Source organism: Cupressus sempervirens, chromosome 10 (genome assembly GCF_028749045.1).
Source record: "Cupressus sempervirens isolate cs-2001-9-10 chromosome 10, ASM2874904v1, whole genome shotgun sequence".
NCBI classification, from domain to species: Eukaryota; Viridiplantae; Streptophyta; class Pinopsida; order Cupressales; family Cupressaceae; genus Cupressus; species Cupressus sempervirens.
This window is the reverse complement of record NC_143127.1, coordinates 463,202,896-463,274,984: the sequence shown is the minus strand read 5'-3', so window position 1 is coordinate 463,274,984 and position 72,089 is coordinate 463,202,896.

Below are 72,089 nucleotides of genomic sequence, written 5' to 3'. Positions count from 1 at the left end.
TTATTCTTTTTGTTGATGATTATTCTAGAATGATGACTATAATGTATCCAAAATAAAATTCTGAAGCATTTCAAAAATTTAAGTGGTAATCGGCAAGAGTAGAGAGAAACTTTAAATAAGCTAAAATGTTTGAGATTAGATAGAGGTGGTGAATTCATTTCCAACAAGTTCAATGAATTTTGTATTGAAAAAGGAATTAAGAGACAAGTATCAACCCCTAGTATGCCTCAACAGAATGATATATATGAAAGAAGGAATAGATCCATCATGGATTGTGAAAGAACATTGATGATAGAAAAGAATGTTTCAATCAAATACTGGAAGGAAGCAATTAGTACTGTAGTGCATACCTTAAATCAAGTACAGTTGAAGAAAGACTCAAATCAAATTTCTTATGAACTATGGTATGGCTGCAAACCTAATTTAAGTTGAACGTATTTGGTAGAAAATGTTATATCTTGAAAGAATCTAGGAAAGGTAAATTTGATGTCAAAGGTAATGAAGGCATATTCCTAGGATACTCCTATAGAAGTAAAGCATACAAATGTTTGAATTTGTCTACTCATAAAATCATAGAAAGTGCACATGTGAGAATTGATGAGTTTTCATAAAAGAGTGAAGAGGAAAGAAGAAAAGAACTTGAGGATTATAGAAGGTTTGTGTATGATGAACTCGATACATTACCAAATCTATCTGGAAGTCAAAAAGCTTCACCTCACGAGTTCTCAAAATCTCCAAAAGCTACCAAGTTGCATCCAATGCAACCCAAGTCATGATCTAAAGGAATCAAGTTGCAGTTAGAAGCTACTGAGCTGTTGCTAGACCAAATTGAGTCTGATGGACCTGAGTCATTGACAGTGGGATCTGAGCTTAATATAGAAGATCATGAAGAGGTCAGTGGAATAGACTCCAAATCTAAAGAACTTGTATTAGCAAGATATGTCAGAAGGCATCATGCACTTGATCCAATCATTGGAGACAAGTAAGATGGAACAATGATAAGAAACAAATTGAAAGGTACATGTTTTCTTGCTAAATTTGAACCTAGAGATGTTAAAGATTCTTTGGATAATGAAAGTTGGATTGAAGCTATGAATTAAGAAATAGAATAGATTGAGAAGAATAAGACTTGAACTCTTGTTCTAAGACCCAAGGATAAATATGTAATTGGCACTAAGTGGGTTTTCAAAAATAAGCTAGATGAAGATGGAGAAGTTTCAAGAATGAAAGCAAGGTTAGTTTGTAAAGGTTATTCTCAAGAAGAAGATATTGATTATGGTGAAAATTTTGCTCATGTTGCAAGATTAGAAGGTTTTAGAATTTTACTAGCATATGCAGCATACAAAGGATTTAAATTTTATCAAATGGATGTAAAATTTGCATTCTTGAATAGAATTCTTGATGAGGAAGTCTACATAGAACAACTTGAAGGTTTATTAGATCCTAGCAAAAGAGATATGGTTTGAAAATTGCACAAATATTTATATGGTCTGAAGAAAACTCCTAGAGCTTGGTATGAAAGACTTCATAAGTACTTGATAAAGATTGGTTTTCAAAGAAACAAATGATAACAATGGTCTATACATCTAATAAGGACTAGACAAGAAGATTGTGTTGGTAGAAATATTTATGCATGACACTTTATTTATAGGAAATGATGACTTGTGCAAAGCATGTTTGAAAGAAATTAGTAAAAAATTTGAGATATCTATGTTTGGAGAGTTAAAATTCTTTGTTGGATTGCAAATCCAATAGAAGAAAGATGATATCTACATTAATCAATCCAAATATATCAAGGAGATATTAAAGAAGTTTGGAATGGAAGATTCAAGACTAGTTGGATCTCCTATGTCTACTAGACATAAGATTTCCAAAACTGATGATTCCAAGGAGGTAGATTAGACCACATAAAGATCAATGATTAAATTGTAGTATGTAGTACACACAAGGCCATATATTGCATTAGCAACTGGTATGGTGGCAAGATTCTCAAAAAATCCCAAAGAAAATCACATGATGGAAATCAAGAGAGTCATAAGATATCTAAAAGATACTGAAGACTATTGGTGTTTGAAAATGTTACTGGTTTCCAATTACCTCGATGAGAATATTGTACATCTAGGGGCAGCTAACTCCCATCTTAAACATACTATTTTAGACACCGAACCAACTATAAGGCTTGACCCTTCTTCACTTCAGGCTCTGCAAAACCTAGGCAAGTGAACCTCAAATCCAATTAATATGGTACCAGTGAAAAACATATCCCTGGATCTAATAAATAAGATAAAAACCCCTATATCTCCTAATGACTTATGTAATAACACAGATCTATAGTAGCTAGATGAAAATCTATGAATTTCATAAGCTGAGTGAGGGCATTCTATTATAGCTCTTCAACATGAAAGGGGAAAAGCATTTGATTAATAACATTGAATTCAACAAACCCTCAAATATGCAACAATAAGACCTAATGATCCTATAGCTAACCAGTGCCTAATCCATTGGGAAATTCCATGAATTCAATACATACGTCTGTGATACTAGGACATATTTCATATACCCAAACATCAGATCTATCTAATCACCTTATGATTTAGAAATCAATGTTCATTTAAACCTCATTCTCATGAAATATCCTTCTCAAAATAACCAACAACCCTATCAAACACATCAAGCATTTACTTGGTCCTTTTTTCCAACAGAAAAACCTATTTGACATAAAACTTTAAAGGGATGCAAATGGATCTCAAATCTTTGTTCAAAAGACCACATAAGACTACAGGTTATTGAGACAAGAGACGAGATTTAGAATGGAACTAATGAAATGCTTGCTCATTTGTCTTGACTTCCTTGAAACTATACATTCAAATGCATAAAATTAAAACATGAAAAACCTAACAGATCTGAACTATCTATATTAACCTTCCTAAGGCTACTCATACAAGAGAGAAAATGTTGAAAGAAATGGTGTCTCAGTATTGGAAATGCATCAAGACTGGAACCAAAACCTGGTATCACAATAATGAGCAAAATTTATCCAAAACTGGAACCAACTGGTTTTTTAGTGACAAAAACTAGAACCCTTACAATGAAAGAGAGAAAGAATGATATAGGAGAGCAAGAATTCCCGTATCTATTCTGTGTCTGACATCTGTCCATGTGAAATTCCCTCATTTGCAATGAAAATAATCTCTCTTATCTCTCTCTACATTTGATTTGATTTTAGTTTTCATTATTTCTGTTATTGATCTGAAAAATATCTACTTCTGAATGATGAAAACTCCTTTGAGTCACCAAAATCTGAAAACCCATTGAAATGCTGGAAAAATTTGAGTTTTTACTAACTGAATTTGATCAATTTTGACCCCAACTACATTTTCACCATGTTTTACTGATCCTCTAACTGGATTTTCAATTTTTACCAATTCCACTGAGAAGGCCCCAAATTTCATGTTTCTAGCATAACTCAAACCCATGAATTCCTGTGCATAAAAAAACTCCATAATTCAAAAGTTTGTTTTCTCACAATTCCAGTGATATATAATATCACATATTTTTTTCACTAGAAACTCCTTAAATCTCAGTTTGAAAATCATCCCCCTGCCAGGGCTCTGTAACTTGCAACTGAATTTTAAATTTTAAATTTAAAAAAAATTTAAGTAGTCTAAAGTTAAGACTTTAGAAAAAGGCCCTTTTTGCATTTAAAAATCTGACATGCATCCATTTGATAAGGAAATTAAAAAATAAATTTTTTATGACTTCAAAAATTTTCCTTCCCTTGAAACTCGGGGTCAAACCCAGTTTGACCTCTTTGACACATAGCACTATGTGATTGGTCAATTTTTGGTGCTGCCACATGGCACTTTTTGAATGGATGAATGATCTGCATCATCCACCACATCACCATTTGAGTGGGCTCGATGACATGTGTTGCACTCCCGCTTGCCCACATTTTAAAACCTTCTTGCAACTTTGTTTTGCAAGATTGCACACACCGTTGGATCATGACACATGTCATGATTCTGTGCTTCACATCTGATCTTGCTCCTAATTTCCATGTCATCACACCAAGGACTTGCTGCCATGTGTCTACATCTCACATTCTCGCAATATTTATCTCTCGAGCATGTTGATCTTGTGGGCTTGCACCCACAGCTCATCTTGCCACATGTCTACATCTAAACACATCTTATTTTTGGCACCATGTCAACTTGCTTGTTCATTCATTCAAAATTATGCCTGATGTCACACTGACATTACCTTTAAGTCAGCTACATGGGCCCATGTGAGCTTGTGGCTTACAAAAGTCATTGCTCCTTAGACAATTATGCTCTAAATGTTTTAGCATTTAAATGTATAAAAAAGACCTCCCACAGTGAATGTGGGATAATGGCCTTTACTAGCTTTACCTCCCTTTAACAATGTCTTCCCTTTTAGTGATATGCTCTCTTTTATTTTCACTTGTGTGTGGGAGCTCTAATGTGGGGCATGAGTCTCCCTTGGATCCGCGGCTTCAATAATGCTGTGAACAAATTCCTTGCATTTTCCTGTGCTCATTCCATGTGGGCTTCCTTGTAGCATGCCATTGTGCCTATGTTTTCTTAGCGTGGGTCTTCTTTTGACTTCCTTTGAATGTGTCTATTCATTTATTTTTCATGTGTGGACACTTTGCTATTTCCAACTTGGGGTGATTCTTTGATTTGGTGGCTTTGCTCTGACTTGATGTTTCAAAATCCTCCTTTTGTATTGAGTGGTTGCTACTCTTGCTTTATGGCATTGATTGTCTTCATATTTGTCATCCTCATTTGAAATGTGAGTTGCTCTCTACATTTTAACATTACCAAATTTCTTATTCCCTTTGGTGAGTAAGGATGTGTAGGTGTAGGTGTCCATCATAAGCTATAACCCCACTGACCCCCCACAATTGAATTTGGTAGGTGAGAGTTATCATTGTTAATGAAAATTTTTTTTCTTTAAACTTGGTGCCTCCAATAACTTTTAACCAACGACTTCTTCTTGTATGTTGTAGATGCTTTCTTCTAACATTGCCTGTGTGATCTTTATTATCACTGTCAGCTTGTTATATGCCGACCTCCCTCCTTTGTACTTTATGGGGTTTTTTTTAATGCATGAGTTACTTTTAAAAGACATAGAAAAATCCCTTCCTACATTTCCTACTCCTTTGGATAGCTAGAATTCTTTCCGTGGGTATGGTCTTTTTTTTTGATGCTATTCTTTGAAAAATACCTTGTCTTCTCTAATGCGTGAGGCTTTCTTTCCTAGCCACAGGCTCCATTGGGCATACTCCTTTCTTACTGTCGCATGGTCAAAGTTACTCCCCTTTTAGCATGGGGACTCCATTGTATAGCATGCCTCTCACTCCACTGGAAGCTCACCTTCTGATGCCTGCCTCCTAGCCGGCTTTGTTATGCCGTTGACATGGGTCTCCTCTTCATTAGCTGTGGACTGCTTTGTTGATTTCTTATGTGTTGGTTAATATAATTGCTTTTCATTTCCTCCATAGTAGAAAATTCCTTCAACAAGTCATATTTGAAAAAAAAAAACATTGGATTTAATGAATTGAGTTTCATTTCAAATCCGAAAGGAAAGAGTGGCTCATGAGATCCATCTCCAAATTCTATAGGCAGTTGATCCATATTCTTAAACCAAGTCCTCTGCATTCTTCTAGAATAGTGGTTCAATAAAATGTGACATGATTGGATGCATGGCATTTTCCTTCACATTGATTGCCTGATCAATTGCACATATAGCAGGTACATTCCTATCAAACAACCCTTGATATATGACTACTCTTTTAATTTGAGTGCTTCATGCTTGGGCTTCGTTTGTCTATGTTAACAACTTTTATACTAACAATTTCACCTTCTATCAAAAATATTTTACATCATGAACTAAAACCCACGAAATCTCATATTTGTGAACCAATCCCTCTATATGGTAGCTACCATTAGGAAAGCGTGAGTATACAAAGGCATCAAACTTAACCAAACTGTTGACTTTTCCTTAAAACACATCCCCACATTCACTTGAACAATATACTTGTCTTGCATTGCAAGTTTCTAAGAGAATACAAGTTTTTTCTTCTTCATATTGATCATTCAAAACATATAATAGTTTCCTACCCCACAACCATTGGCTGGAAAACTTTAGAACCTCAATGTCTTATCATTTTGCGACAATCAGTTAGAATTAGTTGGGCCTCTAAGTGGGTCTAGCTAATTTTTTTTCATTTCCAGAGAATTGAAATGCAAACTGATCCATCGATCACCTTAAATTGATTAGAACCAAGTTTGACCATTGATTAATCAATTGAAAACCCATTTTACCACTGATCTACAAACTACCAATTTAGTGTGAGGAGGTCCACTAACTGGCTTTAAAAATTGACCATAACACCTAATCGGGGTCTGAAAACTAACACATCGACTCTTTGTTCCATAGACTCCTACCTTGTTGAATCTCATCCCATGAAAAATTTGAGTTCAAAAGATATTCATTGTCAAAGTTACCTTCTCAGAATCACCTGCAGATAAACATGTCAGAAAACCATAAATTGCTTTCGGATTTGGCTTCAAAATTTGGGCAAACTGACACTTGGGGGCATGAAAACTGGGACGTTGGTTCACTGTCACAAGGTGAGTATTTATCTATGATTTGGGCTCACGAAAAATAATTGGGCATAAGTGGAGAGCGGTCAAAGTAGGCTACTAAGAATTTGTAAACTAGAAACATTGACAGAAAGCAATTTTTGCAAATGGAATTAACCTGGAAAAGTGTTCAAATGGATTCGTCATGACTTGCAAACTAGCACACTTAAATTATTTTCAAAGGAAAACATAGTGGTACAATTTATTTGATCTCATCTATCACAAATTAGGAGTTATAACATCATGAACAGGGGTACTGATCAATCTGCACTTTATGATACCAGTAAAACTTTTTAAAATTGTGTTTGGAATCACGTTTGAAAATTGATCAAATGGATTTGTCATAAGGAAACTTGAAACATAACAAGTCTCTGACATCTACAATGCAATGCAAAAGGAATTTTCACATTTTGGTCAACTGGTCAAAAGTTATAACTCGTTAAATAGGGCTTCCTAGAATTTAAAATTAATTGCAAAAGCATGAAAATAGTAACTAACCAACTTTGAGGGATTTAAAACCTAGTCAAACAGATTCTAAATGACTCAAAATCTGAAACACAAGATCTTAGTTATCAAAACTAAACATTCCCAAAGTGGCTAGTCATGAAACATTTTTGGGTGTGAGATATTTAGTTGTGAACACAACCTCTTGTTGTTGTTTGATACTTGGGGTAAAATGCATATTTGATGATTGCCCAAAACAAGACTTCACGAAATGACTCAAAATCTCAATTTAACTTCATGGAATGTTTAGATAGGCTGAATGAAAGGTGCTAGAAGCATTGAACACCTCTTAGGCCTCAAAGGTACAGCCAGGTACAATCTCATCAAAAGCATTTATGGAGCTGTATTTTTCAATGGTACTCAAAATTGGGAAGGCAATTTTGAGTCCCAACAAAGACTATGGATTATGGTACAAAAAAGGAGGCAACTTGGATTTGAAAGCATTCACAAATGTTGATTGGGTAGGAAGTGTTGATTATAGAAAGAACACCAATGGTAGAACATTCTTTCTTGGTAAAAGACTAGTGTCTTGGACAAGCAAGAAACATAATTGTATTTCTCAGTCCACAATAGAGGTAGAATATGTGGTACCAGTAGTTAATTGTTCAACTGTTATTTGGTTCAAGCAACTATTGGCAGGCATGAAGATAGAAATCAAGGATCTAGCGGTTATCTTCTATAATAACACTATTACAATTAACATATCAAAGAATCCTATAATGCATACCAAAACAAAACACATTGTTATAAAATATCATTTTTATAGAGAATTGGTGAAAGATAAAGAGGTAAGATTAGAATATGTGAATACCAAAGAAAAAATTGTAGATATATTCACTAAGCCATTACCTAAAGACGCATTTTTGTATCTAAGAGGTAAGTTAGGGGTTATTCCCCTATCTGAAGCTCACTAAATGAAATTTAGTGATGCACCAACTAGAGCATGTTGAAGATCATTTAGTTGATGCAAGTATTGACAAAGGCACATTGCAAATGAATCAGTACATAATGTACATTGATATTCACTAAATATTGCCTTTGGCATGAGATGTCAAAGAGGGAGAAGTTTACTATCATATTATAGAAATTTTCTTAAAAGGGAAAGTTGAGTCATACATCAAAAAAAGAGATGTTAAAAAGGGAGAATGAACTTGGTTTGATATCAAAGATAGAGTTTTTTATCAAAAGAATTTGTTGAAGACAAAGTTTTGCTGATAGAGGGAGAAATTGAAGGCAGAGGGAGTTCACATTGATAGAGGGAGTTCTCATGGATGAGAATCAGAATGAAACTAAGGATGTGTTCCTTATTTTATTCTTGCTCTAAAATTTCATTGCATTATCAAATGTTGTGTTGACATCAATGCCAAAGAGAGAGATTGTTGGAAACAATTGATCAATTATGTATTGTCTTTGATGTTACACAAAATGTCATATGATTTCCAGTCAGTGTATGCCAAACTCACTTAGTCATTGTAGATAGTTTCTTGTGTCTGTTGAGCATTCTAGAGTTTGCCTAGTTCAGAAGATAGTGTCTAATGAGTTTACTCAAGCAACGATGGAAAGTTTATAGAAGTTGAGTGTTAACTGAGCTCACTCAGCTAATGAAGGGAAAGTTGGATGGAACCAGTGTTGATCAAGCTCACTCAGTTACCAAAGGAACTTTGTGAATATGTAGTGTTGATCGAGTTCACTTGGTTAACACAAGAAAATCACTTTGAGTTAGTAACTACTGAGCAGGGTCGGCTAACGAATGATTTTCTTGTTTTGGCATATTAAGTTCAAGTAAAATATTTGTTGGTTCTAGCTAACTGAGGAGATGAATATTAATCATTCTATGTTGTATTCAAGATGACTTGACAATGTGTAAGATATAAATATAAGGTCAATCTGATGATTGAATGTGTGGAACATGATTAAAGATTTGATGATGCTTAGAGGAAGTGAATTAGAAGGATAAACAAAATATCCTTTGTTAGCTACAAAGATACATTCGATCAGGAAGGATCACGTATACAAGCTAGAATTGAGATTTTTAATTAGCAATATAGTTGTATCAAAAATTAGGTCATCTCATTGTTACTCTTTAACCATTCTAACAGTGATCTAAATATCTTAATAGAGTTGGCTTAACGAGTATCTGTAAATCCTCTAACAAGGTGGCATTTCTATTGAAGTGCCTAAAAACCTCTAACAAGGCCACTCCTAACAGGGTAATTAAATCCTCTAATAGGGTCACACCTAATAGTGTGTTTTGTAACCTTTAACAGGGTTGGCTTCTAATAGGGCTCACTTTAGAAGAGTGAAAAATAGTAACTAGTTGCAACTGGTGGTTTTTTTACAAATGGTTTTCCATGTTAAATCTTGGTGTTACTTATGTTCATGCTATTTCTTTTATGTGTATGAAACTAAGTTAAAGTAAGATCAATAAAAAATAATAGGTTAAGATTTTCATGTTAAGAATTTGCCAAGTTGTTTTAGTGTTTATTGAGTTACAACATTTGTTAGTGTAAACCGAGTGCCTATGTATTTATTGAGCTACATCAGAGTTTAGCTTACATAGAGTTTGATTTGTACTGAAATCTAAGGGATCTAGGATTTATTTTTGTAGTAACTAATTCACCCCTCCCCTCTCAATTACTCCTCTTATATTTCCAACAAAGTTTCCCTTTAATGCTTCAATTATGGAAGAAAAGGTCATTATGGTACTAGATGTTTGTTGTCACAAAAGTTTGAATCTTTTTTTGAGATACCAACTCAAACAACCTTATGAAAAATAGAAAAAACCTTGAAGTATGTGATCTTGCTAAATTAGGGATGAAAATTTAGAGAATGTAAACTTTCTTTCTAAGGAGGGATAAAGTGTTGAACCAACCCAACCCTTGAAATCCTACTTCTAAACCTTTTCTAATCACATGAAGACAAAAAGGGAAGAAAGAATGTAAGAAAGGGAAAGGAGATGAATCATCAAGATGAGAATTTGTTTTTTCTTACCTATGATTACATGTGACATCAATGAAAGTGGTGTATGTGCTTCTAGGTTTGCTTGCACAAATGCTAAGAAGACCTAGCTCGTCTTCTTCAAGGATCCTAAGACTTTATCTAAATCTTCTCTAAGAGATTGGACAAAAACCTTGTTTCTTCAATGCTTTTTCCTACACTTAGAAGGCTCTAAGTGCCATCTCCACACAAATCTTTGAGCTCATTGAAGGGGTGCCAAACAAGTTGAAAATATTCCATATGTTTCTATTTGGATCCATCTTGAAGGATCTCAAAGCCCTTCTCTATCAAGTTCAAAACTTAGTCTTTAGGAGGCCTAACTAGGCCTAATTCCTTGTAGCCCTTGATAGGGTCTTTTTCCACTTTCCTGTCAAAACTTCCCAAACAACTTGAAAAACTAATCCCACATTTTAATACCCTTTTAGAGTTTATGAATGATTCTAAAGGTTTTAGACTCCTAGGTCATCCATACACATGATTCCTGTTATCTAGATCCCATAGGGATGAAAGGCCTAATTTGTAAGACATGATGAATGCCATTTCATTACAATAATCTGCAGGACTAAGATGTAAATTACCACCCAGAGTTTTTTTAGACAATGTTCAAGCCTTTCTTAAATAGGCAATTTTATGCCACCTAGGAAGGTTCTAGACATTTAAACTTAATAGCTAGGGCCAACAGACCCTAACAATACATATAGAGTCAACCAAATACATCTTTGACATTTATTTTAGAAACTTTAGGTAGCACAACTTTGGAAGGCTGTAACTCTTGAACTGTTGCTTCAATTGGCTATTATAACCACTTTTCAAAAATGGTAGCTCCTAATCTACAAGCATGGACTTGCCAAAGTGCCCTTCCACCAAGTTTTTAGACCTCATTTGGGGCCTCTAAGGCCTTCAAAATTGAGTTCAAATATTTTTCTCCAAAAATTTCCACCAAAATTTCATGATAAATTCTCTAATACTTAAGATGGAGCAATGATATTTTTATGGTATGATTTTAATTCTAAAATGAACCTCAATGTAGAAAATTAGAATGTTTTGAACTCTTATGAAAAACTTACTAAAAATAGCATGTTCCCAAAAATAGTAACCCCCTCGTCTACTAGTCCTTATTAAAATAGAAAAGGCTAAAAATAAAAATATTTTTGGGCGTTGCAAGATTTCTCTTTCACCTAGGATGCTCCTGCATTAGACCCTTGGGGTAATTTGAGAAGTGACTCTATCATGTCTTAGAGATGGTTAACCTCCTCCCTTTCTACACATGATGAATCCTCTACTAGCCTCCCTTTGCATTTGACCAAGTATTCCTCATAAGTTATGTTCCTTGTAGTTTTTCCAACACAATTGTCTAGTATCTCCTCAATCTCCTTTGTGGCCAAACTAGTTGCTGGAATACTCCATTACACTTCTGTAACTTCATCTCCATCACCTCTTTCACAATTATCTATCAAATCTAAAATATTAAATACTAGTGAAATATTCAATTCAGTAGGCATCTCTACTTCATGTAAGCATTTCTAGAATCATGCCTTTTCACTATCTTGCATGGTCCAAACTTTTTCATCTTCAGCTTATTATATGTACCCACTAGAAAATGCTCATTTCTCAAATGAACTATGACTTCATCTCTAATTTGAAATTCCTCATACCTCATTTTCACGTATGTCTTAGCCTTGTACTATGTATTCATATTTATGATGTGCTTCCTCACCTCCTCATGTATGTTCAACAAATTCTTCTACTTCAACACTACTTATCTCTCCTTTATCCAATTGTCACAATTCAAAAGCATTTCTGGGACTACTCCCATATACAATTTGGAATGGTGATTTACTAGTGATGGAATTATTATATGCAAATTCTACCTGTGGTAAAATTAGATCCCATCCTTTTGGTTTGTCTCCAACCAAATATCTCAGCAAATTTCCCAAACTTTGATTCACAACTTTTGTTTGTCCTTCAGCTTATGGATGATGTGATAAACTAAAATTTCACTCCACCTTCAATTTATTCTACAATGTATGCCAAAAATACTCAAAAAAATTAGTATCTCGATCTAAAACTATACTCTTTGGCAGATCATGTAGTCTCACCACTTCTTTGAAAAACAACTCTGCCACATGAATAACATCACTATTCTTCTTGTAAGGAATAAAATGTGCCATCTTTGAAAACCTATAAACTACCACAAAAATAGAATCATGCCCTTGATGAGTCTTGGGTAATACAAGAATAGAATCCATGCTGACATCCTCCCATGGATTCTTTGGTACATGTAATGGATGAAACAACTGTGTATTTTTCTTCACTCTTTTTATCATCTGGCATACTCTACAACTCTATACAAACTTCTTCACATCTTTCTGCAACTTTGGCCAATAATAATTCTCAACAACCAAAGCTATGGTTTTATCTCTGCCAAAATGTCTAGCTAATCCTCCACTATGCTTCTCCTTGATGAGATTCTCTCTCATTGAACTTCTGGGAATGCACAATTGACTTCCTTTAAACAACATACTATCTTGGATCATGAAATCCAACCACTTTTTCATGTCAAGTGTAATAGGTTCTATACAAGCCTTCCATGCTTCACCAAAATTAGAGTCATTTGGATAAAATGTATCGAGTTCCTTAAATCCAACCACCTTAATCTTCATTTTTGTCGACAAAAGGTTTCTTCTACTAAGAGTATCTACAACTCTGTTAGACTTCCCACTCTAGTGTTTCAAAACAAATGTATAACTCTACAAAAACTAAACCCACTTCAAATTCATTTGATTCAATTTTCCTTGACTATTTAAATATTAAAAAGCTTAATGATTAGTATACAAAACAAACTCCTTAGGAAGAAGATAGTGTCTCCACTTCTTCAATGCTTGAACTATAGCATAAAATTCCTAATCATAAACAATTTTTTATTTATTTTTGCATGAATTCTCACTAAAATATGCAACAGGTCTACCTTCTTGGCTCAAAACAACTCCTATTGCAATACCACTAGCATCACAATCTACTTGAAACATCTTGTTAAAATTAGGAAGTGCTAAAACAATCTGCTCACTAAATTTTTGTTTTAACATATTAAAACTTATATCTACTGCTATAGTCCACTTAAATTTTTTCCTATCCCATCTCATTGTTTCAGTCAGGGGTCCACAAATACTAATAAAATCTCTTATGAACTTTCTGTATAAATTAGCCAGTCCATGAAAATATCTTACCTCTATCACACTCTTTAGAGTAGGCCATTCAAGGATAGCCTTCACTTTCTCTGGGTCCGTTTTTAGACCTTTTCTTGAGACTAAAAATCCCAGGTATACCAACTCCTTTACAAAACTACACTTCTTAAAATTTATCAGCAACTTTTCTTCCCTCAACTTATCAAACACATTTCAAATATGGATCAAATGCTCCTCCAATGTCTTACTAAAGATCAAAATATCATGTAGGTAAACAATGATAAACTTACCTAGAAATTGCTTCAGTGCCTCATTCATGAGCCACATGAAAGTGCTTGATACATTAGTTAGCCCTAAAGGAATGACTAACTACTCATAGAGTCCTTCTCTTGTCTTGAAAGTAGTCTTCTACTCATCACCTTCTTTGGTATGAATTTGATGGTACCCACTCTTCAAATATATCTTTATGAAATACTCAGCTCCACTCAAATAGTCCATAATATCATCCATCCTTGGCAATGAAAATATATACTTGATTGTGATCTTGTTGATAGGACAAGAATCTATGCACATCCTCCATTCTCCATTTGTCTTTGGTGCTAATACAATCAATACAACACATGGACTCAAACTCTCTTGAATCAACCCCTTTTGCAACAACTTATGAACTTGGCTATTCAACTTTTTACTTTTGCTAGTGTCATTCTGTGCACTGCCTTGTTTCAAAAACCATCAAGTACATTATTTGATACAATATCAAAAAACTCTCCCAACATATCTAAAACCTCTATAGGTACCTCCTCTACTTCTTCTTTACTATCTTTTAGAATTATAGAAAAATACATATACTCCCTCTTCATACCTTTGAGTAACTCTTTTCCATCAAAAAGACATATTCTTGCAACACTATATACCTTTTCTTCTTTATCCTTCAATGACTTCAACTTATGCTTCACTCCATCCTTGGTTAGAGTGTAGGTATTTTCTTTCCCATCATGTATAACATGCATGTTAAATTTCCATGGCCTACCCAACAACATATGACATATGTCCATAGGTATGATACCACATAGTACCTCACCTTGGTAGCTTCCAATCTTGAACTTTACTAAGCACTTCTCATTGAACATGACCTTGTGATCATAGTGCACCCAAGAAATACAATATGGATGTGAGTGTTTCCGTCTCTTTAGCTTCAACTTTGTGACCATCATTTTTGACACCAATTTTTTAGTACTTCCACCATTAATGATCACATCACAACACTTATCTTTACATCTGCACCTTATGCAAAACAAGCTCCTTCTTTGATTAAGTTCATTCTTACCACTTAGTAGGAATCTTCTATTAATTAAGACTTCTCCCCTTTCAACATCTTCAAAATTTGATGATCTAGCATCTTCATCAACATGTGCAACTCTAGCCTATCTTTTTGTTCTTTGATCTATCCGTCCTTGGCACTGGGAACATTCAAATGCTCTATGTCCTTCTGTTGACATTTTAGTCAAGTTCATTTATTAGTGACACACTCACTTAATCAGATAGCTAGAAGTTATCAAGCTTATTGTATAGTTAACAATGTTAGCCAAGTAATTCAAGCTCTACTGATTTCTATAGTTACTACTGAGTACCAGGAACAATATTCAATTTTGCACCAAGAAGTTTCTACCAAGTTGGTGATTATCAGTGTAAACTAAGCTTTACATTGTTTACCATGTTTCTCAGTGCAAATTGAGTTGTACAATGCTTACTGAGTTCATAGTTTCAACAATGTGAATCTAGTGTTGACCAAGCTATACAATGCCAAGCAAGTGATTCAGTTTATACTAAGCTCATAGTGATAGCGTCAACTGAGCTATGTAGTGTCAAACAAGTGATTTAGTTTATATGTCAAGTTTCATAGTATTCACTGAGTTACCAGTGTAGACTAAGTTCAGACTACTTGGAAGCGATTAGTATGAGCCAAGCTTCTATGTCTACCGAGTACATGATGATGCTGAGCATTGACAATGGTTGCCAAGTTTTGGAACCTCATTGAGTTTGTCTTCAGAACCTGAGTACCTACAATTTGGCTGACTTTGTGTACTTTGATGAAACTTTTATTGTAGACAACTTTGTTGAATTATAATTTACATTGGTATATATGTAATATACTATATCACATCCAAAGTATGATATGTAGAAGAAAAAGAAGATACAAAAGAGCAAAAGTGCAAAGTAAAAGGCTACAATAGTATAAGGAGCAACAAAGATTTATCTATCACAACAAGGTGATCATTACACTCAAAAGAATATCATTCAACAAATCAAGTTACAGATCAGAGATCAACCACTGGTTCATCCTAACAGGTGAAATAGTTAAATACTTTCACAAGGTAGAATTAATAGTTTTTTGTAAATCCCTTTACGAAGTGCATACTTCATTGTATGTTTATAAATCCTTTTGCAAGGTGGACCTAACAATCCTTATTACTCCTAATAGGGAAGATCATCAGAAGTGATCATTATAAGCCTTAACAAGTCAAATTTATACTACAATACTAAAGCTTGTGGGTATCATCCCCACCCTAGTTTTACTTTCTATGTGGAAGGTTTTTGGGTTACCATATTGTGTGTCAAAGTGTTATGAGTGTTTTAATGCTTTTAGTTTATCATGCATGTAATTAGATTTGAATACATATGAATCATTAATTGGTAAATAAAGATTAAGTTTTATAAGTTATTGATTCACCCCTCTCCTCTTAGTAACTTAGGCTATCTCATATTTCCAACACCTTCTTCTCTGCAGTGAAAACATTTTCCACAGAAGACTCCTCTTCCAGATCATTTTTCTCTACCTTTTCCTCTCTGATCTCTATTATTCTGATCATGGAAATGATTGGAATTGTTTCCCCTTTGGTTCTGACTACTACTTCTAGCTTCATCCTTGTTCTTCTAATCATCATTATGACCACCATAAGATCATTTGCTAGATCTTTCACCATAATATCTTCCATTATTCTTGTTGTCAAACTTCTTGTTCAATTTCTCCTCAACTCTTCAGGGAAAATTGGTATGCCTCCTCAATACTATTTATTCAAACCTGACTTAACTCATCATGAATACCTAGCCTTAACCCATTAAGATAATAGGCCACTTTCTCCTTATTAGATTCTACATGGTCAGTTCTAATGAGAACTCGGTAGAAATCTTTTGTATGTTCTTGAATAGATTTTCTCACTTGCTTCAACCCTTGCATTTTATTCAACAAATCAAGCTCATAATCCACTGAAATGAATTCTCACTTTAGTTTAGCTATCATTCAATTCCAGCTAGTGATTTTTTCATTTCCCCTTCTATTTTGCTCCAACTAAATCTCTTGCCTCCAAATCTTTGCATGTCCCTTCAATTTTGCCTTTGGACTCTATCAAGATCCTCAATATCTTCATACTCAAAGTACTCCTCCAATTCATTGATCTAATCAATCAGCTCCTCTAGGTTATGATTTTCCAAAAATGTGGAACCTCAAACTTAGGTCCTTTTCCAATATTAGAGATGACCTTAAAAATCCTCTCTTCCTCTGGGTTTAGAACTAAGGTCCTTTTCCAATCTTGGAGATGACCTTAAAAATCCTCTCTTTCTGTGGGTTTAGAATTGCCTCTACTTCAGCATTTTCTTCTTCTTTGTTCTCATCCTCTCTTTTTCCTCTTATGAAAATATTTATTCCTCCATGTATTTATTCTTCTAATGCTTTCATTTTTCTTTGTAAGGTTCTAAACCCCTTAGGTCTAACACCTACAACTCTTATGCCACTCTCTCCTCATGGAGGCATTTTTTGCACTTTCATTGAAACCCTAGTGAAAATTGCCTCATAATTAGCAATCTCTCTACATGCTCAACCCAAACCACGGTCTTGGTGTAAACTACCTAACAGTTGGTGATCTATCCACACACTCAAGAACTCTAGCTTTGATACCACTTGATGAAGGGGTTTCCCCTTAATACCATAAATACATCACAGAAATAGAGAAACAACAACAAATGCAAGAACAAAATATGGAGGTCTTATTATCATTGCAAATGTAGAATTATAGAATTCACAAGTACAATAGGCTAACCCACATGGGTGCCTTCATTATAGTAATCTGCAAGACTAAGCTACGAACTATCACCTACGGTTTTTCTAGACAATGTTTGAGTCTTTATTAAATAGGAAATTTTATACCACCTAGGAAGGTTCTAGACATTTAAACTTAATACCTAGGGCCGATAGACCCTAAAAATACATATAGAGTCAGCCAAATACATCTTTCATATATATTTAAGAAATTTTGGGTAGCACAACTATGGAATGCCATAACTCTTGAATCATTACTCTCATTGGCTATTATAACCACTTTTTGGAAATGCTTGCTCTTGTTCTATAGGTTGGGAACTGTGCAAGTGCCCTTCTATCAAGTTTTTGGACCTCATTTGGGGCCTCTAAGGTCTTCAAAGATGAGTTCAAAGATTTTTCTCCAAAATTTTCCACCAAAAATCCATAATAAATTCTATGATACTTAAGTTGGAGCAATGAGATTTATATGGTAAACTTTTAATTCTAAAATGAACCTCTATGTAGAAAATCAGAACATTTTGAGCTCGTATGACAAACTTACTAAAAATAGAAAGTTCCTAGAAATAGTAACCCTCTGTCTACTAGTCCTTATTAAAATAGAAAAGGCTGAAAATAAAAATATTTTTCGGTGATGCAAGATTTCTCTTATATACATAGGATGCTCATGCATCAAGACCTCACTAGTTTCTTGTTCAAACCTCAATCAAATGGATTGATAGTCTCTCAATCCTTCTAACATATCAAGATATGTTCATATCACACCTAAAACTATACTTTTTCTATATTGTGCTTCAACCCCTGCATTAAATCTTCAAGTGATCACTATCAAACCACTACGTAGACATTCAAAGCTTGCCTAGGGCTTGATCTTAAAATTAGCAACCCAACTCTTCATGATTCCTAACTCTAATTAGGTATAGACCAATGTCTCCACTAAAATATTAATCTACTCTTAGAAAGATCTGGTGGCTAGATTTCATGGGGGAGCCATAGAAAGACAAATTAGTCAGTACAGGACTAGAAAACCCTCTAAATAAAAAAAAAATATTCAATGCACTAAATAAACTCTAATCTTATATTCAATGCATGCATAGCATAGGGATGCATAATATGACTCCATACTTATCTCTTATAATCGTGAATTCATGATTAAGCTAGCCAAAAATTGTTTACATAGAAGTTTGTGCCATTACAAATAACTGTATCATTCATTGTTCACTCAACATCTATAAGCTCTACTGTTTGACCTTCATCGTGTTCTATTTACTAATACTGAACTTTTGAATAGCTCGACACACTCTATTTTCTTAGCACCTAAATCACTCAGCACACTCTGACTACTTGACACATAAGTGACTCGGTACATGCTGTCTACTCGGCACATACTAGTACTCGACACTACTTGTCATATTAATTAGCATGTATTATTTGGAGACTTATGCTCGACATGCTCTATTCACTTGGTTCACACTAATTACTGATCTTGCTCTAATCACTTAGCATGCACTATGCACTTGACTTGCATTGTTCTATGCTAAGTAATGACTAAGTGTTTTGTCACTACCTTTTCAAAACCAAAATGAGATTAACAATCTCTCCCTTTGACATGAGTGGCAAAAATACTTTTTCATGGCATATACATACTTGTTTCATGCATAAGTCATAATTTGTATCTTCTCTCCTCTGCTTGTATGCAAAAAAAATTAAAATTTCAAATTTTGCAAAAATGTTGAAATTACCTTAACATTTTTACACCATTGAGTATATACTTTACTTTTCTTCTGTGAATCCTCCTAAGTAGTTATCTTCCTTAACAAAAATCTTCAAAATTTCAATTCAAAATTGTATAATCCCCCCTTTTGACACTATATCATGTGGGTGGTACACTTGCAATGTGTTTATCTACAAATGGCTTGTGTAACTCCAAAATAATATTCAAAGTTGTATCCCAATTATCTGTTGTTGCATCTAGAGACTGATCTTGGATTTCTAGCTATGTAGCCAAATCAACTAAGCCTTCATGAGTAGAAAGATTCAAATCTTTCTTCATCAATGTTTTTGCATAAGCTAGTTCCTTTTTCAAAACTTCCATGTGAGGTCTCAACATGGATTGAATACTAATCAAAGTAGATCTAGTATTTGCATCTTTAGCTTGCAACTCGGTAAGCCTACACTATTTAATCAATAACTTCTAAAAGTGTAATTGATTATTTCCTAGAGATTGATTAAATGTGGTACGTGTGAGTTACAAATCTCCTTGCTGCTGGTCAATAGCCTATTGTGTCTCCTTTGTGAATAGGTCAATGTTGCAGAGCTTTGTGTATAGAGAAAAAATATTCTCTAATAATTTCTTTACATTCTCCATCTTGGTTTCTACATCAACTTGTCTAAGTGCAATAACACTAGATATCCTTTCCAGAACCTTTGTATGAAATTTTCTTTTAGACCATTCTAGCAAATTTTGCATTGGTGTAATGCCCCGCCCGGAGATCCTTGGAAACAAGGATTCAAATCAAGCCAAGATATTTTTTTTTTACAAATATGAATGCACAAGACAACATCATACAGGGATCACAAAGATCACAATGGAAGACTCCAACACAATCCCGACAACCAACGAATCTCTGAACGCCACTACCCAACTGACATACCCAAACAAAAGCCAACAACCACCACAACAAGATGAGGGCACAAGAAATGACCACTCACCAACAAAACACCAAGCTGGGATAAAATGCAGAATCCCAAAATTTGGCTAAGCCTGAAATCTTGAAGCCCTGAAAATTGGCTAAGTCTGGATTTATGAAGCCCTGAAATTTCCTAGAATCCATAACTTATCTCTGAGAGGTCTGAAACCTATCTCAAACGATTTTTCGCATATATTAAAATATATCTTAAGTATAAGGAATTAAATATAATTCCTTATACTTAAACAATATATTTTAAACGCCGAAGGACTACAACATAAACCCAAAAATTGAATTTCAAAAGAAACCTCCTGAATTCAAAATGCAACAACATAGGCTCGAAGAACGCCCAAAAGGGTATCCAAAACCACTCTCAAAAAGATCAGATCATGAAGAAAAGTGCCCGCTGATGGCATGCACAAGTTTTTCACAAAAACCGTGCGACACTTCTCAAGAAGGCGTGCGATACTGGAAAAGTATCGCGCGACATTTCTCATAAAGTCGTGCGACACTCTTCCAGTGTCGTACGGCATTTCTCCAGTAATGCGTACGACACTTTATAGTATCATACGACATTCTTTCTATGGGCATGTGATACTTTATCAGTGTCGCACAATGTTGAACAAATATCGCCCATAGAAAGTAAAAACACTTCCAGAACTCAAAAATGGGGAAAAACTGACAAAAGAGCCTCCACACCAGGGAGTACCGGATCCATGAAGGCTCGAGGAATGAACACTCGAGCACAAGAACAACACAGAAAGGAGAACATCTATCCATCTAAACTACAGCAACAAAGAACACACCGAAATAAACATCACAGAGAACAAAAGCAACATCGCAATGTACAGAAATACATCTCAGGAACAAAACAACCAAACTAAGTACGTGGTTCCTCCCAACCGTCAATAGCATCATAAGACCATCATGGGTCCTAGCCATCCCCCGTGCGTAACATCCCAAGCCACCGACCAGATCGTCAGTACTGTCATAATAAGGACGTCACTACTAAAACATGCAACAATATAAGCACAAGGAAATCTAACATGCTAGTGATAACGCATAAGATAATCCTACAGTAGATAACATCACCTATCACATGCTAAACAAAAGTAAGCAAAAGATATAATACTAAATCAAATAACATCATCTAATCATATGCTAAACATCATGATAAGGGAATGCGCCAAATAAAATAACATCATCTAAACATGATATACAAGCATCCCAATGAAAGCATAAATCACAAGAAAACATACTCCGATACCCAAAGTACCAAGTGAAGACATCCAGCAACGGTTGCACTAGGACAAAAGATCGTCTCTGTACATCAATCCATAGCATTGGTAAAGGTAGCTACGCCTCCCAACCACATGGCACTCGTAGGTCCACACCCACCGTGCTGATGGAGATAATGATCCAACCACAAACACACATAAAACACAACATCCATGGCTAACACTCACGCCAGACAGTATGATGGCTGCAACCAAGAACCTAAGACAATGCAAGGAGTAAAGGTCCTGGTCAGACACTCAATAGGCTACTATGTAGGGGCTGACATCCTGGAGAGTCGCTTGGCATCAAAAAGCCCAAGCTTGGATCGTGTGTCCTCAAACTTAAATGGGTGCTCACACATTGTGTCCTCGAACTTAATCGGGTGCTCACACATTTTACTTATCTTAAGTTTTATTAACAATCACACATTTATTTAATTATCACTTATATAAAGCTTCCTTTGCCAACCCATGACGTCATGATCGTTGGGCTGCGAGATAGAAGCCCCCTCCAGATGCTACCCTACCCTACCCATGCTCATCCTATGACAAGTGCTCGTGGGCATGCATACTCCCATCCCAACCCCAATGATCATAACTTTCGGCAAATCCATGGAAGATCGGGCCTCGCAAGTCACCCAACAAATGTACGCGCATGTACTCGTGTATGGCGCACCACCATCACGAAGATCATAACACAAGGACAGGAATGAGAACATAATGCAAAGAAAACACCCAACTGAAAGCAACACGGGAAGGACAGATTCTACACGAATCCCAAAGCCAATAAAATCATACATCATGAAATCACTCAACCGGCCTCAATTCGAGAGTATGGATTCTACACGAATCCCAATGATGTAACAAGACCAAACATCATGAACTCACTCAACCAGCCTCAATTCGAGAGTATGGATTCTACACGAATCCTGGTGTTCACGAAACAAAAGCAAAGGTCCAACAAAAACATAACAAGTATAAAATCACTCAACCGAACACAACGTTGGGAGTACGGATGCAACACACATCCCAATGCAACATAAAAGTGCAAAAGTGGTCTAACTGATATCCAAATGGATCATCAAGGTCCACGATCCACATTGTGCCAAGAAAACCTGAGAAAACAAGGTGGCACGCAAAATGAGGTAAAAACCCCAAAAATTTGGAAAACTACAAAATTAAAACCCATTTGGCCTTTGGGTTCAGAAACCCCAAAAATCTAAAAATAAATGGGATCAGACACCGTATGCAAAAATGGCTAGCATAATGGTGAAAAATCCCAAACCCTCATCCCAAAAAATAGGAAAATGTTCATGCCCGCCCAACCGGGTAGAACTAACATACAGAAACGGAGGGGAACACTAGTTCTCAGCCTCCAAACAAACGGCTACCAAAAATAGAAGCAGAAATGGAGCAGAAACAATAAAACAGGAAAGCCCTACCTCAGCCAAAAGGGCAAAACGGGAATCCGAACCATAAAATAAATATCTTGCAGAAGTAGCTAAAAATCGCGACAATCCAAGGTTTCCCCGAGCTGGATCCAACAAGCCCAACCTCGTGATGATCCCACACCCCTAGCTCCCACAACGAACAAAACAATAAATCCTCATGAAGAGGATTTTTGGGTTTTACTCTCCAACTTCCCAATTTGAAAGTGAGAAGTGAGGAATTAAATTCCTCTTTGGATACTTATTCACTTTTCGGGTGAATAATCGATTAGGGCATTTAACTAGCCAATCTAGTTAAACTCTGAATCAACCCAAACGAAAATAGGCTATTCCTATAAATAGGAATTCATCTATGGCAAAGCTGCCAGAAATATAAAATAAAACAATTAAAAAGCCTGAAAACCCAAAAACACATAAATCTCCTGAACAACTTTCGCGACAAAGCGAAACTCTAAATGCACAGACACGCTTACTGGTCTAATCACATAATGCAAAGAGTTCAGATTTAATAATCAATGAAAGGTTTAAATTAAACATTTAATTAAGGATACGTCGACCATACAAGGACGACATTGGTAAAATATGAATGGCTGAATCACTAACTCCATGTGCCACTGCCAGGGATATAAATCTTGCACACTAAACAACATGATCAAGTGCAATTGTATATAATAACATAGCCGAAGCAATAATGCGTTAAATCACCTAAGTTAAAAATTTATTTAATTAGATTAAAATAATCTATTTACATCATTCACGTTCGCATAAAGCATAACAATGCAGGAATGAAGTAAATAACCATAGCATTAAATCCATCACACAATATAATAAGAGATATGTCCAAATACCAAATAACATCACAAAACACACTGTCATCTCAAAATGGCATCATCATGCAATATGATTAACTAAACAACATAGTAGTCTAAAATCCATGATACTGGAATCAAAGTGTAGCATCTGACCCTCGGGTCCTCTCAAATGTAAACATAACATGAGTAACAAATATCTCTCTAATTAGAAATATAACAAGGTAAATGCCTCAGCACATAACCCAATAAATCAACATGGACAATCCATTTCTAATCATTAATGCATTTAATAAAGATTGGTTACTCTGCATTAAAAAGGCATTTAAAACACATAAGAAAACAAAGTCATAAACATGACTAACCACTGCTATAGGAACCTAGTCCAGTGCAGCATGGTAAAAGAACATAGTGCAATCTTTGCACACATCTCAAGGTAATCACGGAACAACCTCATGATACCACATCGATCCTGGTAACCACTAGCACAAACCTCAGTGAACCAAGAATCACATCATAATCTCAAAGATCAGTCAAAAGCATAATCAACGCAACTGATAAAGAAACATATATCCAAACACCTCAACGGTGTAGACCACTCAGGGTCACAATCATGATCCCATCACAACAAAAGATCATCAAGGTTGCATCCATTAGGATGACTTACAAAAGTCAAATGGGAGAGGCACTACAATTGGTCTCTAGGTCTTCATCCTTAATCTTGTCCACTATGTTGACAAGTTTCTCTATGATAGGTGTATCTGCATTTGTATCTATAAGACTAAAAGCATAAATAAAAATATATTTAATTTTATGAAAAACTTGATTTTTATTGTGCTCTCTCCTTAAGATTTATTTAATTTTCTTCCTTTATAGAGCATCTTGAAGAATGCTCATTTCTTCAACTGTGATCGTTGTCAAATCAAAATTGGGTAAAACCATCACCTCATCTAAGTTTACATCCTCAAATGATATAGCATCAACACTTTTACGTGTGCTGGGACTTGGCCTTGATATTCACAAAAAATTATTTTGTGTACTTTACCTCTAAAGAGTTTGGCTACTAGGAGGAGGTGTAGAGACTGGTAAAGTGACTAGTGTCTATATGACAATTTTCTCCTTAGGTACAACAGTCAACTTGTCCTCTTCTATCTTCTTTCCCTCTTTCTATTCTTCACCTTGTGGTGGTAGAGTGAGTACATGACTAGCTTCCTTACCCTTTTTCACTTCATTTCAATCCTTATCAATGATCACAATGGTTGGTAAACCAAAACTATTTAGACTCATAAAACATGTAATTGATGGTTGTGCCTCAGTCTCTTTCATCTAAATGATTGTTGTAGACATTGCATTTCTTTGAAGTGTCATCTTTCTTTTAAGGGTTTACACCTTGATATGTTTGTAGATCTTGTGAATCTTTCTCCTTTACTTCTATAGTTGATGGGGGCATATTTGGTGTAGCTTGTTGGTTCTCCCCTATAGATGCAATTTCTACCTTCTGAATCTCATCTACTCTCACTAGTATTGGTTTATTGTGTAGATTATTTGCATTGGTAGAGTCTTGTTACAATTTCTTCAAATCATTCTTAGTCAATGGGTTAACATTCTGAGATGCATTATCAGGAACATCCTTGATAATCACTGAGTCTTATTGACTCTCTTGGTCTTCATGTGGGGGATTGGCACTCAATAATTGAACATCTTGAGCATCTTGAAGTTCTTCCTTTTTTATTTCTTTTGTTTCCTCCACAATGTCTTCCTTGACTATTTCATTGGTTCCTTGCTCTCCTTTTCCTTCCTCTACTAATGTGGTCAACCCATTGAGAGTTTTCCATAATAGGGTGCTTTGGGTTACCACCTACTACTTATTTCTTTAAAATATGAAATGCTTGGTATTTTGGAGAAAATCTTGCTTTATGCTTCACCATTTCCTTAGACATCATCTGCTTATCCAAATTAGGCATAACTTGGGCTAGTGTATCCTCTCTAATTTTTCTTTTAGTGGTTAAACTAAATTTCCACTTTTCTCAACTCTATCATATAGGTTTTTTGGTATAGAGTTAGCAATCTATATTGGAGTGGTCTTAAAAATGGTCATCATTTTATAAATATCATCTTCTAGATTATGCTTATCCTCACTCCCTAACTTATCAAAATCTATATGTGAAAAACAAAGACAAAAAAATTATATCCCAAGCTACGTATCTTAGAGAATTGTTGAAGAGATTTTTATTATAAAATGTTAAACCTATTGGAATACCTATGATAATAGGATGTAAGTTATCTAGTAAAGATGAATCCCCTAGTGTAGAACAAACAAAGTACAAATCTATGATTGGTTGATTGTAGTATTTGACACATGCAAGAACTGATATAGAAAATGTTAGAATTAATGAGATAAAAAAGATAAGTAAATGCAAATATATCCAATATCAAAAATTAATAATGCATAGAAGAGAACACAAGGCATAAAGATCTAACGTGGTTCACTCAATCCTTGAGCTACATCCTCCAAACAATGAGTCCAATATTTTTTTTTATCCAATAATTATAACCTGATTATGATCCATAATCCCTTACCCAAAGTCACTATCTAATCACACATTATGAAATCCCTAATCCAAAGCCATTTTATACAAGCTTTTTGTCACTAACAAAATTAGGGATAGAATAATTAAAACATGTTAGGCCATGTACCCCCAAAAATTTTCTCGGGGGCTATGCACTTGAACCTTCAATAGTCACGAGCTTTCTCCCCACTTGTATTGGGAGATGCCATGCCCAAAACCCAACTCGAGGCCTGACTGAACCCTGAACCCTACCAAGGAACTATGGTGAGTGTACAATACTTCCCTTATCAATAACCCCAAACTAACAAAAAATGCAGTTAGAAAAATGGAAAGATTCTAGGTAGATCCTAAAGAGGCACATCTTGCAGCAATAAAAAGAATTTAAGATACTTGAAAGGAATACCTGATTAGGGTTTATGGTATGAAAAATCACATGATTTAACATTATATACATACACTTGTGTTTATTGGGTACGAAGTGTCGATGATTGAAAAAACACCAGTAGTGGAGCATTCTTCTTGGGAGGAAGATTGGTTTCTTGGTTGAGCAAGAAACAAGATTGCATTTGATAGAGTACTTTAGAAGTAGTGTATGTAGTAGTAGAAAATAATTGTAATAAGATTATTTGGATGAAGAAGATGCTTAAATACATTGGAATCAAGTTTTTTGAGCCTATTATCACACATTGCGATAACACAAGTACAATGAGTATATAAAAGAATCCAATTTTACAATCAAAGAAAAACCATATATCTATTAACACTTTTTGAGAGAAAAAGTTATATAAAAACAAATCAAATTAGAATATGTTATCACAAAGGAGAAGCTAGTAGACACACTTACAAAACCTTTGGCCAAGGATACATTTGAGAACTTGAGAGGTATGCTTGGGGTCATTCCCAAACCTACTTCAGAATAGTTGATGTAGAGATTGCATTAGTCTAGTTGGTAGCAGAGTACCATTTCTCTATCTAGACTAGATGCTTGATGCTTCTCCTATGGAGGAGTATCTATGTTTGAGTTGAGTCATTAAGGACTCATGATATTAATATTTAATAGTCTTTGGACACTTGAACTTATTGCAAATTGTTTTAAAAATGATTGAGCTTAGAGAATTGACATAATGATACCTTTTTCATTGATATCAATGGGGGAGATGATTACATAAAAAATATTATACGTGATGGAGAGAGAATATTCTTTATGGGGGAGAGTAATGCATTGAGTGATGTATGGGGGGTATTAACACCTTCCTTGTACATGATGGTTACTGTATGGTTGTGATTTGAATATGAAAAACTATTTACAACCTTTTTGAGGTTGAGATGTATGTTTCCATTCATGGGAAATATGAATGGTGGAGTAAAGGAATATGAGGAAGAAATATGTTTTGTATTCAAGGTACTTAGATATTTTTCATTTACGTTATCATCAATACCAAAGGGGGAGATTGTTGGCATGAATGCTAATGGTATTTCTATGGGCAAGTATCATAGCATTGCTAGGGACATGATTAAGAGCTTATGTGTTGCATTCATGCCGGTGTTTTTTATTGATGTCAACATACATCTTATTTTATGAAGAGTTTCAAAATTACATAGGAAAAAATGTTTGCTACAGTCAACAATCAACTAGGTATGTTATGTGCACTTGAAGGTATGTTTAGGACCCTATACTAATGCTATATCTATGTTTTCAAAAAGAGATATTCAATTATGATTGAGATATGTGATGTTTTATGGAAGTTTCTCTTAGAGAGAGTTTCTAGAAAGAAAGTACTGGTAAATTGATTATATCTTTTAATAGAGATGGAATCTAGTTTAGCACATTCAAAGGATGGTCAGAGACATGTTGAAGATTCTATGATTGGGATGGAAAAATTAGATATGTAGTTTGAGACGACATATTGAATACTATTTAGAGTATTATTTCCCGTGAGTTGGCTATTGTAAAGATCATTGTAAAAGGAATTCAATTGAAATTTAACATGTATTATAATATCTTAAGAATGTCCTATATTATTATTGTAAAGTGAGAAATCCTTGAGGCTGAATCGATACTTATTTTAGTAATTGATATAAATGAAAGATCAATTCTATGTGATAAAGTGTGAACTATGTGGTTTTGATTAGTGAGATCATTGTGCAGACTTGAATGTGAATTTCACTAAGTTAGAGTAGATATAGATGTGAAGTTATGTACTATGAGCTTCAAAGAACTTGTATTGGAAAAGGAGTTGTTATTTAGTCAATTCATAAAATCTTGGATATTCTTATCTAGATGATTCTCTAGTGAACACTATTTATGAGGCTATTTGGACAATAGATTCAGTAGTCCTTTCAACTCCTAACAAGGTTGGCATAGCTCCTAACATATTTGGAATATTCTATCAAGAATAAAAAATATTCTAATATAGAATCATATGTATTGATTGTATTTCCTTTCCTACTAACAAAGTTAATCTTTTCACAAGGAACTTTCATATTAGTACATAATCTTGTGGGCATCATTCCCACTAGGGTTTTCCCTCTAATCAAGGGTTTTCCTAGTTAATATATCTTGTGTTATTGCCTGTGGTTGTATTTCTATGGTTGTTGCATCTAATTTTTATATATTCTGGAATTAATAAAGATATTGAGACTTGTTTTAAGCATATAACTAATTCACCCCCCTTGCTCAATTATCCTGGTGGACTTTACTTTCTAATAGAATCATTATAACATTTCTTTTGATAATATGTGTATGCTAGGTAGTAAGATTTTAATATTACAAAAATTAGAATTCAAGATTTATATTTTCTATAAACTTTTATGCCTTCTATATTTGTACTCAAATTCAGAGAAATATTTATTAAGAATTTGAAATATTATTCTCCAATATATAAATTGGAGATTACCACTGTTTATTTCAAAATGTATAAATTATATAGAGGTGTCAAACATTTTAAAGATACATTATTTATAATAAAATATTGAAGTACATTAGAGGTCTATTTTTCATTCCTTCAAGGATGGTATTGAACCTCTTTATGCATAAATAAATAATCATATGATATTAATGATTTAATCATGTATAAATCTCAATTGAAGCCATTTGTAGTAAAATAAAATGAAAATGACATGAAGTTATTAGAAGGAGAAATTGTAGAAATGGGAGACTTGATTGGATCTTTCTTGGGTTTGTAGGATACAATCATGCTTATGAGAGAGAAGTAAGATCCTTGTTCTTTCATAAGTTTATTTCAATGAGTCCTTTCTTGTAAATATCATCTACCTAAGGACAATAGTTGACTTGGCATTCATGGCTATATATATAAGTGATGTACAATTATAAAAATGGTCAAACTAATAGAAAGGTTGTATAGAGCTTCATAGATAATTGTTTTAGACTCTAAAAGCATAAAACTTGAATTATCATCAAGCAACATAATTTATGGTTTTTTCAGAACATCATAGGCAATGCCAATTCTCTAGTTATGAACTCCAAATAACTACACGTATGAATTTATTTATATAAAAATAGGTTATTAGAAAACTAATATATGAAATAAAAAAAATTATATTAATCCCCACAAATGAGTAACAAAGTTGAATGCAATTGATAGAATAAAATCTTGTTGAATACAATGATTGCAATATTTGTAAAATAGGACTTTGTTGAAAAGGCTTTTGAGACTTTAAACAAATGCAATTGACATGTATTAATGATTTGAATTGAGAATTCAAGTTACAATACTTGGTGTAGAACCTGCAATATTGTGATTTAATTGAAAGCAATTAAAATGCAATAATAGATGTTTTTGTAAGCCAAAAGTGATCCATTCAACTCAAACATAGAGTTTATAGAATTTTGATGGATCCCAAGGGTCACCACTATCCCTTGGAAATGAAAATGAAAATTCCACAAGCTAATTAATTAAAAAATAAATGCTAACAACTATAAAAAACTACAAACATCTATATTAAAAAATATGTCTACTTGTAGAAGTCATAACTTTCTACTTGTAGCTCGAAATCATGAACTGCCAAAATTTATGGAAGGATCTTCTAAATTTCTATATTTAGTGTGGCTAGCCTAGCCGAAGCCCTAAAATTCCCTAGAGGGCTCCAAAAATACAAAATACTAGATAATAGAAAATACCATAAAATAGATCTTTTGGTATTTTCCCAATTTTTCTTGTGCCAACATCCTCTGCATCTTCTTAGACTGTGTTTTGATGTGGAAAATAAATATGGATTTGTCCATGTGTAAGCCACTTTCCTTGTTGAACAAATTGTCTTACTTTTACCACACGGTAGAAATCAATTGTCTGCTTCCTCAAATTCTTCATGACGACCTCCACAATTTGATCACTTTGGAGTGGATTAATTTTTTTTTGATTCAACCTGTATGATTGATTTATTTAGCACCATCTCTAATGTCTAGTATAGTAGGGAAATATGGCTTCAACAGTTCTATATTGAAGAATGGGTGAACACCCAAAAATGGAGGCAAGTTGATTTCAAATGAATTTTCACCAACTTTATTGATGATCTTATAGGGACCACAGAGAAGAGGATGAAGCTTCCTATTAGGTCCTTGGAATAGTTCCTTTTGGAAATGCAACCATACCTTATCCCCAACTTGAAAATTATGAGGAGTTCAATGCTCATTATGCCTTTGTTTATACTTCTTAGCGATATTCTCTAAAATTTCATGAACTTGCTACTACAAATGATGAATTTTATCAATGAAATTTATTTTTTTGTCCTTCTCCTTATCCAAACATGGTACCAAGTCAAGTTGCATAACTGGGATAGAAACATTTATTGGTGCTAAGGGTTGATATTTGAGACAAACTTCAAATGGGCTATGGCTTGTTCAACTATGAATTTCCCTATTGTAGCTATGTTGTACATATGGAAGGCTCACATTCCATGTATGAGGATGTTTGGAATGATGCATACACAAGATTTAGTTAATAGTTCAATTAATAATCTCTATTTGACTATTTGTTTGAGGATGGAATGCATTAGACTTTGTTATTTTTGTGTCCATTATTGCCCATAATGAAGACCAAAATTTATTGAGAATTTTATCAATGAAATTTATTTGTTTTTCCTTCTCCTTATCCAAACATGGTACCAAGTCAAGTTGCATAACTGGGATAGAAATATTTATTGGTGCTAAGGGTTGATATTTGAGACAAACTTCAAATGGGCTATGGCTTGTTGAACTATGAATTTCCTTATTGTAGCTATGTTGTACATATGGAAGGCTCACATCCCATGTATGAGGATGTTTGGAATCATACATACACAAGCTTTAGTTAATAGTTTGATTAATAATCTCTATTTGACCATCTATTTGAGGATGGAATGCATTAGACTTTGTTATTTTTGTGTCCATCATTGGTCATCTTGTTGAATACAATGATTGCAATATTTGTAAAATAGGACTTTGTTGAAAAGGCTTTTGAGACTTCAAAAAAATGCAATTGACATGTATTAATGATTTGAATTGAGAATTCAAGTTACAATACTTGGTGTAGAACCTGAAATATTGTGATTTAATTGAAAGCAATTAAAATATAATAATAGATGTTTTTGTAAGCCAAAAGTGGTCCATTCAACTCAAACATAGAGTTTATAGAATTTTGATGGATCCTAAGGGTCACCACTATCCCTTGGAAATGAAAATGAAAATTCCACAAGCTAATTAATTACAAAATAAATGCTAACAACTATAAAAAACTACAAACATCTATATTAAAAAATATGTCTACTTGTAGAAGTCATAACTTTCTACTTGTAATTCGAAATCATGAACTGCCAAAATTTATGGAAGGATCTTCTAAATTTCTATATTTAGTGTGGCTAGCCTAGTTGAAGCCCTAAAATTCCCTAGAGGGCTCCAAAAATACAAAATACTAGATAATAGAAAATACCAAAAAATATATCTTTTGGTATTTTCTCATTTTTTCTTTTGCCAACATCCTCTACATCTTCCTAGACTATGTTTTGATGTGGAAAATAAGTATGGATTTGTCCATGTGTAAGCCACTTTCCCTGTTGAACAAATTGTCTTACTTTTACCACATGGTAGAAATCAATTGTCTGCTTCCTCAAATTCTTCATGACGACCTCCACAATTTGATCACTTTGGAGTGGATTAATTTTTTTTTGATTCAACCTGTATGATTGATTTATTTAGCAACATCTCTAATGTCTAGTATAGCAGGGAAATATGGCTTCAATAGTTCTATATTGAAGACTGGGTGAACACCCAAAAATGGAGGCAAGTTGATTTCAAATGGATTTTCACCAACTTTCTTGATGATATTATAGGGACCACAAAGAAGAGGATGAAGCTTCCTATTAGATCCTTGGAATAGTTCCTTTTGGAAATGCAACCATGCCTTATCCCCAACTTGAAAATTATGAGGAGTTCAATGCTCATTATGCCTCTGTTTATACTTCTTAGCGATCTTCTCTAAAATTTCAAGAACTTTATACTACAAATGATGAATTTTATCAATGAAATTTATTTGTTTGTCCTTCTCCTTATCCAAACATGGTACCAAGTGAAGTTGCATAACTAGGACAGAAACATTTATTGGTGTTAAGGGTTGCTATTTGAGACAAACTTCAAATGGGCTATGGCTTGTTGAACTATGAATTTCCCTATTGTAGCTATGTTGTGCATATGGAAGGCTCACATCCCATGTATGAGGATGATTGGAATGATACATACACAAGCTTTAGTTAATAGTTCAATTAATAATCTCTATTTGACCATCTATTTGAGGATGGAATGCATTAGACTTTGTTATTTTTGTGTCCATCATTGTCCATAATGTAAGACCAAAATTTATTGAGAAACTGACTCTCCCAATTTGAAATAATGCTTTTTGGTAGCCCAAAATAAACCCAAACATGCTCAAAAAAGAGTTTTTCAATTTTTTCTACAAAGATAGCCTTTCTATAGGCCACCAAGATTTCCATTTTTGAAAATCTATCTACTACAACATATACACAATCATGCCCATGTTTAGTGGTAGGAAGACTAGACATAAAATCCATTGAAACTGAATGCCAAGATTTATTTGGAATAGGAAGTGGTAAATATAAACCCAATTTATGATTTGTAGGCTTTGCAATGGCACACATTGTACATGCTTGAATATATTCTATCACATTATTTTACATTTTTGTCTGGTAAAAATATCTTGTAGTATAACAATAGTCTTACCTATTATAAAGTGACTAGCAACCTTACTATAGTGAGCTTCCCATATTAACTTCTTACGTTCTTCCTCATGAAAAAAAAATTGGCCATAGTGGCAAAGCATTCCATCTTGCAAGTAATAATCATTCACATGTTTATCTTCCACAAGCTGAGTCCAAACATCAAAAAATTCATTATTACGTCCATACAAGCAAACACAATTTTCCATTTGGTAACCACATGATTCTAATACCATACATATTCCTGCAAGTTGAGGCCTACTTAGACAATCTACTATCTTATTGGTACTTCCTTTCTTATGAAGAATGTTGAGATGAAACTATTGAAGATAAGTTGACCATCTTTGGTGCCTATCATTTTGTAATTTGCCTTATGTTTGCAAAAATTGAAGGGGTTTGTGATCTATGTAGACGATAGTCTCCTTTTCTAATAATAATGCTTCCATCACTTGCAAGCTTGAACAATAACATATCATTCTTTATCATAGGTATGATATCTACACATTGTATCAGAAAATGTCTTACTATGGTTGGCCACTAGATGTCCATGTTGCATGAGGACTGCTCCTAGGACATATTGTGATGCATCAGTTTGTATTTCAAAAGACTATTGTAAATCAAGAAGACATAATATTGGTGTAGTACATAACCTTTGTTTTAACTTCTCAAATTCTTTTTGTTGATCACCTATCCACTTGAATTTTTCTTTCATACCTTCTTGTAATGATAGATTCAAAGGCCAAGAGAAATGTGAAAATCCAAACACAAATATGCTATAAAAGTTAGCTAACCCCAAGAAGCTATGCAACTATATGAGATTCCTTGGAGCATGTTAGTCTTTAATTACATGGATCTTTTTAGGATCAACATGAACACCCTCACTATCAATAACATATCCCAAATACTTAATACTTTGCATACCAAAATAATATTTTTCCATATTTGCATAGAGTCCATGGTCTTGCAATGTAGAAAATATGTGCTCCACATGTTGTAGATGTTCTTCCCAAGTTTTATTGAAAATTAGAATATCATCAAGATATACAATTACAAAAGAGTCAATGAATGAACTAAGCACATCATCCATCATCCTCATAAATGTGGTTGGGGAATTTGTGAGGCCAAAAGGCATAACCAACCATTTAAATAGTCCCTCTTTAGATTTAAAAGCATTCTTCCATACATTTGTGGGATCAATTGGTACTTGTTCGTACCCAGATTTCAAGTCAATTTTAGTGAATAATTTTTCCCCTTTAAGATGGTCTAAGAGATCATCTATCTGAGGAATTAGATATCTATTTTTTATAGTGATCTTATTCAATGATCTATAATCAATACAAAGCCTCCATGTACCATCAGTTTTCTTTGCTAGAACAACTGGGATACCACAAGGAGATGCACTTCGGTGGATATGTCCTTTCTAAATCAATTCTTGTATCTTTCTATTTATCTCATCATTTTCTAGAACTAACCTACTATATATTGGCTCATTAGGTAATGGGGTTCCTATTATCAAATCAATAGAATGTCTAACTTGGCAATGTAAGGGTAACCCTATTGGTAACTCAAAAACATTATGATATTTTGTTAAAATATGATCCATTGAACTTTGGTGTTTTGTTGTGATGGACACCATGGAATGGGAATCACACTTTTTTCTTTCATTCCTTAAGACAAATCATTAATAACACAAATGCACTAGGTTGGCCTATTAATATTCTACATTGTTTTGCACTAATCAAAGGTGAAGACTATGTAGGACTTGTACCTCTAGAATCTGGTACCTTTGTCCACCTAATTTGATTGTCACACTTTGTGGCCTAAAATCATACACCCTATGACGTTGATACATGTATGGCTTCCTTAACCAGATATCACACATGTCAAGAGGAGATACATCATAGATTACCTCATCTTTGAATGGTTTTATGGAATATGAAAGACAAAATTGCTTGTTTACTTGAATACCTTGGCTCACCCACACCATAGAATATGGTTGCAACCATGATGTTGCCTTTAGATTCAATCTTTTTATAGTATCAATAGATATCAATTTCTTTTGACTACCACTATCAACAATAAAATGTAAAGCTTTTCCTCCTACCTACATTTGTGAATGGAATAATCTCTATTCATCATCATGAGCAAATACCTTTGCAGTGACCATTATGACATATAGGTCAGCCTTGATGATTTTTTCATCCTCCTTTTGTTGTCCAAAATCTATCACCTTAGGTTCAATAGCTTCTTCATGGGTTTCCATCATTAAATCATGTATAGTTCTACAATCTTTAGTGTTATGAGAGGGACTTTTATGAACTTTAGACCACATACCTGATCTTGCCATGTTTTCTTTATGACCCATTTCTTCTTTGCTAGTGAATTTGGAGATGGCTTCTTGGTTGTTTGTTTTCCCATTGGCTTATTACCTTCACTTTTCCATTTGTTTTTCATTGGATTCTCCCTCCTCCCTTTTTGTTTGAACTTCTCCTTAGTTTTTGATGCATATTTGAAAGTACTAGACAATGTTTCTATATTCAAGAAATCCATTTAAGTCTGAATGTATCTATGAAGACCACTCTTTTACTTCAAAACTTGATGTTTTTTAGAGTCTTTGATGTTGAGCTTTGTGGAGAGGGCATGAAATATGTTGGTGTATTCCTGAACTAATTGGTCTTTCTTCTATCAGAGTAATTTCCATTGCATATATTTTTGTTCATAGGTATCCTTAACGTAATATTCTTGTTTTATATGTTCTATAAATTCTTCCCATATAGGTTTTCCATCAAAGATCATAAAAAATTCATTTCCATCTTGAGCTTCTTGTATTTCTTATATTGTTAACTGAGCCTTCCACACTAACTATACATGATTCTCAACTTTGAGGAGGGCGAATGTTATCTTCTCAATATATGAGAAATTATTTTTGGAGTACGGTAAAAATAGGTTTTGAGGGGACTCGAAACCCCTTACAAAAAACAAAAAAAATCTTCAAAAAAGAGCCGACTAGGTTTTATAAGGACCTAGAATGTACGATATCAACAAAAAGCCCAAACCCAAGTTTTACAAGGACTTGGAACCTAAATAGTATAGAAAACATACAAAATAAAGATGGAAAGACAAAAATAGAAGGGACAACCAACAAACAGAGCTAGGACCAAAAACTAGGACCAGCAACCATAACCTACAACAAAAATTACTAACACAAGATTACCTCTCCAATTTGACCAATGAGTCGTCAACAACCTACCCAGAAATGCCCTGGAGGGCTTTGAAAATGTGAAATAATAGAACATAGAAAACACCAAAAAATAGATTTTGGTATTTCCCATTTTTTCTTGTGCCAACATCCTCTACATTTTCTTGGATTGTGTTTTGATCAATTAATCTCCAAATTCTTTTCATCTTACCTCTACCAAATGGAAGCTTTTGACAAGCAAGATAGTATGTGCATTTTTGTTAGAATATTTATAAATGTTATGGTAGAAATGCATGCGAGATGTGGAATTATAAATATAAAAATTGAAAAATTGATTGAAACTTTAAAGAAAATGCAAGTAGGTGAAAAACCTGTTCAAAACCCATTGCTAGCATCCTTCCCACTTGTGGTCAAATGCATAAGAACGAGTTTTTGATAGAATGCCTAAAATATTTCTTTTGGTGAAATGACTTTTTTTGAGAAGGCATTAAAGATTGTTGGCTTCCAAGAATAAGTGGAAAAAAATAATTTAAGTCTCTTACCATAATATTCTACACAAACATGTTTGTGGGCCGCAAGTGAGCAATGTATTGGCTCTCAATAATACTATTGTGACTCTTTTTATAATTGATCAACCATTGCCAGATAAAATGGTCGCTTCTTGAATAAATAAAATACTTACAAATATCATCAAGAGTCTTTCTACTATTGTGCCAACTCATCTTGTAATATGCATGTGACAATCAAATTTATTCAAAAAGATAAATGTTTAGCATTAGAGTAAGACTACAATAAATTTATTTACTTCAAGATCAAGGATAACTTTAGTGGAAAATATTCACCAAATGGAGAATTTCACTCATTGAGGACCTTGAATTTGGCAAAAAAATTTACAATTTCAGGGTGGCCATGTCACCCATACTTTATGAAAATTGGATCCCATGCCTAGGCCATAGCGAGTAACAATACATAATTATTTTTATTTTGGTGATGACTTCACTAATGTAATGTAATATGTCTACATGATAAATTAAATATTTTCACCTACAATTTCCTAGGCATGTCTTATTTGATGGTCACATTCACCAATCTATGGTAAAAATTTAAGTCAGGTTATATGTAAAGTACATAGACTTGACAAGTGTCTCTATTCCTGAGACTTTCCAAGGAACTTTTTATCCTTCTAATCCTTGACCTGAAATAGATTTTAGTGTCGACAAGTGTCATTATTTTGAAAATCTTCTGTAAAACTTTTTGTTCTTTAACATTTTAGCTTGAAATAGGATATATACCATTGATTTAGGATCATCTAGCAATTATTAATAAGGGTTATTGTATTTTGGATGATATACAATTATGGTTTCTAGGGTTTTGTACTTTTGGTCACAATTTTCTTAAATAATTAAAGATTCGCAAAGGTTTTACAAAATTTTCTTATGACAAAAAAAAATTGCCAATAAAATTAAATTTTTTCCTACTTTGAAAAAAAATCACAAATAGAAATTAATTCCTCCCACTAAAATAATGTTGGATTTGCCACAATTTTATACATTTTTCCAAAGGGGGGTTTCTTAAAGTTATCCCTGTTCAAGATGAAAGATAGAGGCAAATGACAAGCTAATTGATTAACTAATTAATGAATAATTATTTAATTAATAACTAGAATAGGATAATGTGGATTATGATTGAGTATGGAAAACTTTAGGTGTTTGGAAAATTAATATGTAATACTTAGCTAGATTTTAAACATGAGAGAGTAAAGTATTTTTGGATTAAGATTTCATCTTCCTTATAATATTATGCATCATTCATGTATTTGACATGTTTAGGAAGTATACTTGAGTTCCTATGTCAAAATAAAAACTATTTTATAATTCATATTTTACCAAAAATCTCAATATTAAATATTTTATGTGTTCATAAGAGAGGTAGAGTTGGCATTTATAATTATAAAATTATATATCTATCAATTTGCTCAAGTTGGATAGAGGAATTATTTAATGGACCATCTTTAATATATTTGTGGGTCCTATATGAGTTGGGTGGTGGTTTTAGATATTTATCTTAGGATAGCGATAATTATGAATTATTACAAATAAAAGATACTGCCTATGATGCTTTAGAAGATGTTTCCTATTATCACTATGGAAGTTGTTTATTTTATTCATGTCTCATTAAGAATAAATCTAATATGAGAGGATTTTTTATTTGTTATTATTATTATTATTATTATTATTATTATTATTTTAGACATAATAATTTTAAATTTTCACCATTATTTGATGCAACATTATTTTAAGAAACCATTGTGTTATTGTTCTTTTTTAAAATTTAAAATTATAAAATTATAGGCATGGGATAACATTTTTAAAGATGATATTATTTTATAACTATATATGTCTACTAAAGTGATTTTATAGTAAAGAGGATGTTAGTGTGTGCATACATGTCATATTTAAATTCTAATGCATGCTTGGTCTCTTTCACACATAGATTTTGCCTAGTCTCTTTCACATGTAGATTTTTCTCAAAAGGATTTTCATATGAATTGAATGTATTGTCATGGTCTATTAATTTAATTCTCATTATTGATCTATGGGACCTTATTATTAATCTCATGGAAACCCTTGTTGAAAGCAAAAAAAACATTTGCATAAACTTGAAAATTTTATTCTTGTTTGAGTTTAACCTTGTTACTTAAAAAAGTCAAACACATGTACTTGATTTTTCACACAATTATAATTTCATTTCTTGCATGGATGATTTTCCCAAATTTATATAAGTTAATTAAATTTCACCATGGTTCACCTATGCAAGTGAAAAAATAATTTTCATAAGTCAATTTTATTTTTGTGTGTGTACTTTATAAAATTGACGTGTTGATTTGAACTACATAGCTCATGAGAGTACTATAGTGAATTATTAGTTCTTGGGACTTACATGTCATTAAATATCAATATTAAATTTTATAGAACTATTGGTGATGCTTAGGAACACCTTTTGGATTTATTAAATTGTAGGTGTTAAATTTTCCTTAATCATACCCCTAGTTAGATCATATTTTCATTTTTCAACAAAAGATTTAATGAAATTTCCAAAATAAATAAATAGGATGATTTATGTTGATATCATTTTATCATTTAAAAAAAAAAAGAGTGTTGATCCCTTACAATAATACAACTTGAGGGCATACATTCACAACATAATAATAATATATAAATATTGTGGTAAGGTTGTTAAGAGATCAAGCACACGGTAGAAGAGATGTCAGTTCTTACATGTCAAGGCCACAAGGGGCACATTATCTGTAGATTTCTTTTCCTTTCTTACTAGAACAAGGGGGTTGACCCTTACACAATCACAACATGAGGGTTATGGAGAGATCAACACCACTTTATAAAATTTATTGGTTGTTACAAGTCAATCCCATTAAGAAAATGCTTCAAAGATTATCTTCCTTCTTTAAAAGGACTCTTATTGAAAAAAAATCCACAACTAGCCACTTACAATGCAATGCAAAAGGGTCATTAACAATACACAACCAAAACCCATATAAGTGGGATAAAATAACTAGGGAATTTTAAAAGGCTCCCTAATCCTTCATAGGGGCTACCAAAATGGCATAAGGAATCATCTAATGGTACATAACACTTTTGTAATCACACCACCCCCACATTGTAAGACTCTTTTTCCTAGAAATAGACATGAAGCCTACCTCAATAGGACCAAAGAATGAAGAGATACTCATAATGGAGAGCCAACTAGAAATCCATCACATGTCCAAGAAACCATAGAAAGGATAATAACACCCAAATTAATAAACCTCCTCCTTTATGAAGGAAGTCTCCACCTCCATAGAAGACATGTCCACTTCTATAGGACCTACAACAGAATGATCACACAAAGCCCTTACCATGGCCAAGAAAACATCTCACCATAATAATGTCCAACATAACCGCAAAGTTGGCTACAAACTTCAACCAAAAATATTAAAAGACCCAAATGAGCCCTTCAAAAATATAAGAAACCAACAATTCACCAAAATAAACAAGAGCATTGTCCATACCAACTAAGATGGACAATCTAAACAAAAGAGTGTAGAAAAAAATAAAACAAGACCACTTTCCATACCAGCTAAAATGATCAATCTAAGATGGATTATCAATAACTATGTCCATCACAACCCATCTACAAAGGGATAATAAACACAACTAGGTGGAATCCAAAGTATGCACCATCTTGAGGATCATGATAGGAATAAACAAAGAAGACCTATGAACATCATCACCACGCCCTTCCATAAGTTAGTGCATCACCTTTCCATAATTAAGGACAATTCTCACCTCACCTCTAGTCACCACAAGATCATCCTTACCATAGATATAAGAGGCCAAGAAACCTTAACAAAAGGCAAGGCAAATTCAAAAATAAATGAAAGAACTCCAAATCACTCTAGCAACACATCAACATCTCCAAGATCACAAGGAATATTGAATTCCATTAGCAACACACCAAAATCACAAAATATGATAGTGACACCAACCCCATACTAATTAAAAGAAATGAAAGAGTCCCAAGAAAAATAAATATGGGACACAACAATAACACCCTGCCCCCCCACCCACCCCAACACACACACACACAAAGATAGGAAGAGGGTAAACTAAAACTCTACAACACAACCAAAGAAAAATTGCATCCATCAAATTCCCAAGGCCCAAAACTTCTCCACATTCAAAGAGGAACCATATCCCACCACATAAGGCATTGAACAACCCTCATTTAGATCACCATGGAGATAGACGCCAAAGAGAATGGGGAAGAGCCATGCATCTAATGAGGAGGGAAAAAATTGTAGAAAGAATCCAAAAGACATCAAAGGAGGGTTGGAACAACAACATGTTCAAAATTCACCAATCCCCTCTAACAAGGACCCAACAAGTATTTAGTTGCACCACTAAACACAACAAGATATAGGAAAAACAACAAAACCCTCTAAAGTACAAAACTTAAAACCATAAATCCACAACCCTATAGAAAGGGTAGGAACTTTGATCTCTAAAACATGCCAAGTCCAACCAAAGCCTTCCATAAGAAAATCGATACAACATAAGGCCCTGCATTTAAGAGGAAGAAGAGACAACCAACATCATCATGTAGATTAGAACCTCTAGAAACACACCCATAATTGAGTAAACATTGATCATAAAAAATATAACCACCTCTACCAAGCTAGGGAAGAAGGATCTCCCCACTCTATGCACACAAAGAAGCATGAAAAATGATACAAGTCAAATGTGTTAGAGGATTAGAATACATCATTGCACCTATACAAAGCTTCCCAAAAATAAAGCAACCCTCGGAAAAGGAAGTTAGAGTTAAGAGTTCAAGTTAGAGGGATAGAGGTAATGACAACTAGGTCCTCTAGACCAAACCAACAAGAGAGGGGAACAACCCTGAAATGGGAGTAGGGGCCAGAGGACCATAGCTATGGTAGTAACAGGGGCCAAAGAAGTTCTAAACCCACAAATCCCATTAAAACCCTTACAACTAAGGTTTTAAATACTTGAGAAACAACTAGCAATGCCAAAATCTTATTATGCCCACCTAGATCATCATTTTCGTTAACATCTCCATCACCAAATTTTGCAAAACCTAGACCACTCCTATTCACGTTCATAACTTATTATTATCCATTGTACAAATCAATTTTAGATGTGATTTAACTTTCTTACTATTGTTAAATTCTTTTCATTCCATACACATATCAAATTGTAAATACACTTAATATATTCTTAAATGATACAAGTCAAATGTATGCACACAAAGAAGCATGAAAAATGATACAAGTCAAATGTGTTAGAGGATTAGAATACATCATTGCACCTATACAAAGCTTCCCAAAAATAAAGCAACCCTCAGACAAGGAAGTGAGAGTCAAGAGTTCAAGTCAGAGGGATAGAGGTGATGACGACTAGGTCCTCTAGACCAAACCAATGGGAGAGGGGAACAACCCTCAAATGGGAGTAAGGGCCAAAGGACCATAGCCATGGTAGGAACAAGGACCAAAGAAGCCCTAAACCCACAAATCCCATCAAAACCCTTACAACTAAGGATTTTAAATACTTGAGAAACAACTAGCAATGCCAAAATCTTATTATGCCCACCTAGATCATCATCTTCGTCAACATCTCCATCGCCAACATTTGAAAAACCTAGACCACTCCTATTTCCGTTCATAACTTATTATTATCCATTGTACAAATCAATTTTAGATGTGATTTAACTTTCAAATACTATTGTTAGATTCTTTTTATTCCATAAACATATCAAATTGTAAATACACTTATCATATTCTTAAATGATTTCAAAATGAATGAATTAATACCCATAAATATAATAAACAAACATACAAATCAACACAAATGTGTGTCAAATTAACTTAAAATGATTAATAAAGAAGAATCATAATATTCATTTGAATATAATAATAAAAAACTATCTATAATATATAAACTTATCTAATTTGAATTTGCATCTACAATTTAAAAAAAAGTCCTAACGAAACATGTAAAATAAAAAATATAAACATTATAAACTAGATTCAGCCAAAAATAGATAACAACATTATTATTCCATCTATAACATCCAAAGGAAAACAACCCAAAAGATTTTAAAAAGGGGGTATGCACCATTTTTTCCATAAGCTTTAGAGAAAATAGAGAGAAAAGCATTCCTCCCATGATTTTCAACTACTTTTGTTTCATGCACACACGTTACTGGCATCAATGCATTCGGATAATAACAATAAAAATACCCCAAGTCAAATACAAAAGAAAAGGGAACAGAAAAGACGAGAAGCATGTTTTGTTGTTGGAGTGTAGCAAACCTAATAAGTACGAACAAACTTTTCCCTTCTAACAAATTATAGCTCATACATCTCCATCATTGTTCTACCAAATTAGATCTTCTTGTCTTCCATAATTCATGACACCACACAATTACCTTTGACAAACATAGGGAAAAAGGTTCATATTTTATTTGGGCCTTTAGACTTATTGCATTAACTATGTTTAAAAGCCCAATTTTCAAAAACATGAGTTAAGGAATGTAAAGGAATATTGAATATTGTTTAATTTAAAAACATAGGCAATGGGTTTTAAGTATGAGTTTAAGTGAATGGAATTAATGGTTTAAACTAATTAAATAAATTTATCTTAATAAATGTTATAATTTTGATAACAACATTTTAATTTTAATTTGGCTTACTATGGAAAGCGTCTCTTATTTTGGCTTACTATGGAAAGCATCTCTTATTTTTCAAATGTGATTATTTTGATAGGTGTTAAAAAGAACAATGTTTAGTTACAAAATTAGAGAGTGTGCATTACTAATGAAGATTTAGGAATTAGTTTTGAATAGTTTTGGAAAAATATTTCATGTAAAATAAACATTTGGGACTCTACATCAATCTTCTGCTCTATTTATAGTTGAGTTCAGTGATTTAGATTAGATTTGCAATTATGGACTTGTCTTGTAGCTTTGGATTTCATCTTATGTAACTATGTAGTCTGCTTCTTTGTTCACCTAAAAGTTATTATTTTCTCTAATTTTTATTGATCTAAAGCTAATCAATATGTAAAAAATATCTAGAAAGGGTAATTAATTCAATCTAAGGGGACATTTTTTCTAGATTAACCTATAAAAATGTGTATAGGAATTTGAGGCAATAAGACAATTAAGTTTAGAATAGTTAATACAAATTTGCCACACTCTCTTAAACTGCACCTTTGATTGTTTCTTCAATGCTTTAGAATGTTTTAAAATTAAGAGTTGTTGGCATAACTTATCATACAAGTTGTTGAAGAAGAGAAGAACTTATGGATTGCATGATAATCAATTATACTATTTGTCATTGATGTCAAACTATTTGGCATATTGTTTTAACTTGTTACCATATCATTAGAAAGTATACTATACAAAGAAGTTGAGAAAAGAGCACATAGAAGTGATAGTAAGAGAACTATCAAGTAACAGTTGGAACAAACAATGGGAAGCAATTCAATGATTGGATTGCTTATCGGAAGACATACCTTATCGAAGTATCAGTGGAAGGAATTAGAAGATCTTATCGGAGTGAAAGAGAATAAGAAAGTAACAATCAGTATTAGATGATTAAAAGAAGAGAATATCGACACATGAAGGACATAGTAAAGGGAGGAAGAATGATCGAGACATAGAAGATTATTCAAGAATTTTCTACAAGAGACAAAGTAAGGTAATATCTCACCGATAGAAAAATATGAGATGATGCAATTGTGATTTTTTGATCTAGGTTTAGGTTTTATGTTTTGAAGGGCATTTACTAAAGGAAAGAAAGAAGAAGAGTTAGGTATCATGATTGAAAGTATTGTGGCTAAGAAGGATCGAGAGTAGAAGTAGAGGATAGAGCTATTAGAGCATAGAAGTAGTAGTGGGTTGAAATCGTATTTGAGAATAAAAGGTAGATAATGGTATGTAATTGTGTAATGGAGCTTCAAGGATATGATACAAAAAGTCTATGAAAACTATACATCATTTTGTTGTTGTTACTTTCTTACCATTGTGACAGCTGAAATCCCTTAAAAAGGTTACCCTAATTGGTCTATTGTAAAACCTTTAACATGGTAGCATTCTTAGATTAGCGTGTTGAAATCCTTTAACAAGGTCACTCCTAACAAAGTGAAAACTATAACAAGTCTAGAGGAAAATATTTTAGCAGGGTACACCTAACACGTTTTTTGTAACTCTTAAGCAGATGGGCTCCTAATAGAGCATATTTTAGAAGAGAACAAATATTTGTGAGAATCAATCTCACACCATGGTTTTCACCCAATTCTATGAGACAAATATTGGAGTTATTATTGTGTGAATAATTTACTATTATGGATGCATGTTTACTATGTAGTTAATCAATAGTCCTTTTATAGGTAAAACTGAATCTTATCGATAACATTACCGAAAGTTGTTAAGTTATATAAATTGGTGATTATAGGTTCACCTCCTATGCCCTCTTAGTGATAAATCATATGCCTACAATTAGTATTAGAGCTTAGGTCTTTGAATTGGAAGCTTAACTACTTAGGGAAAATATCTCAAGATGTATAGGAAGGATGCATCGTAGTTTAATAAATATACGGATAACTTTGGGATGTGGGCTAGCATGATGAAATTGCACCTATCAAGACTTTCAGAAATAACAGGGGATTACCTCAACATATAATATGTAGAGCCAACTGGTATACTTCATGAGACACAAAAGAAGGAGAAGTTGATCAATAAAATTGTGATGATAGAGCTAGCTAGTGCTTTGAAGAACTCTCGGTATGTTAACATCTAAAATTTACCAACGACCAAGTAGATATGAGACAAATGTTAAAAGTACATGTTGGATATGAACATGTTCTAGAAGAAAAATCAAAGGAGTGAAAGGAAAGTTTTATGCCATGAGGATGCATGATCAAGAGACTATTTCTCATTATGGGATACGAGTCAAAGAGATTTTTGCAGCTATCAAAGGAGCTAGAGAAATAATTAAAGAAAGTGAAGTTATAAGTAAAATGTTGAGAACCTTATCTAATAGATATGCAATTAGAGTTTCTCCTATACAAGATTTAAGGAAATTTGATAAATTATATTTGCTATTGATTCTCTTATCTGTAGACCAACAGTGTTTGAGATAAGTAATTATGACAATAGTCAATCGAGTGGTGAAATTGATTTTCAAGATTCAATAATTGATGGACAACCTAGAAAAGGGAAATCTATTGATAATGATGAGTATAAATGTCTAGCAAAAAAAGAGAAAGAACAGGAAGAACTAGAAGCTTTGATCGTAAAAAAGTTCCCTAAAGGAAAAGGTATATATAAAGGAAAAAGTCATATTGCATGTTGGAATTGTAGATTGAGTGAACACTTTTCACATAGGTGCCCCAATAAAAAATAAACAAAGAGCATGAAAAAGACAAGGTGAAGAAATACAAAATACAAAAACTTTGGACAAAAGGGAAAGAAAGCATGTTACATAGAAGAGGACAAAGAAGGTGAACATGATACAGATGGAGATAACAATGATGAGGAAATAGTCTCTGTTGATGTAAAAGAATAGTTTGCTACCAACAAGGATGCTATCAGAGAAGAGAATGGATTAATCTCAAGCATGAAAAAAAATAGGGATTGGATCATTGTAAATGGTTGCTCTCATCATATAACTAGAGGTAAGGATAAATTTCTGTCAATGGAATAGTGTGATGGAGGTTCAATCAAGTTTAGAAATGGATCACCATGCATAATCAAAGGAAAATATACAATCAATCTAACTGATGAAAGTACTTGTGATGAAGTGATGAAGGATTCTCCCCTTCATACCATAAACTCATAACAAAAACAAAGAAACAACAACAAATGTGAGAACAAAATATGGACTTCTTATTATTGCCGCAAATGCAGAATTAAAGAATTCACAAGTACAATATGCTAATCCACATGGGTGCCTTCATTACAATAATCTACAAGAAAAGTTGTAAACTATCACCTAGTGCTATCCTAGACAATGTTTGGGCCTTTCTTAAATAGGCAATTTTATGCTGCCTGGGAAGGTTCTAGACATTCAAACTTAATACCTAGGTCCAATAGACCTTAACAATACATATAGAGTTGGCCAAATATATCTTTGACAATTATTTTAGAAATTTTGGGTAGCCCAACTTTGGAAGGCCATAACTCTTAAACTGTTGCTCTAATTGACTATTACAACCACTTTTTAGAAACACCAACTCTTGATCTACAGGCTCAAAACCATGCAAATGCCCTTCTATCAAGTTTTTGGACCTCATTCGGGAACTCTAAGGCCTCCAATGGTGAGCCGAAAAGTTTGTCTCCTAAATTTTCCACCAAAAATCAGCAATAACTTCTCTGATACTTAAGCTGGAGAAATGAGGCTTTTATGGTAGGCTTATAACTCTAAAATGAACCTTTATGTAGAAAATGAGAATATTTTGAGCTTGTATAACAAACTTACTAAAAATAGTAAGCTCCTAGAAATACTAACCACCTTGTCTATTAGTCCTTATTAAAATAGAAAAGGTTGATTTTTTTTTTTGGGTGATGCAAGATTGCTCTTACACCCCTAATGCTTCTGCATCAAACACTCAGGGTAATTTGAGAAGTGACTCTATTACATCTCATGTGTTTGGTGGAAAACCAAGATGGTTAACCTCCTCCCTTACTAGTCATGATGAATCCTCTACTAGCCTACATTTCCATTTGACTAGATATTCCTCATAATTTTTGTTCCTTGTACTTTTTCCAACATGACTATCTAGTATCTCCTCAATCTCCTTCGTAGTCAAAGTAGCTACTAGAATACTCCATTGCACTTCTGCAACTTCATCTCCATAACCTCCTTCATAATACTCTGTCAAATATGAAATATTAAATACTGGTGAAATATTCAATTCAACAAGCAACTCCACTTCATAAGCATTTCCAAAATCATGCCTTTTCATTATCTTGCATGGTCCAAACTTCTTCATCTTCAACTTATTATATGTACCCACTAGAAAATGCTCCTTTCTCAAATGAACCATGACTTCATCTCCAATCTCAAATTCCTTATACCTCCTTTTCACATCTGGCTTAGCCTTGTATTGTGTATTCATATTTATATTGTGCTTCCTCACCTCCTCATGGATGTTCTTCAAATGTTCAACAAATTCTTCTACTTTAGCACTACTTATGTCTCCTTTTCCAACTGCCTAAATTCAAAAGTATTTCTGGGACTACTCCTATATACAATTTGGAATGGTGATTTACCAATACTCCTATTGATAGAATTATTATATGCAAATTCTACTTGTGTAAAATCAAATTGCATCCTTTTGGCTGGTCTCCAACTAAACATCTCAGTAAATTTCCCAAACTCCTATTCACCACTTTTGTTTGTCAATCAGTTTGTGGATGATGTGATGAACTAAACTTCAAATTTGTCTTCAACTTCTTCCACAATGTATGCCAGAAATACCCAAAAAATTTGGTATCTCAATCTGAAATGATATTCTTTGGTAGACCATGTAGTCTCACTATTTCTTTGAAAAATAACTCTACCACATGAACAACATCCCTAGTCTTCTTGCAAGGAATAAAATGTGCCATCTTTGAAAACTTGTCAACCACCACAAAAATAGAATCATGCCCTCATTGTGTCCTTAGTAATCCATGAACAAAATCCATGTAGACATCCTCCCATGACTTCTCTGGTACATGTAATGGTTGATACAACCCTATTTTATGCTTCATTCATTTTGCCATCTGACATACTTTGCAATTTTGTACAAAATTCTTCACATCTTGCTACAACTGTGGGCAATAATAATTCTTAGCAACCAAAGCAATGATCTTATCTCTGCCAAAATGTCTAGCCAATCCTCCACTATGATTCTCCTTGATGAGATTCTCTCTCATTGAAATTCTTAGAATGCACAACTGACTTCCTTTGAACAACATACTATCCTAGATCATGAAATCCAACAACTTTGTCCTTTCAAGTGTAATACATTTTTTACAAGCCTTCCATGCTTCACCAAAATCAGGATCATCTAGATACAAATTATTGACTTCTTTGAATCTAACCACCTCTATTTGCATTTCTGTTAGTAAAATTTGTCTTCTATTAAGAGCATCTGTAACTTTGTTAGACTTCCCACTCATGTGTTTCATAACAAATGTATAAATCTACAAAAACTCAACCCACTTCAAATGCCTTTGGTTTCATTAAATATTCAAATATTGCAAAGCTTGATGATCGGTATACAAAACAAACTCCTTAGGAAGAAGATAGTGTCTCCACTTCTTCAATGTTTGAAATATAGCATAAAATTCATGATCATAAACATAATATTTTCCTTTTGCATCATTCAACTTCTCACTAAAATATGCAATAGGCCTACCTTCTTGGATCAAAATATGTCCTATTGCAGTACCATTAGCATCACAATCTACTTGAAACACCTTGTTAAAATTAGGAAGTGCTAAAATAGGCTACTCAATAACTTTCTATTTCAACAAATTAAAACTTGTATATACTCCTATAGTCCACTTAAATTCGTTCCTATCCCCTTTCATTGTTTCAGTCAGGGGTCCACAAATACTACTTAAAACTCTTATGACCTTTATGTAAAAACTAGCTAGACCATGAAAAGATCTTACCTTTTTTGCACTCTTTGGAGTAGGTCATTCAAGGATAGCCTTCACTTTCTTTGGGTCCATTTTCAAACCTTTTGTTGAGACTAAAAATCCCAGGTACACCAACTCTTTCTTTACAAAACTATAGTTCTTCAAGTTTATCAACATCTTTTCTTCCCTCAACTTATCAAACACCTTGTGAATATGAATCAAATGCTCATCCAATATCTTACTAAAGATCAAAATATGATCTAGGTAAATAATGAAAAACTTACCCAGAAACTCCTTTGGTACCTCATTCGTGAGCCTCTTGATAAGTGCTCGATGCATTTGTTATCTCAAAAGGCATGAATAACCACTCATACAATCCTTCTTTTGTCTTGAAAGTAGTCTTCCACTCATCACCTTCTTTGATACGAATCTGATGGTACCCTCTCTTCAGATCTATCTTTTTGAAATACTTAGCTCCACTCAAATAGTCCATAATATCATCCAACCTTGGCAATGAAAATCTATACTTGATTGTGATCTTGTTGATAGTGCAAGAATTTGTGCACATCCTCCATCCTCTATTCTTCTTTGGTGGTAATACAACTAGTACAACACATGGACTCAGACTCTCTTGAATCAACCCCTCCTGTAACAACTCATGAACTTTCTTGTTCAACTCTTCACTTTTTGTTGGTGTCATTCTATGTGTTTCCTTATTTGGAAAATTGGCTCCTGGAACCAAATCTAGCTGGTGATTGATCTACCTCATTGGGGGCAATCCATCAGGTATATTATCTAATACAATATCAAAAAACTCTCCCACCATATTTGCAACTTCTGTAGGTACCTCCTATAATACTTCTTTACTATCTTTTGGAATTATAGAAAAATACATCTGTTCACGCTTCATACCTTTGAGAAACTCTTTTCCATCAATAAAACATATTCTGGCAGCACTACATACCTTTTCTTCTATATCCTTCAATGGCTTCAACTTATGCTTCACTCCATCCTTGGTTAGAGTGTAGGTATTTACTCGCCTATTGTGTACAACATGCCTGTCAAATTGCCATGGCCTACTTAATAACTTATGACATGTGTCCATAGGTATGATATCACATAGTACCTCATCTTGGTAGCTTTTAATCTTGAACTTCATAGAGCACTGCTCATTGATAATGATCTTGTGGTCATCTCACACCCAAGCATACGGTATGGATGCAGGTGTTTCTGTCTCTTAAACTTCAACATTTTGACCATCATTTCTGACACCAGATTGTTAGTACTTCCACCATCCATGATCACATCACAACACTTATCTTCACATCTTCACCTTGTGTGAAACAAGCTCCTTCTTTGATTAGGTTCATTCTCACCACTTAGTAAGAACCTTCTATTAACTAGGACTTCTCTGTTAGGAACCTGTGTGTTCCTTCTGTTTATTTTGTTAGAGTAGTGTTGTTGGACGCATATGCTTTGTAAGTCGTCCCGTGAGTATATTTTATTATCCCACATGCATAGGTAGTATTACTTTTCTAGATCGTACCCAGTATATAAGAATAGGTTGAGGCCCTTGATGGGCACAGACAAATTTATTGTATTGAGCTTGCTCAAAGGAGGTTACCCCCTCGAAGTGGCCTGCGATCAGTAGATTCATTCTGAGTTCTGCTATCACTTTGTATTCTGTTATTTCGAGCATTCGCACGATATTGCTATAAGGAGGTTCTTCACATCTGGTATCAGAGCACTCTCTTGGGATCGCTGGGTGGAAATTACATCAAATTTTTTTTTTCTGTCGTGGCCTTCAGGTTCCTCTCACTTCTAATATCTCTTGTTATTGCAATAACTCTTTTCAGTTGTTCTGTCTGTGAGTGAATTTTTCTAAGTCGACTGTTCAAAACAAAAAAAAAAAAAAAAAAGAGTAAAAATTTTTCTGTTTTTTCGTCGTAGCTTCCTTGTTTGCTTTCTGTAGTTAGAAAAGTCTGATTAATCTCATCCAATCGCCACCAAACTGAGCCACAAGATTCAATTCCTCATTTTGCTCCCTTATCCCTCTTGGACTGTTCGCCTCATTTCGCCTCCCTACCCTTGAAACCCTCATTTTTCTTTTTCCCTTGTCCCCAGATAGTCTCCTACCACCCGTCGAACACCCATTTCCTATATGAGTTTTACCCAAATCCAAGTTTGCCGTAACTAAAAAAGTTTTTGTTTCTCATCTTCTACCCATTCCAAAAAAAAAAAAAAAAAAAACCTTGTTTTATGGTTGTTACGCGTACAGGAGCAAAAATCATGGAAGAGGAAATTGCATCCCTCAAAACCAAACTTCAAGATCTGGATGACAAAATTCTGGGTCTTAACTTTCAGCAGTCAGCCATGAGCCGAAACCATTCAGGAGATACTGGGTCCTCTTCTGGCAATTTCCGGGGACCAAAGCTTGATTTTCCATGCTTCGATGGTTCTGATCCGACTGGATGGATCTATAGGGTAGAGCAGTATTTCAGCTTGCATAATACTTTGGATAACCACAAAGTCTCCCTTGCATCTTTTCATTTGGAACATGAAGCTCTTCAATGGTTCCGTTGGTACATCAAGGCTAATGTAGACCCAATGTGGAGAGAATTGTGCACCCTCATTTTGGAGCGCTTTGGCCCTAGTTCCTTTGATGATTTCACAGGAGCACTCACTAAACTGCGTCAAACAGGCACTGTAAGAGAATACCAGACAGAGTTTGAAAAATTAGCTAATTACACAGAGGGCTTGTCTGATGAATTCTTCCGTAGTTGTTTTGTCAGTGGTCTGAAGGATGCACTTCGCTCAGAAGTCAAAATGTTTCGACCTACTACAATGATGGAAGCCCTTGGGTTGGCTAAGTTAGCGGAAGACAAGATTAGTGCTCTACAACGCTCCAGATCTAATTTTGTTCCATTCAGAAATACAAGTTCTCACAACCCTCCAGTCATACCAGCTCCCAGAACTACTCCGATCAAGCACTTGTCTGAAACAGAGATGCGAGTCAGGCGAGACAAAGGGCTTTGTTATAATTGTGATGAGAAATGGTCTCGGGGCCATAGATGTGTTCAACAAAAGCTCTATCTCTTGGATGTGGATTCTCCACCGGAACTGGAAGAATATGTAGATGCTCAGGAAACAGTGGATGATGAGGTTGAGCCTCACCAGCCTGAACCTCCTTCACCAGAAGCTCCACCAGAGATATCTGTCCATGCTTTGGCAGGAGTCACTACTCCAAAAACCATGCGGGTCCAGGGTTTCTTCAAGAAGATCCCTCTTACTATACTCATTGATTCTGGTAGCACTCATAACTTCATTGATCCACGAATAGCCAAACAGGCTGATTGCTTTATCCATCCCTGCTCTAGCTTTGAAGTCATGATTGCCAATGGGGGCACTTTACCTTGTAAAGGGAAATGTCGCAATGTGCGTCTCTCTATTGGAGATTATAACATGCGCTCTGACATGTTTGCCTTACCCTTAGGTGGCTGTGATGTGGTTTTGGGTGCCCAATGGTTACGCACTCTTGGCCCCATTCTCTGGGATTTTGCTGAACTTTGGATGCAGTTTTCAGCCGAGGGGCACCAACACACTTTGAAAGGCTTACAACCAGGGTCTCTCAGCATCATCAGTTCACACCGTATGGAAAAACTTCTTAAGAAGAATTCACATGGTGTCATCGCTCAGCTCCATTCCATTCAGATGCAGCCATCAACAGTCTCTAGCACTCCTGCCGATCTCCAACACATTTTGGACAAGTATTCTAGTATATTTGCTGAACCTGTGGGATTACCTCCTTCTCGTCCAGAGGACCACCGTATTCAGCTCCTTCCTGGCAGTGTTCCACCCAACATCAGGCCCTACCGCTACCCATTTCATTAGAAGACCGAAATCGAGATACTTGTCCGTGACTTACTGAAGCAAGGTATTATTCGCCCTAGTACCAGTTCCTTTTCTTCTCCAGTTCTGCTTGTTCGCAAAAAAGATGGGTCATGGCGACTCTGCATTGATTTTCGAGCACTTAATCATCTCACTATAAAGGACAAGTTTCCCATTCCAGTTGTTGATGAACTTCTTGATGAACTTCATGGGGCTCATTTTTTCTCCAAGTTAGATCTTCGTTCTGGGTATCATCAAATTCGGGTTAATGAGGAGGATATACCTAAAACTGCCTTCCGCACACATGATGGTCACTATGAATTTTTAGTCATGCCCTTTGGCCTCACGAATGCTCCTTCAACATTTCAGGCAGTGATGAATAACATATTTCGACCATACCTCCAGAAATTCATTCTGGTCTTCTTTGATGATATCCTCATATATAGCAAAACTTGGGCTGAGCATCTCCATCATCTGGAGCTTGTCTTGCAACTTCTCTCTGATCATCAACTCTGTGCAAAACTATCTAAATGTGTGTTTGGCCAGGAGGAAGTGGAGTATCTCGGGCATATTGTTGCACACCATGGAGTGCGGGTGGATCCTACAAAAATAGATGCCATGAAAACTTGGCCGCATCCTAAAACTCTCAAGAGCCTTCAGGGTTTTTTGGGGTTGACTGGCTACTACCGCAAGTTTGTCAAAGATTACGGGAAAATTGCAGCACCATTGACAGCTCTGTTAAAAAAGGATGCCTTCTCCTGGACCCCTGTTGCTGAGACTGCATTTGAACAACTGAAACAGGCTATGTGCAGTACACCTGTTCTCGCGATGCCAGATTTTTCCAAACCCTTCACTATTGAGAGTGATGCTTGCGGCAATGGATTGGGTGCTGTTCTCCTGCAAGATGACCATCCTATTGCGTTCACTAGCAAAGCCCTCTCTAGTAAGAATCTAGCCCTCTCTACTTATGAAAAAGAAATGATGGCTATTTTGCATGTTGTACAGAAGTGGCGGCCATACCTCTTAGGGAGTCATTTTTGCATCAGAACTGATCACCAAAGTCTGAAATACTTCCTGGAACAACGGGTATCCTCTCCTACACAACAGAAATGGGTCAGCAAACTCATGGGGTATGATTATGAGATCACCTACAAGAAGGGTAAGGAGAATATTGTGGCAGATGCTCTTTCTCGCACATTTGATAATCAAGCTTCCCTTTCCGCTATTTCTATGCCCATTCCCAATTGGTTAGCGTCTGTTCAGCAGGGCTATGACAGTGACTCTTCTTTATCTCAAATCATTCACCAGCTAGCCAATAATCCTTTTGCTATACCACATTACTCTTGGGATGGTGCTTCTCTTCGATACAAGGGTCGGCTAGTGCTTCCTCAGAACCCAGCTCTACATCAGGCTATTTTTTATGAACTCCATGCTTCTCCTTCAGCAGGGCACTCAGGCTTCCTCAAAACTTATGAGCGAGCAAGGAGAAACTTCTTTTGGAAAGGGATGAAACAGACGGTTCAACAGATGGTGGCTGAATGTGATACTTGCCAACGCCACAAGGGTGAAACGACCCTCCTTCCTGGCTTGCTCGAACCATTGCCCATCCCTACACGGATTTGGACTGATATTTCTATGGATTTCATTGAAGGGCTTCCTAAATCCGGTGGCAAGACAGTGATCTTGGTTGTGGTTGATCGTCTCTCGAAATATAGTCATTTTTGTGCCCTCAGCCACCCCTATACTGCCTCCTCTGTTGCAAAAATCTTCATGGACCAGATATTTCGTCTTCATGGACTCCCTTCTTCCATTGTCTCTGATCGTGATGCAACTTTTACCAGTCATTTTTGGACTGAACTGTTTCAGCAAACTGGCACCAAACTGAAGATGAGTTCGGGCTATCACCCACAAACTGATGGTCAAACTAAAATTGTCAATAAATGCTTGGAAACTTATCTTCGTTGCTTCACTTCCGAACAGCAACATCAGTGGGCCAAGTGGCTCCCTTTAGCTGAATGGTGGTACAATACCTCTTACCACACTGCCTCTAAAATGACTCCATATGAAGCAGTCTATGGTCAGGCACCTCCAGTGCTCCTTCCCTACACTCCCAACAGCTCACCAGTCCAGGCAGTTGACATAGTTCTCCGCAGCAGGGATCAGATTCTTCGTACCTTACAGGATAATCTTCACATGGCCCATAATCGGATGAAACAGCAAGCCGATCAACACCGTTCTGAGCGCTCATTTCAAGTTGGGGATATGGTTTTTCTTCATCTACAGCCATACAAACAATCCTCCCTAAAGCTGAAAGGGCGTCATAAGCTGGCCCCAAAATTTTATGGGCCTTATAAGGTTCTGCAGAAGATTGGTTCAGTTGCTTATAAACTGGAACTTCCTCCTTCTTCCCGCATTCATCCAGTCTTTCATGTTTCTTGTCTAAAGAAAGTTCTGGGTACCACTGTCAGAGCACAAACTACTCTCCCTGAAATGGATACGGAAGGATCCATTATCCTGGAGCCGGTGGCAATCATTGACTAGCGCACTCGCCAGCTTCGCTCTCGCTCCATCTCTGAGGTCTTGATTCAGTGGCATGGCATGCAACCAGAGGATGCTACCTGGGAACCCCTTCTTCAGATTCAACAACAATTTCCACACCTTAAGCTTTGAGGACAAAGCTTTTTTCTCAGGGAGAGGGGATGTTAGGAACCTGTGTGTTCCTTCTGTTTATTTTGTTAGAGTAGTGTTGTTGGACGCATATGCTTTGTAAGTCGTCCCGTGAGTATATTTTATTATCCCACATGCATAGGTAGTATTACTTTTCTAGATCGTACCCAGTATATAAGAATAGGTTGAGGCCCTTGATGGGCATGGACGAATTTATTGTATTGAGCTTGCTCAAAGGAGGTTACCCCCTCGAAGTGGCCTGCGATCAGTAGATTCATTCTGAGTTCTGCTATCACTTTGTATTCTGTTATTTCGAGCATTCGCACGATATTGCTATAAGGAGGTTCTTCACATTCTCCTCTTCCTGCATCTTCAAAATGTGAAGATATGGAATCTTCATCAATATGTGCAACTATGGCCTGACCTTCTATTCTTCAATTTTTCCTTGCTTAGCACTGGGAACATTCAAATTCTCTATGCCCTTCTTCTCCGTACTGAAAACATTTCCTACATAAACTTCCTCTTCAGATCCTTGTTCTCTACCTCTTCCTCTTTGATCTCTATTGTTCTGATCATGGAAACTATTGAAATTGTTTCCCCTCTAGCTCTGACTGCTGCTTCTAACCTCATCCTTGTTCTTTTGATCATCATTATGACCTCCATAAGATCATCCACTAGATCTTCCACCGTGACCTCTTATGTTATTCTTGTTGTCAAAGTTCTTGCTTAGTTTTTCCTCACCTCTTAGGGAAAACTAGTATGCCTCCTCAATATTGTTCATTCAAACCAGACTCAGCTCATCCTAAATACTTGGCCTTAACCCATTAAGATAATGGACCACTTTCTCCTTATTAGCTTTTGCATGGCCGGTTCTAATGAGAACTTGGTATAACTCTTCGGTATACTCTTGAACAGATTTTCTCACTTGCTTCAACCCTTGCATTTTCTTCAACAGATCAAGCTCATAATCCACAGGAATGAATTGTTGCTTTAGTTTAGCTATCATCTGATCCCATTTGGTGATTTCATCCTTTCCCTTTCTATTTTGCTCCAACTGAACCTCCTGCTACCAGATCTTTGCATGTCCCTTCAGTTTTGCCTTCACAAACTTGACCCTATCAAGATCCTTAATATCTTCATACTCAAAGTACTCCTCCAATTCATTGATCCAATTAATCAGATCCTCTAGGTTAAGATTTCTCGAAAATGTAGGATCTTCAAACTTAAGTCTTTTTCTAATCTTGGAGATGGCCCTAAAAAGCCTCTCTTCCTCTGGGTTTAGAACTACCTCTTCTTCGACATTTTCTTCTTCTTCATCCTCATCCTCACTTTCATCTCTTACAACAAGATTTATTCCTCTATGCATTTGTTCTTCTAATGCTTGCATTTTTCTTTAGAGGGCTCTAAAACCCTAAGGTGTAACACCTACAGCTCTTCTGTCACACTCTCTTCATGGAGGCATTTTTGCACTTCCGTTAAAACCCTAGTGCAAGCTACCTCACAATCGGTGATCTATCTACACACTCAACCCAAACTACGGTCCTGGTGTGAACTTCCTCACAGTTGGTGATCTGTCCACAAATTCAAGAACTCTAGCTCTGATGTCACTTGATGAAGGGTGCTCCCCTTAATACCATAGACTCATAATAGAAACCAAGAAAAAACAACAAATATGAGAATAAAATATGGACTTCTTATTATCGCTGCAAATATGAAATTACATAATTCACAAGTACAATATACTAACCCGCATGGGCGCCTTCATGACAATAATCTACAAGATAGGTTGTGAACTATCACCTAGAGCTGTCTTAGACAATGGTCAGGCCTTTCTTAAATAGGCAATTTTATGCTGCCCGGGAAGGTTCTAGACATTCAAACTTAATACCTTGGGCCGATAGACCCTAACAATACATATAGAGTTGGCCAAATACATCTTTGACAATTATTTTAGAAATTTTGGTTAGTCAAAATTTGGAAGGCCATAACTCTTGAACCGTTGCTTCAATTGGCTATTATAACCACTTTTCAGAAATGCCAGCTCCTGATCTACATACTCAAATTAGTGCAAGCACCCTTTTGTCTAGTTTTCAGACCTCATATGGGCACTCTAAGGCCTCCATTGGTAAGCCTAAAGTGTTTTCTTCTAAATTTTCCACCAAAAATCCCCAATAACTTCTTTAATACTTAAGCTAGAGCAATGAGATTTTTATGGTAGGATTATAATTCTAAAATGAACCTTCATATAGAAAATGAGAACATTCTGAGCTCATATGACAAAATTACTAAAAATAGAAAGCTCCCAAAAATAGTAACCACCCTATCTACTAGTCCTTATTAAAATAGAAAAGGCTAAAAAAATATATTTTTGGGTGATGCAAGATTGCTCTTACACCCAAGATGCTCTTGCATCATGAAGTTTATTGAGTAGATGGTTTGCAATATAATCTATTAAGTGTCTCTCAGTTGAATAACAAAGGTTTCAAATTTAATTTTAGCAATGAAAAATGTAAAATATCAAAAAAGAATGGAAAATTGGTTGCTACCAGTGAATAAAAAAAGGTAATCCTTTCAAGATAAACACCACACTATGTCATTGTTTAATTGCTAAAATAGATGAAATATGGTTACGACATAAGAGGTTGTGTCATTTGAATTTTGGAAACATAGAGAAAGTTAGTAAGATGAAAATTGTCAAAGGAATGTTGATAGTGAACAAGCTAAAGATAATGTTGTATGTAAGGAATTTCAGTTTAGGAAAATGACTTGTTCAAGTTCTGCACATAAAGATTACTCAACACAACATATTTTGGATTTAGTACACATAGATCTTTGTGGAACGATAGGCCCTAAAGTTATCATGGAGACAAATAATTTATATTATTTGTTGATGACTATTCAAGGATGATGTTTGTAATATTCATTGAGGAAAAATCAAAAGTGTTTGAAATGTTTAGGAAATACAAGGAAAGAGTGGAGATAAAAATAGAAAGAACTTTGAAGTTTCTTAGGTCATATAGAGAAGGTGAATTCACATCTAATGAGTTCAATGAATACTGTGAGAAAAATAAATTTAAAAGACAATTGACATCACCAAGAACACCCCATTAGAATGGTATTGCAAAAAGAAGAAATAGGTCCATAGTGGAATGTGAAAGAAAATTGCAAAGTCAAAACAAAGTATCACACAAGGTCTGGAGAGAAGCCATCAACACATCAATCTATATGCTTAATTAGGGACAACTTAGAAAAAGAGTGAATAAAACACCCTATGAAATCTAGTATGGATGAACACCTAATATTATTTATTTCAGAATCTTTGGAAGCAACTATTACATTAGTTTAAAGAAGTGGAAAGTTTGACAATAAAAGTGAAGAAAGAATATTCTTAGAATACTCAACTAGAAGCAAAGCATACAAGTGTTTCAACTTGAAGAGAAATACGGTAGTTGAGAGTGCTAATGTAAAGACAGACAAGTTCTCAGAATAAAATGAGGAAAATCATAGCAATAAATTTGAAGAATACAATGATTTGATATACTTTCAACCCAAAAAGATAGGAGTTAGACATTGAGCTGAGCATTTCTATTACATTTTCCAACCTCTTCAAGTTACATGAAAATTCTAAAATGACAGAGCATCTTAAATATCTATCATTGACATGTAAAAAAAGTAAATATTCATACATCAAGGGACACATAAAATGTGTCAAGTTAGAGCCTTTTTTAATAATCTCTCTCCATGGAAACCTTCTGACAACATTGAATAATATAAAATTAATATCTTATTGAAAATATAAGAAACTATGAATATAAAGAAATATAAATATAATGAAATACAAAATCCAAAAGCCAAATTCACTATCACTCAACAAAGTTAAAGATTCATTTGTAAAATCCACAAGAAATAATTTAATAACATAGAAAAGATCTTATATTGTACCATTTTTTACTTGATACTTGATACTTGATAATGGATTCTTAATAATGATCTATTGCTAATAATATTGTATATTGGGAAATGAAAGGAAATGCTATGGTGCAACTTACTTCCCAAATTCTACCATAGGGAAAATCTGATTAGCACAACCAAAAAGGAGTAAGTGTGCCAATGCAATATCTATACCCTATGGGGTTTTGTGTATTCCTCTTATATCTAATAAATTAAAGTAAGTACAATGGAAAATAAGAGAGAACAAGTGCACCTAGAAATAATATGAATAAATTTGTATATTGAATCAAAATCTCCTTGATGTTAAACTATTAGAATTATCTATAACTGCAAATCTGGCATATAGAGACCTATAAATTTTAGATCCATAATTTTCAATGAAAATGGTAGGGACAAGTCAAATTTGTAGGATGAAGTTGACAATGGTGACATGTTTCAGGAAATTCCTAAGAAAAATTCTTCAAAACTTGTAATTGCACTAATACTTCCCAAATCTAGAATTGCATTTCTATAACATATCCCTACACACAATAAAATGGGGAAGAAGTTTGAATAAAGGGGTTTGTTGTCACTTAAGTTTGCACCCTTTTCTAGAGCCTATGCATGAGGACAACCTAGTGAAACATGGAAACCACCTCCAAGCTGTGGGACTTGAACTGTGAGGTTGAGTCTCCGGGGAAGGTCGGCTTCCTCTTACTATCAGGGTGCACCTAACTACTCTTAGAGGGGAAAAGGGAGAAGGAGAGCATGAAAAAAATCTACCTAGCCTAATCTAAAGAGGCGATGCACCAAAATAGAGTGTTCAGACCAATCTTTGCCCATATATGCACTATTGAACCAGAATGAAACTAAGGATATACACATTCAGACTTGCTTTAATCAAATAACCACATGCAGATCAAGATGATCAAGATGAATGTCACAAGGAAAGAGAGATTCACTTATATACCATTCACAAGCCAACAGAGACATAGTCATGCAGATTATAGACTTCCACAAAACAATGGCGAAGGCAAAGAGTTCTTGCACTTTCATACCAATGGCTGAAGGAGATAAAATAGAGAATCATACAGTTCGAAGGCATAGGGGAATTTACACTGGAATTGTAGAGCAATGGCAGAGAAAAGCTAGAGAAAGGTTTGACCTCCACAAAATCTACCAAAGTTTCCTTTATAGTTCAGGCATAACTAAGATCTTTTCCAGTTGAAGTGACTTTGCAGCTACCTACCATTAAGTTCTGCAGAGAACAATCAAGGGGAAATCTGATTTGGATGCAGATCCAGACACAATGATTTGGAATAGGGCCTTGAGAAGATAGAACAGTGCCATAACTGTGCTCTAACTTGGTAGATGGATCAAAAGATGGGTGGTGGAGTGTTCTTCTTGTTCTGCATTCATTTCATGGTAGTTGGAATCGATCATGAAGATCAGATCGCGCAAAAAAATTGATTACCTTCATTTTTTGGTTGTGAATCAGCAGAGTTAGCGAGTCAACCTATTTCTGTAAGCAGGATGGACCAAATGGACCAACAACCTCTTTTTATTTTGCCACCTCGCGGAAGTCCTACATAGTTGACCATCTCTTCATCACTAACCGCGCCAACCCCTTAACTCCAGTTGCAACGGTTACACTAACTGCCAGTCGTTGACTATCAACCTTGGCCGGGCCCGCGAGACACATGTTACCAAGGTGCTATGTCGCTATGGTTAAAATTCTTGCAGTTCTCCATAGCAAGATAGCGCCCATCATTGATCTTTCTTAATCTGATGATCATGAAGACTCGTGTTCCGTGCTTTACTTTTCAACTTCTGGGCCTGCGAAACACTGTCAACACACTTGGTATCATCCTTGAGGTTCACAAGATAACATGGGCCCACTTGACACATGTCACTAAGGCACTATGTAACTATGATATATAGTGTGCAACTTTCAATAGCGCGATAATGCCAACCAATCTTGCTAAAATCTGACGATCGTGAAGACTCGTCATAATACTATGCTTGTTCTTACCCAAGCCCATCATACCTGGCACCATCTCGGAAACTGCACCACACTCGAATGACACCTGGCAATCCTTGGCACACGTACCTTGGCGAGACCTGGCCCCCTAGTCCACATGGCGAAAGGGTGCTATGTCGCTATGGTTAAAGTTCTCACAATTCTTCATAGCAAGATAGTGTCTGCCATAGATCTGCCTTAGATCTACGGTAGTCCACAAAATTGTACAACTACATCTCGAGTTGGCTGAATGGACCAATGAAAAAATGCCACTGTATTTTGACCCATCTGACAACTGCCACTGAGGATGAGATGTACTATCACTTTAAAGAAGGGTGAGCCCATTACGTCATCCATGCCATGTGTCGCCAAGGCATTATGTCGCTATGGTTATCTATCGTGCAATTCTCAATAGTGACATGACACCAAACATGGATCAAATTCACATCTATGGCACTCAAACTCTTTGTAGGACTACATACCTAGTTAATTGGATGGGCCAATAAGATCCGCCTACGTACTCTGACCTATCTGACAGCTGCCACGGAAGATAAGACACTTGTTCATCCTGTAGCCCACAAGACAAAAATAGACCCACATGCCATGCATCACCAAGGCGCTATATTGCTATGGTTAAAATTCTCGTAGTTCTCCATAGCGAGATAGCACCCATCATTGATCTGAACTGATCTAACGGTGAGCAAGATAGATCTGACTTTTCAGTGCATAGCAAATAGGAACTAGCCACGTGCCAACTGTCTGATGAATCCTTGCTAATATCTGACGGGGCACACCTAGGACCTACTTGACACACAGCAGAAGGGCGCTATGTCACTAACGTATCCACTATGCAACTTCCCATGGCGAGATAGCGCCAACCGTAGATATTCTTTAGATCTGACGATGGAAGACTTGCGGGTCAGAGAACATATTATAAGGTTTGATCGAGTTTTTAAAATAATATTAACTCTGCACACTAGCCGTTGGCAGGTAAAAACATTTAAAATTTGAATCTTGGCGGGGCATAAAAAATGATAACAGGGTTTACCTCAATCAATCTCCTATTTAGGAATCAACCTTGAAATGAAATGAAGTAAAGGAAAAATTGTATTGTCATGTAGTGGAGGCTAGATCTAGTTAATGAAGTATATCATACTTTTTAGATGTAATTACTTATTTAAAGGTAATCAAGTATGTTCACATAATAGTTTTGACTAAATATGAAAACCCAAAAATAAATCATGAAAAAAAGCCTAATGAAGTAGACATTACAATTCACAATAATACTTAATTGGAGAATAGAGAAAAATATGAAGCTTGATAGATGAATGTATATTTTCTTCCTTGATAAAAAGATGTTGTGCTTGGCCTCCAGTGGGAGAAAGAAGCTAGATATACGAAAGGGAATAGATTGATTGCATTGGAGGAATGAGGAATTGAATGCTTGATTGATAGCTCACTTGTATAATGGATGCTTCACAATGATAGTTGAATGACTTCTTGATAAAAAAATGATTAAATAAGGGGAGAGAATGTCCTTTTACACTAAACTCCCTCTATTTTAGATTCAAATTTGATCAAGGCCAAATACAAATCAAAACCTTAGAAGAAAACCCCACCATTGGATTTTAGGAAAATTTTGGGACCAAGGTATGGTGACTTGTAAAACCCTCCCAATAGAAACAAGTTAAATCTATAGAAACATGGGGAACAATGGAAATTAGTGCAAAAAAAAAATCCTTTGTTATTTCTTCCTTTTCTTGATATTCCTTTTGGAACTCATCTTGAGTAGCCGATATAATTATTTTCCAAATTTGTAAATTTTGTCTAGCACTAAATCTATTCAAATCAATAAATAGATAAGTCATTATTTGTTTACCATTAAACAATACAAAAAGTGTGTCCTTAAAGAACCATTGAGAGTTAGATTGACCAACTTTGGTTCTTTGATTTAGTATTTCAATTTTGTAAATAGATGTGTCGATGTATACAAAAAATATTTCACTCTTCAGAACATCATATTTTGTAGAAAGCTTATTATTTGGAAATTCTAGATTAATATCTTATTTTCCTTTGTCTTTTCTTACTTATTCAACTTTATTATTTTTTTCTTCTCTTTGACATTGATCAACATTTTGTTTAGAACTACTATCCAAGGAAACATCTTCCTCTAAGTTATTATCACCGTCAATCAACCCTACATTTTTCATTGGAACATCTACCTTGGGAACATCGTCATAACCCTTATCAATTATGGGCTCATTAGGACATATGCCATATTTTCTTCTGTGAATTTATTTTCACAGGTAATTTTAGTAGCCACAAAAGATGTATCTAGATTATCCTCATTAATCTCAATATTGGGTAGATTATGATCAAGTGTATAGACATTTTTTTTAGAAGACTCAATGATCACCTATGTTGGATTTGTTTGTTGAGTAGAAAATTGTTTATTCATGGACTATATTGGCATATTCAAGCATCTTTATAGAGAAGTAAGCTCATTGATAATATCTTTATTCATCTAGATTACCACAAACCTTTAAAACATCAACCACCTTATCTATTTCTTTGATTTGAGGGAATTTCCTTTAGCTATGGTCAAGAATTATGAAGCATATTATTCATCAAAAAGTGATTTTCGCACCTCCTAGAGAAAAATTTCAAATAAATCTTTCTTTATTTCTCTATATTCATTCCAAATTTTGACCAATTCATTCCATAATGAGGTTAAAAGAGTTTCTTTGTATTCTTACAATTCTTTCTTGTACATATGATTAAACTTAAGGTAAGCCTTCAAGATGACTTATTTGTCACTTCTTGACACACAATCATAATATTCAACAAAAATGTGGAATTTTACCATACAAAGATAATAATATACAATACTTGGGTCTAAAGGGTTCTCACTGAGACTAACTTCATTAGAATCTAAATCCATTACCTCTTTGTCTTTCTTATTTACTTTGACCCTAAAATACTTGTTCTCTTCTTCTAAAGAGTCATTGGTGGATTCATTACCTAAATCAATGTCATATTGTACATTAAAGAAATTTATCTTTCTAGATATAAGAGTAGCAGTATGATTATTTTTTCTCTTCATAAAAGAAGTTTCTTTATTACCATTAACACTACAGGGAAGATATGTAAAAGTAACCCTAGGGGTATTAATAGTTTTTCTCTTTATAGCTCTTTGAAGGAGCTTATCTTGATCTTCCTTTGTCTTTTTGATTTCATCTCTTATTTTTTAATTTATTGCTTCTACTTTCTTTTTTTCCTTCTTGTTAGAGTGAACACCATAATTCACTAATGTTTTTTATTATGTTGTACTAAATCTCTACTTTAAGGTATTTGGAGGGCTTTTCAACAATATACTAGCATATATTTCAACTTCTTCTTTGGTTATCTCATAATCAATTGAAGGTAATCATTATTTTCTTAGAACCACAACCTGCACGATGCATTTATCAATGGTAACTAAAAATGTAATATCCTCCTTATACTTATGAATCATGGATGGAAGGACTTTATCCCTTTGATTCATGTTTTTTTAGAGCACCAAAAAGAATGTGTTAAATTCATCTTTTAGAGACTTTTCCTTATTTATCCTATCGAGTACCCTCTCGTAAATTTATTATGCAATAATTTTTTTTGTGACCCAAAGAACATCTCTTCTAGTAGGAATTTGATTTGAAAAGAACAACAATAAACAAGTTGACAAAGTTCCATAATGAAATGAAAAATTATTTGTAATGGACTTGAAGCTTTCAAGAAATTGATCCTTTAATAGAGTGCAAAGGTCATAGTCTATGTTGTTCACTATAATATTTGTGAAATAAATGGTTTTTGTAGATAAAATGTTGATTTGATTTGTGGGATACACCTTGTAGCCAATGAATTCTACAGTATATCTCGCCATAGGATTTTTGATAGTGTTGGTTTTGAGTTATTGTCCTTCAGATGATGTACTTATAAGTACAATAGCCTCATCCCATTCACTTTTTTTTTTTGACACTTCTCCTTTTTCATACAGATAGACAACCCATCTGATTAGATCCTTCAAAATTATATGACTCTCATTCTCTAGCCAATAGGAAACATATTGAATTCTCATGGGCTTTTTCACCCATTCTTCATATTAGAAACTAGGATACAAATTAAAGACATTCAACCTTTTATTAGCCAAAATTCCAAACTTGGGTTTCACATTTTAATTATCCATACTTAGCTCACTTTTCTATAACATGATAGTTTTGTATGTGTCAAACTCCTTTTTCTACATCTAAGGTGAATTCATACATCCTTAGATGGAGCCACTCTATAGGGAATGTGTGAAAAACAACTGCTCATATCATTCCTTGTGGGAATGTTAGGACACAACTTGAATACAGGATGAGGTTCCTATGACTCATAAATGAGGGTAGGAACCAAATTGCTTGCACTTCTACTTGCAATATTTTTCACAAGGAATGTCTCATGCACCATTAAAGTAACTATAGATAAATATTTATACTAATATCTTTAATCACAAGAAAGTCTAATTTACAATGTAAGAAATAAATGATGCAGTGAATCTTAGTATATAATAATTTCCATTCCTTGAAAATTGCAGTAATAAATACATCTAGTGTTGTTATGTAACCATGTTTGTACTTTTTTATTCTTTCTAACATGACATTAATAGTCCCATTTCTAATATGATAACTATTTTTTGACTATATCCACATGTTTTTCCTTTTATCATATTCATATTGTGAGAGATAAGTGTAGCTAGTGTATACCCTTTTTTGAAAACCATGGGGCTATTCTAATTTTTAGTACTGACTAAGGTTCTAGTGTCAGTACTACGAACATCCTTCTATACATTAATATTCTTCATCTCATCTATGACTTTCTCTTTGTTAATAATCCTTGTTGGTTTAGTTTTCTATTCTCTACATATATGTAATTCTTTGCAATCAGAAATGAGTCCAATTTTTTTTTATAATTATAGCATCGATTACTAGGTTTTCCTTGTCTTTACCTACACTTGATATCTTTGTAACCATATAGAAAGCATGTAAAGCAATATTCAATTAGTGTATTAACATTTTCATTGGATTTTATGCATTCACTAGCTTTGTGATCAAAGGTATTGCAATCCCAACTACAACTTCAAGGGAAGTTGAATATGATTCATATTATATCTATAAAATCAAAAAAATATCTTGTAAATTATATTTTCTATAAAAGAGTCCAAACAAAATCTTTTCAATCAACAAAGAAGATAAGTTCTAATAGGGTTCTCCTTCTTAGTCATTGTTTTTTAATACATCTTTTCTTTATTTAAAGGAATGATGGGACACATGTTATATGGTTGTTAGAGAGTAAACAAGGTTATATGTGCAAATTTATAATCAATCAAAGAAGATAAAAAGTAGTATATGTTAATTAATTATATAGAGTCACCATTCTATAGAAGCAAATTCTTCACAATAATAGGAATTTTAATAGAAGTGGTAAATTGCATTCTTACGGAAGCATGTTACTTGTGTATGATATTTTAAGGACTTGTATGATATTTTAAATTATTTGCACAAGGTACACTTATGATATTTTTCTCTAGAATGCATAGTAAACTATTTTGTAATACATAGTTCCTACAACCATTATTGTGCAGTTTCCTATAACCATTACTATGCACTTATATTTATTTCCAACATTGCTACATTTTCTATTTTGCAATGATACAGTAGCTTAGATAATTTCATAGTGCATATACATTTTATATTGTTTCAAGTATAAATCATCGGGTTGATAATTTAAATGATCATCTTTGTAAAAAACATAACTACTCATTCTAGATGTTCAATTCTTGAGTTGTGTTTTGAAACCAAGCTACTGATATAATTGGGAAGCCAAAAATTTTTGTACCATTTTCATAGATGAGCCAAGATATGAGAGTCTCTAATTTCTATGCAAATATTTGTCTTCTTTGTAGAATCTTAGTTTCTATTCAAATAATTTAGAATTGTAAAATTTACAAAAGTACCACAAGAACTAGCAAAATATGGATTTTAGATCCATGAAGAATAAGATCAAAGAGCCAATATTATTTGTATCATCTTTGGAAATAAATAAAGACATGTTCTCTAGCATTATAGAGGAACTTTATTTACATATTGATGAAAAATTGTTGATTTATGAGGACACAGATGAGGACAACCTTGTTTTCAAAATGAAAAAATCAACATGCACAAGGTTGTTGCTCAAAATGAATGTGATGTGAAATAAGAACTCTTACTTTAAGAAGGGAGCTAGAATAAAGTGGAAATATGTTCTCCTTTGCGAAAAAATAAAGAAGACATTGAATAATACCAATTTTGGGATGATTTAGAGGAGTTTCACATAAGCTTAGATGTTAAACTAACATATTTTGTGGAGGAAAACTATGAACATCATGAAGATGGTGAAAAAATATTTTTACTTTCATCAAATCAGTCACACAAATTGGTCTTTAAAATTCAAGTAGAGGATAAATAAGTAGCTCATCTGCACAAAGCCAACAAGGAGGGTTTTGTTCTTTTATGAGGGTTTCTTATTAGAAATCTCTTTCATATGAAGGCAAATAAATCATCAAAAGCTATGTTTGTAGAAAAAGTAAGAAGTTACAATAAAAAATAAAACTTAATATGCAATTAGAGTAAAAGGAGAAATGTTTTGACTTACTTATGCACTTCAATATAACAATATACATTGTTAACATGAAGTAATAAGTGATTTAGTTAATATATCTCCAAAATTATTGTTGTTCATTAATTTTTTATTGATGTTACGAGTATTTTAAATTGCTCATAAACTTGTGAAGCATTGAAAGTTGTTTAGAAGAGGAATAAACGTCAAAGAATCAATTAATGGTTTTTTTAAGGAGTATTTTTTTATGGTTAGTGTAGGTTAGGGTAGGTTTTCCATTGAATATGTGTTGTTACTCAATGTCTTAGAGTTAGTAGTTGTCTAGTTTACTTTGCTTCCTAGTTCTTCTTATCTTAATGACTCTTTTGGAAGAGTTCACATATATTTGGTTGCTCACATTTCAAATAATTTTCCCAAGGGTATGAGTAAGTCAAGTGTCTAATTCTAGATGAGATTCTTTGCATATATTTTCAAAAATTTCTATTGAGTAATTGAGTTGTCATCTCTATTCAACGATGGTGTCTAGTTGGTCTAATCATATTTTGTTTCATAGTAAATAGAAATCTAAAGTTGTATGAAAATTCATTGTATGGATAGAACTTTTACTACATGTTTCTTGTTGTAACTATTATCTACAACCACTATTTCTTGATATTAATAGTTAGTCTTGGAGTCTTTATTGTCTAATTTAGCAGTTAGTCTTGTGACCACTACTATGTGACTGTACACTCATTTGGAAATAACTACTATGTGATTTGAAAGAAGACTTGAAACAAGTAAAATGACATCTATAATTGATTCTATTAAATATGCAACACTCATAGAGGGATCTAAATACTCAACAAGGACTTGTACTTTCAACTATTTACGAAATTTGAAGCTTCTCACCATAACACAAATGGTACTACATTTATGAGTTCTATTTGTTCATAATATTTATCATTTTTAGTAATTCATTATGTATGCATAGAATTTCATCTATTAATTATAATTATTGTAATTATATACTTGATAAGTAATTTTCTTTTCTATCTTCATACATACATTGTCATTTGAGAATAAATAGCCTTTAGTTGGGGGGAACACATGTATACCTAGTTTTATTATCATAGACTGTAGGAGGATCATCTTGCATACATATTTTATATTATATCATATATTTGTGGTGATTGATTCAAAAAAAGGAATTATAAAATGAAGAGAAATAAAAATGGAATGTCTTATGAAGGGATAATAAAGGGCAAAAAGTATGGCAGTATGAGTGTTGGAGATACCAAAAAGTTGTCATAAGAACTTTTAGGGACACAATCAATAGAGAAGAAGAAAATAAATCATAGCCATGTAAAATGAAATAATTTTTTCTAATATTAAGATGCATGTATGACATGTACTATGAAGGATTGATGTTGTGAGATAATTTCACGCTAATAATTTTTATGTCTAACTAATGCTTATCCCATGCTTGAGGACAAGTAGGATTTCAACTGGGGGGATGATGAGCTTATAAATTGTCATATTTATACTCATTTATTATAAATTTGATCCATTATTGCAATATATTTCATACAAATTAACTTGATTTATGAAGCATTAACTATGATTAACGATTTATTGATTAAAATATGTATGTATAACTAGTTATTCTAAATTATGATGATTTATTGTAATAAATAGTTATTATGAAATAATAAATATCTTGATATGATTTAAAATTTTCTTGTAATATATTTGAGTGAGTCATCTAGTTGGAAAGAAGGAGAAGCAAGTTGACACTTGTCAATATTCAACAATTGTTAGAAATGCACAAAAAATAAAAAGTTAATTTTAGTAAAATGGACACATTTTACTCAATTCGTAACGAAATTGATATTTTCTTAATGATTTGGAAAGATAAAAAGAAGGCGCACAAACCCTTTTGAACATGTGCGTTAGTCATAATAAATAATTAGAGGCACTAATTATAAGTTGAATTAGCAAAATGTGGTAAGTTTAAAGGCAACATAACCCCAATTTTAGTAAAATAGTTGTATCTTCCACATTCCTTAATGAAATATAGATTTTTAAAATGATATAGAAATATGATATAGAGGATCATAACCTGGTATATCATAACCTGGTAAAATCATTTGAGATGACTCTCAATAATAAAGGAGTGTCTTGCAGTTGAAGCAGACTACAAAAAGAGGAACAAAAAATCAACAAACTTAGTCAAATTTCTTCTATTGATTGAAATCCAAGTTACAACTTCAAAGTAGGTTGGATATGATTCGTATTATATTTATAAAGACCAAAAAATCACTATAAAATCATATTTTCCATAAAAGAGTCCAAACAAACTCTTTTTTCCAATCAACCAAGAAGACAGGTCATAATAGGACCCTCTTTATTTGTCATTATTTTTTAATAATTCTCTTGCCTATTTAAAAAAATGATAGGAAACATATTATATGGTTGCTAGAGATTAAATAAGTGAGTAAAGAAAAATGGGTAATAAGTGGTAGATGTTAATTAGTTATAGAGAGCCATCATTCTACATTAGTAAATTTGTCACATTAGTAGTAATTTTAACAAAAGTAGTAGATTACATTCTTATGGAAGCATGTTACTTGTGTATGATGTTTTAATGAACTATGTTAGAGTTTAAATTATCTAATAAAGGGCCACTAATGATAGTTTTCTCTTTTAGTACTTATAGAATTAGAATACACAACAAATTATTGTGTAATGCACAATTCCAACAATCATTACTATGCAGATAGTCTCATTTCTAGCATTGGTACATTTTCTATTTTCAAAACTATAGAATATCTTCATAATTCATATACTTTGTAGAAATAACTCAATTGTACACCCTCATGATGATAGTTTAAATTATCCTTCTCTATATAAAATATATATACTCATTCTAGATGTCTAATCCTTGAGTTGTGTTTTAAAGCTAAGCTATTCATCTAATTGGGAAACCAACACATCAAACAATGTGTAACCAACAAACATATGTCATCTAATCCAAAGATATGAAAGGAATACCAT